The 72,089-nt window shown below is 46.4% G+C and overlaps 1 protein-coding gene across 1 annotated transcript; it reads right to left on the reverse strand.

Moving 5' to 3' along the window:
• Nucleotides 1–12,200: 12,200 nt before the first annotated feature.
• KLHL11 (kelch like family member 11) lies at nt 12,201–25,723 on the reverse strand. Its single transcript, XM_082272923.1, has 2 exons — nt 25,261–25,723; nt 12,201–14,141 (listed from the first exon to the last, which is right to left on the reverse strand). The coding sequence occupies exons 1-2, from the start codon at nt 25,683–25,685 to the stop codon at nt 12,563–12,565; spliced, it is 2,004 nt and encodes a 667-aa protein (XP_082129049.1). The 5' UTR covers nt 25,686–25,723; the 3' UTR covers nt 12,201–12,562.
• Between the last annotated feature and the right edge of the window lie 46,366 nt (nt 25,724–72,089).

Genomic DNA, 72,089 nt, shown 5'->3' on the forward strand with positions numbered 1-72,089 from the left:
AAGGATAATTTTTAATAAAAGGACTTGTCAAAACTGTCTATTTTTATTTACACTATGCTGCCTTTTTTAAGGTGAATGGGTAGGGGGGGTACAATGAGCCTCCATTCACACGAGTAGGAAGGGGAGCGCGAGATTTGGGGGCCCCAGATTCCAATAAGCCCCCTGCCTGCAGACCCCAACAACCAATGCCCAGGATTGTCAGGATAAGGCCCTTGTCCTCATCGTGGGGACAAGGTCTTTTGGTTGAGGAGCAGAGAGCCATGTTGAGGGCGTTTGGCCTGGTATAGTCCAGAAGGCCGCTGCTCGCCCCCCCTCTCTCTCTTTCCTGACCTGCCAGGCTGCATGCTCAAATAAGGGTCTGGTATGGATTCTGGATAGGGAGACCCCCCCCCCCCAGTATTTTTTTTTGGCGTGGGTTTTTCCCTCAAAATCCATACCAGAGTCCAGCCATCTTTTTTTTCCCCCCCATTTTGGCATGGGGTTCCCTTCCAAAATCCATACCAGACTCAAAGCGCGTTTTTTTTTTTTTTCATTTTGGTGTGGGATCCCCCTTCAAGATCCTCAGAGGACCAGTCGCACCACAAGTCCGATCATGATGATGCAACTTCTATTCAAATCGATGGGCCTAAAAGTCAGATCAGTTAAGATGGCTCTTCTCATAGGGAACCATTGATTTTGAATAAAGGCAGAACTATCAGCACATTGACGCCAATGCACAAAGCTACTAAAAGCACATTTGTACAGCCACTTTGTCCTGGAGTTGGTAGTGGCTTTGCAGCTCGTTTTTTGTAGACCCCATGTGCATTAAGCCTAAAGAACACCTATTAAAAAAAGGGCAGGTTCTTTAATAAAATATAAGCAGGTCACCAACAATTGTCAAACATATTTTCTTGAAGTACTACTCTGGAAGTAAGTTTGTTGTGCAGGGTTCGTACACATTTTTACCAATAAAATTCCATGACTTTAAATAAATATTCACCTAATGTTTCATGAAATGTCTATGTATACATGTTAAATAAGAAGAAAATCCATGTTACACCCATTTCCCTGGCATTGCTACACACTAACGTTAGCTGAAACTGCGTTACCCCCCATAGACTGTAAAAAAGGTTACCCCACGCAGAGACCGTCACGTGATGGCTCGTGCGAAAGTTAACTATTGTAATTTAACCAATATTATCAACTATATTCAAATATACTGAAGAAAGAAAAAGATTTGATGGGTGCTCCTGCTTGGGGGATAAAGCTTCAGTTCAGGCAGTCATGATGGATAAGATGCAGGCGGACTGGTATGGATGGCACAGATGCACAAATGCAGCACTTACTTCGAGGGCAGCTCTTTGTTAGGCTGAAGCAACAGTCCCACGAGGAGGCCGAAAAGAGAGAAAGGCGCCACTCAGTGTAGCAGATATAAATAATTTTATTGACCCATATTAAAAACATACATGGAGGTAAGCGTCTATCTTCAGAGCTCGGCGTCCTTCCGGGTTCGCGGTGTTTCCATCCCTGAGGTTTGCCAGCAGCCGGGAGATGACACTAGGGGAGAACCAATCAGGGGACTCTGACTCAGTCAGATCTGGGCAGCGGTGAAGAGCATACCTCACTGGAGGGCCGCATGAACGTGATGACGCGGGGGGCGGTTCACGCATGCTCCGAAACTGGTTAGCGCCCCCCCCCCCCGCGTCATTACGTTCTTGCGGCCCTTCAGTGAGGTATGCGCTTTACCACTGCCTTGATCTGACTGAGTCCCCTGATTGGTTCTCCCCTAGTGTCATCTCCCGGCCAGCCTCAGGGACAGAAAAACAGCGGACCCGGAAGGACACCAAGCTATGAAAATAGACGCTTACACCTCCATGCAATTTCTTAATATGCGTCAATAAAATTATTTACATCTGCTACACTGAGTGGCACCTTTCTCTCACATTTCTATGACTTTTCCAAAGCTTTGTGGGTTAAATTATTTTCCAAAACTTCGCCAGGCCTAAAAATTGCCATTTAAAAATTCCATAACTTTTCCATGTTTTTTCATGACCGTACGAACCCTGGTTGTGTCACTCACTTATGGGGTGGGCCTGAAGACTCCCCATTTTACTGAAATCTGACCGTCCTTGGTGCTGCACATTTTTTGTATTGGCTCAGACACATGTCTTAGTACTAGAGATGCACAAAAATTTTGGTGGCCGAAAATGGTGTTTTTGGCATTTTGCTAATAGACAAACAGGGGCTGAGAATAGGACCGAAAATGCAAGTGATATTACTGCACTTATGGTGTGTATTTCATAGGTCATGTGACTCAAAAACCACATTAAAAACATGGGCGCATTATTGAGGCGTTTTCCCATGCATTTCAACAGGGCAATGCATTTTTTTTTTTTTTTCACTGACCAAAAATGCAGCAAGCATGAGTTTTTTAAACACCATAACAAAAGAGCAACGGACCAGGACATACAAAGAATTTAATGGGTGCATTCTTCTTGAGCTTTTCTTGGGCTAAAAAGGTGTCGATAATTGCCAGCAATAAATTCATATTCATTTAAATTCATAAAAAATTTGAATAATACAATTTAAAAAAAAATATATATATTTTTATATATAAAACTGTCATTTTCAGTTTCGGCCAAGTGCATCCTGAATTTTCAGTTTTGGCACCAAAATTTCCATTCGATGCACCTCTACTCAGTACACAACATTAGTTCTACTTTGGAAAATGTTTGTAAAGCACAACTGTCACATGTAACCCACCAACATTTTATTAAGAAAAACGGAATTTTTGTAAAATCTTACCTGTAAAATTCCTTTCTCTGAGTCCTCCGACAGTCGCCGCCTCTTCATATTCGTCACATATGGGGGTATTAGACTTTGCTCCGAAGGAGTAGCTAGGCAACAGAATATGTTAACATTAAAGCTTTTAACATATCCCACCCTCAAGGGGTGGTCCCCTCAGTCAATACCCTCCTACTTCCTGCAACCATATCTCAGTTTTAGTGGAATAGCAGTAGAGTATACAACCAAACCCCAAAAGAGGGGCGGGGGCGGCGACTGTCGGAGGACTCAGAGAAAGGAATTTTACAGGTAAGATTTTACAAAAATTCCGTTTTCTCTTACGTCCTCCGACAGTCGCCGCCTCTTCATATTCGTCACATATGGGGACGTCCCAAAGCAGTGCAAACATGAGGGGTGGGAAACGCATCCGCGCCGAAAAGGCAACGCAGTCTCCGCATCAAAGAAAGGAACCTTACCAAAGAAAGGAAACCAGCTGGGCAACAGAAAAAAACAAGTGCTCAACAGGAGCAACAACCCAGGAAAAGACAAAAAAACCAGGGGATACAAAACGTATCCCAACAGCCAGAGGTCCCCAACAAGGGACCCTAGGGAATTGCCGCACTAAGAACCTTGCGGCCAAAGGAAGCATCCGCCGATGCCTGAACATCTACTTTGTAGAATTTTGTGAACGTGTGTACGGTCGACCAGGTCGCCGCCTTACACACCTGGGCTACAGAAGCCCCATGACGACAGGCCCAAGACGTACTCAAAGATCTAGTAGAGTGCGCCTTCACAGGCACAGGGGGAACCTTCCCCTGCAAAGCATAGGCTTGTTCAATGGTCTGCCTGATCCATTTGGCAATGGTAGAGGCCGAAGCCGCCATGCCCTTCCGAGGACCCTCTGGAAGAACAAACAAGGAGTCCGTCTTTCGAAAAGACTCCTCGAAAAGACGATTTAAGGTAAACTCTTATCGCCCGAACAACATCCAGAGAATGCAATCTCACCTCCTTTGGATGTTTAGGCTTCGCGCACAGCGAAGGTAAGACAATATCCTCATTAAGATGGAATTCCGAAACTCGTTTCGGAAGAAAAGGAGGATTAGGTCGCAAGACCACCTTATCCAAATGAACAACCAGGTACGGAGACTTGCAGGACAAAGCTGCCAGCTCCGATACTCTGCGAGCCGAAGTGATCGCCACCAAAAAGGCGACCTTTTTAGACAACATAGACAACGAGATCTCCCTGATCTGTTCAAAAGGAGCACGTTGCAACACAGACAGAACGAGATTCAAGTCCCAAGGGGGCAAAGGATCCCTCCTAGGAGGAACCAGATGCCGCACACCCTGAACAAAAGTGCCAACCAAGGAGTTGGAAGCCACGGGACATTGAAACAGAACGGCCAGTGCAGACACCTGACCCTTTATCGTAGCCAGCGCCAAACGCTGATCAACACCCGTTTGAAGGAAAGACAGCACACGAGAAACCGAGTACGTGCGGGGTGAAAACCCCCTGGACTCACACCAGGCAAAATAGGCCTTCCAAGTACGGTAATAAACCTTCCCCGAGGAAGACTTCCTCGCGTTGATCAAAGTATGAACGACCTCTGGAGAGAGACCCTTCTCCTTCAGGACCTCGGTCTCAACAGCCAGGCCGTCAAAGCCAACGACTGTAAAGCAGGATGGTATATCGGTCCTTGAGACAGTAGATCGTCTCGAAGAGGCAGACGCCACGGGGCGTCGACCGCCAGATTCACGAGGTCTGCGTACCAGGACCGGCGAGGCCAGTCCGGTGTCACAAGAATCACCGTGCTGCGTTCCGAGTGTAACCTGCGAAGGAACCTGGACAGCAACTGAATCGGTGGAAACGCGTACATCAGCCTGTACTGATGCCACGGGGCCACTAACGCGTCCGACGCGTCTGCCCGAGGGTCGCGCGTCCTTGCCACGAACCTTTTCACCTTGTTGAGACGAGACGCGAACAGGTTCACATCTGGAAGACCCCACTTCGCGCACAACATCTGGAAGACAGCCGGGTGGAGAGACCATTCCCCCTGATCCAGGGTCTGGCGACTCAGATAGTCCGCCCGCCAGTTCTCCACCCCCGAAATGTGAACCGCCGTTATCGCCGGGACATGAGTCTCGGCCCAAGAGAGAATGTCGGCCACTTCTCGAGCCGCTCGGGCACTCCTGGTGCCCCCTTGGTGGTTGATGTAGGCCACCGCCGTGGCATTGTCCGTCTGCACCCGAATCGGGCAGCCCTGCAGCCGGTCCGTCCAGCGATGAAGACAGACTTATCGCACGCAATTCCAGAATGTTGATCGGAAGGGAAGACTCCCCCTCCGACCAAGTTCCCTGGGCGGATAGAACGCCCAGAACACCACCCCAGCCCGACAGGCTGGCATCCGTGGTGACCACCGTCCACGAGACAGGACGAAACGACTTGCCCCCGGACACCAACGGGGACTGGAGCCACCACAGAAGGTTTTTTCTGGTGCGATGACTCAACGAGATTTGAAGATCCAGAGATTGAGGTCGCCCGTCCCACCTGGACAGGATCTCCGCTTGGAGACCCCGCGTGTGAAACTGGGCGAAGGGAATCGCCTCGAAGGCCGAGACCATCAATCCCAGACATCTCATGCACGTCCGCAGAGACGAGTGCGGAACGTCCCTGAGGGACCTGACTTCCACCTGAAGAGTTCTGAGTTTGTCTTCCGGCAGGAAGACCTTCGCCTGCACCGAGTCCAGAATCATTCCCAGGTAGGGAAGACGAACCAACGGACTCAGTGTCGACTTTGGAAAATTCATCGTCCAACCAAACTCCTGCAGAGTTTGCATCGTGACAGACAGGTCCTTCTCCAGACCCTGGCTGGTCGCAGACCGAACCAGAATGTCGTCCAGATACCCCAGGACAGAAATGCCCTGGGCCCTCAATAATGCCAGAACCGGTGCAAGCACCTTGGTGAAGACCCGCGGAGCCGAGGCGAGACCAAAAGGCAACGCCACGAACTGGTAGTGATCCTCCGCAATGGCAAATCGAAGGAACCTCTGGTGACCCTCGAAAATGGGGATGTGAAGATACGCATCCTTCAAATCGATGGAGGCCATGAATTCCCCCGGAACCAGGACAGCCACCACCGACCGCAGGAATTCCATGCGGAACTTGCGAACCCGCACAGAGCGGTTCAGAGCCTTCAAGTCCAGAATTGGACGAACCTTGCCCTCCTTTCTGGGCACGGTGAACAGATTGGAATAAAACCCCCGAAATCTGTCCCGATGAGGCACCGGAACCAACACTCCCTGAGCCCTCAGGTCCCGCACCGCCAGGTGCAGGTCCCGCAAACGCTCTGGAGACAGTTGAAGATTTGAGGAAAAAAATCTGCTCTCCGGCCGAGAGAGAAACTCGATCTTGTAACCAGATCGAACGATCTCCTGAACCCATCTGTCCCGCACACGGGCCAACCAGGGCTGAAGAAAACCGAGCAAGCGTCCCCCCACCCCAAAACTGGGTGAGGGCGCCCCTTCAGGCCGAACTGTTATGGGCTGCAGATCCGGATTGGCCGGACTTCTGTTTCCCAGACCAGGGCTTCTTCTGAGAGCCTTGACCTTTGAACGGCTTGTCCTTGTAGTGCGGCCGAAAGGCACGAAAGGACCCCTGAGGGGGCCGAAAATTAGCATGCTTCTTCCCAGAAGCCCCCTTAGCCTTGGGGAAATGGGGCAAGAGAGTGCTCTTACCCCCGGTGATCCCCTTAATCAACACATCCAAGGACTCCCCAAAAAGGCGAGACCCATCATAAGGCAGATTGGCTAAGGTCTTACGTGAAGATTGGTCCACCGACCAACATTTTAACCAAACCAGGCGGCGAGACAACACCGCCACGCTGTGCACACATGCAGCCAACGGAACCAGGTCCAGGTCCGCATCACACAGATACATGACACCCTGGTGGATTTGATCCACCATATCCAGGGTCGCCGGCGAGGCCGAGTCGGCCACTAGGACGCGCCTAAGCATCTGCGTCCAACTTGCGATCGCCTGGGCCGCCATGAGAGAAGCAAACAGAGCTTTAATCATAGAACCCGTAACAGAATAAGTATGACGGGCAAGAGACTCCAATCTCCTATCCGTGGCATCACGGAACACAGGGGAATCCTCTGCAGGAATCGCAGTGGCCTTGTTTAAAACCGCAATTGCGTGATCCACTGGGGGAGGCACACACCACCTTTCATCAGTGGAAGGCGAGAAAGGATAACGCAGCTTGAACCTACTTGGTACAGCAAAAGGTTTGCGCAGATTGCGCCATTGTTCCTTAACAGCGCGCTGAAAATCATCATTGCAGGGAAAAACCTGCGGCGTCCTGCGTTTTCTCTGCGTCCCATAGGCCGCCAAGGCAGCGGGGGGACACACTTCATCCTGCAAACGCAGGGTTTGCTTTATGGAAGCAATTAATTCATCCATGATTGCAAGCTCTTCAGGCGAGCCAGGGGGAGAATTATCAACCCCCTCAACTTCAGCCTCCACCTCGGACCCTACTAGATCTAGGGAGGAGCGGGACCCCGATAAGGAGGCCCCCGCCATAACAACCCCATCACCTTCACCCTCAGAATCAGAGGAAAGAGCAATTCTGGGTCTTTTAGTAGATTGAGCAGCCACCAGCATCTGCACCTGAGCAGCAAGGCCAGCCACAATAGTGGCTAAATCCCCCCCTGGGGGGGAAACAGCGGTCCCCTGGCTTTCCCCCAAGGCGGTAGGAAATTTGTCCTCCTGAGAATCCATTGCCCCTGTAATGCCGGACAATAAAGGGTTAACTGCCCCTTTAAGCAAGCGCGGCAAGCGCAGCCCACCGCACCACACTCAAGCACAATGAGACCCCCACAGGGAATATGCAAACTGAACACAGGCAATGGATAGCAAGAACAGAAGGATAAAACCTGAGGAGACCCTCGCCGCTGCTGCTGCCTCGATCGGTGTTCCTGGAAAGAGGAAGTGATGCTGCCAGGGCGCTCTATGAAAGCCTATGAACTACAAGGCTACAAGAAAATGGCCGCCATGCATGTAAAACATGCGGCCGGAGCGAGTGTAGGCAAAATGGCGCCGTTTGGCGCCGAAACCGCCGCTCCACAGTGCAGTAATGCACACGTGACATCCCTGTATAGGAATACATGTCAGATCGCCGCAGCGATCGCTGTATATGCCCAAACATGCCAAAAAAACATGCCCCACAGCACACAGCTTCTCACACTGACCAGGCTGACACACACAGTGTCACACAGCTCCCCCCCCCCCCTTGCAGCCCACAGCATGCAGCCGAGAGATAGGGAGACAAGCAGTGTGAATAGAGGCAGGTTACACAGTCCCAGACTGACACCCCCCCAGACAGACAGGTCCCCACATAGATACACTTACCTCTCAATGGCGTGGGGGACCCGCACAGGCGAACAAGCCGCTGCACATGAGGCAGGGAGAGTCGCAATTCAAGACGCACAAAATGGGGGTTAAGAAACCGCACAGCGTCCAGTGAGGTAGCCACCTCACCAATCATCCCTGCACCGAACAGGGATGGGTCGTTCACTGTGCCAGGAGCGTTACCTGGCTGAACGCTCGATGGCAGGCTGGGAAGCCACTGACCCACGACCTGCGACCAGGGGGATCAGCCCGAGACCCAGCCCGCATGATCCTCTTCATCAGAAGAACTAACTAACGCTGACAAAAATAACAGCTAAGTAAAGGTAGAGAGAAAACTCAAACAAAATTTCAAAAAGAAGAAAGAGTCTGGGGCAGAAAGCCCCAGCACAGAAAAAGCCAGCCACTCCTGACAAGCTAGACATTAAAACTGGGATATGGTTGCAGGAAGTAGGAGGGTATTGACTGAGGGGACCACCCCTTGAGGGTGGGATATGTTAAAAGCTTTAATGTTAACATATTCTGTTGCCTAGCTACTCCTTCGGAGCAAAGTCTAATACCCCCATATGTGACGAATATGAAGAGGCGGCGACTGTCGGAGGACGTAAGAGAAATGCTCTTTCAATAAACTCATTCTTTAAAGTAGATTCATTGTCAGCAGGGTATACGTCATCATTACCAAATACAGGAGGTCCCCGGGTTACAAACAAGATAGGGACTGTAAGTTTTTTCTTAAGTCGAATTTGTAAGTCGGAACGGGTAAATTTTTTTAAGTGTAGCTCCAGCCAAAAGAATATTTTTTAAGTTTTTTCGATAGCATAGGGAAGGGTTAACACCCCTGTACCCTTTGTTTTGCTGTCTGTACCCCTGTTCAGAAGATTTCACCTCACTTTCTGTCCCTATGACAACTGGATTTTGAAAATTTTGGGTTGTAGTGGAAATAAGGATTGGTGATAAAGCTTCAGTGGAGACACCTTTTTCCCATGAGAACTTTTACGGGAGTGAATTTCCCTTCCTATGGGTAGATTTCTACTCACTTCCCGTTGTCCCCCTTCATTTGTAAGTAGAATATTTGTAACCTGGGGACCGCCTGTACATTTTTTAGTAAACAAGCATGTTGGTTTTCGTATATTTCTTAAAGCAATCTATTTTATATATATTTTTTCTTAATTAAAAAGGTAAGAAAATGAAAACAAATAAGACTAGATTATGAATGTCTTAGCAGGTTGGGTTTGCTAATGTTGCATGAGTCTGTTCAACAATAGCAGTACAGTTGGATAAAAGGAAGAGTCAGATCCCACTGGCTATTAAACAGCATTACTGAATGAAGAATCTCAAGCAGGCTCTGAATACTTACACACTAATTTAGTAGTGCGAGAGCTTTATTAGCATAACTACTTGTTTGAACTGAAATTTACAAAGCAGAGACTAGACGATTTCACACTTTAAAATTGCCATAGAGTAAATCCCTTTGACTTTAAAGCAAATCCTAATAAAGTGCAACAAGCAATGACATGAAGGGATATTTAGACACTACGAATGGATGAACATATGTAAAAACAAATGCTAAAAGCAGACAAAAAAAGACAAATAACTTGGAAGGAAAAGACATAAAAGATTGACATTTTGACCTCAGAAAATATAAAGTAGATTGTCAGTCTTCACAAGGTTTGGAAAAGTGCTAGTCAACTGAGTCTAAAAGGTAGGAAAAGGAAAAAGAAAAAAAAAGGGGCTAGCCAACCATTATTTGTGGGCTAAATAGAGAAGAAACGTTTACCCTCCTTGTAAACATCCTTAAAATTAAGCTTTCTATGCACCAAACTGTAAACAGTGGCAACTTCATCAGTGTAGCGCAGCGGAATTAACAGTAATGTTACTGATATCCATTTTTGACTTGGAACTTCGTAAAAAAAAAAAAAAAAAAGACAGCTACCCCCCCCCCCCCCCCCCCCCCATCTATAACCACTCCACCTTGTCACAGACATATGCGCAGAGCAGTGACCTACAAATGTAACAGGAATGGCAAGGAGAGCTGGCCTCGTCTTCTCTAGGCTGTGTAAGATGGCAATGGACTGGAGTGTGTTTGCTCACTAATACACACTGGTTCGTTGAGGATTGAAACTAAAACTGAATCCCGCTGTTCTTTTCTATAAGAAACTTCTAGCACGTAAACTGTACAGAACTCAGGATTGTACCAAAATCAGGTACAGCATAGGAGATCAATGTACTTCCCCACTGGCCCTACGACACTTTTCTCTAGGGTCCTGTTGACACTTGTCCATGTTCATGTTCATAGAAATACACGTAGAACTGCATGAGAAAGCAAGAGGAGTTCTGTGCCATTAGTCTATGAAACTGGATCTGCTTGAAGAAATCCGTCAACACTTCATCGGCACACAACTTGTAATGCATTTTCTGTTCAGTCTCACGTATACTATACTAAAATGCACAGGGTCTAAAGCTAGCCAATTTCTGCTGATTCATGCTGAATTCTATTAAATTTGCTATGTATATAACCCTGATGGCAACACCCAGATTGGCAAAAGTCTATTTTTCAATTAGCTTTTGTCTAGGGAGCCAGGTAGAAAATTGTCAGCCAAACGGCACATGCACCGGATTAGATGCAGGTACTGGTCAGGTATTCTGGCTATCAGAATACAATAGCCCACAGCAGGAGATCAATCAATCTACACGATTAGGCTGACAATATATGGATTTATTTTTCTGTAATCAGTGAAGTGATAGAAACTAAATAAAAACAAATTTCCCTATTCACACAAGCAAGGTGGATGGAGAAATCCTCCCTGCTGTAGCATTGTATTCTCACAGTGGGGACTCCTCCATTGTCAGAATATTCTGATCAGTGCTGCAGCCAACAGACTGCAAGTGCTAATCCAATGAGAATTCTCAAACAGTCCAGTTTGAGAGAAGTCCATCATTAGATTCACCTCTCTCTAATGGAAACGACTATAGATGGGGATCGAAAAAATAGATTGGTCCCTGCTAAACTGGCTGAATTTTTATCAATGTATGGCCAGCTTTAGCGTAGATGGAGGACTCCGATAGATATTTTTTGTTTATCCCCCGAAGAAAAAAAAAAAAAAAATTAAATGTTAAAGCAGATCTCTATGAATAAATGTTTTTGTCCCATGCAGCTCGGGCGCAGCTTAACTGCTCACTTTGTCCAGGGGTGCACCGAAAGGCTATACTTACCCGTTCCCCTGAAAAATGGCAGTCCCCCACGTCCAGCCATGGACTGTTCTTGCAGTCCTCACGTCCAGAGCCGGTCTGTGGGCATGATGACATCCATGTACAAGACCACTAGCGCGTTGGGGGAGGGTTGTCATTGAGCAGAAGCAGCAGGAACCGGTCTTGCGCTTTGAGGATCGGCGGATTAGGTAAGTACATCTCCGCTCTTCTCACCCCTAGATAAAAACAAGCAGTTAACCCATGCAGTGCAGGCACAGCCCAACTGCATGGGAAAAAAAACATTTCCTGGAATTCTTCTCTAAATAATCAAAACATTGGCCATTTGTAGTCATATGGGACAAGTTCAGCATAAAAAAAAAAAAAAAAGGGAATGTTTGGATGGATGTTTAGCCATGCCTCAATAACATTTTAAAGCCTTCAATACGAGTTAGAAAGCTCTGAATAAGTGAGGTTGTAAACCATAAGTGTAAAGCCCGCTGCTTATAAGTGAGGAATGATATATAAATGGTGCAGCATGGAATGAGTTGAAGATATGGAAATAAAGTGTCTGGAACAGCCCTAATTTAGGGAAGAAATGTTTATAACCATAGGAATTTATATCAAAAAGTTAGCTGGTTCTCATACTTACGAGTCAGAGTGGCTCATCTTTTAACCTCCATGGCACAAATGGGCAAACCAGTTCCTATCACTATTATATCTACAGCTGCCAATTAATGAGATTAAACATTGCAGCAATCCCATTGCAAAGTATTACTTCTTGTTAAGAATACAATGTGTGAATAAGACCTATCAGCAAGCCAATACCAAGCACTACATTTCGTTTTTCTTTCAGATATCTACAACTTGTAATAGCCTGGTAATAGATGCCAGTGTAAACTGCAACTGAGAAAATCAGCTAGCAAGTACTAGAGGGAATGTTATATATAACTAACTGCCCGGTCCTGGTAGGTAAGACTAGATAAGTATGCTTCATTAGCACTTAATGCTGTGTATTAACATACACATATACCCTATACATTAACATGCTTAATAGAGTGTTTGATACTCTGCTGATAACAGCCTGTGTAAACACCTCGTGCTTCACTAGAATTATTGTACAACGCCTCATAAACAACTAAGAGAAAAACAAATGGCTCTCATGTGCAAATTGCATCTATGAAAGGCTCCAAGGCGAAATAAAGTGTTCAATTAGCATTCAATCTGGGAACGTGGAGTGCGTCGCAAGTTCATTGTATGCCGATGCAACTCTTGCATCTGCCTGATCCTATCTTTCTGCCACATCAGATTAGGAGGCATGGGGTACTTCTGTGTGCCATGAAGGTACCTGTAGGGGATTCTCACATGACAGGCGGTGGCACGGCACCGAGGCTGAGGCATAGGAGGAAGTAGCATCCAACGCTTGCGCTCAGCACAATATCTGTATGCCTCTTTCCTATACTGCTTGTCCATGTCATCACTGTTCTTCCAACCTCCAATAATAAAGACATCATCCTTGTAGTAGCAGATAGCTGCCCCTTCTATGCCCAGGACCTCAGGAGGTAAGCTCTCAAGAATCTCATTGGAGACCTGCCTGGAGATTTTACTCTGCGCCTCTTCAACAGTTACAGAATAACTCTTAGGACAGCATGATGCAGTGTTGTAGAAGTTTGTGCAGGCAACTGACATCTGGAATGCACAGTAATTGTCCAGGATTGGTAAGGATTCTACATCCAGCCATCTACTGCTCTCTATGTCATATCTACAGTTGATTGTTCTAAGTCCATCCTCATTATCGCTGTCCACTGGAGTACGAGCTGTTATGTAAACATAACGATCTTCTACGCTTACAGCTTTGACATCTCGTAAGATCTTGGGTGCAGATTCTAGGATTTGCCACTTATCTTGCTCTGGGTCGTAAACAGTGACGTCTTTGAAGCCAGGACTGAAGTTTCCATGCCCGCCAATACTATACAAGTTGCCCTTCACGGACATAAGACCAAAGGAATGCTTTCGAGTGATTAAATTGCAAACTTGTTCCCATAGATTTCTGTTTGGGTTGTATCGTTCAACAGTCTTGGCAAAGCCAGGTTCCATGGAGCCAGCCACATAGACATGGGTGTCTGTAGCCATAACTGCATGGCCATCAAGGTGATTGTGGATGTGAGGCAAATTTACCCATCGATCTTCATGAATAAAATACCCAACACATTCACTTAAATAGTCACCACCTTCTGACACCCCTCCAATTACCATTATTACATCCATATTTTGCCCAAAGCGTGGCAATGATGTCATATGGGTGGCCAATGACTGATTTCCGGCTTGGAGGTTCTCTGATCGCAAAGCATGACCTTCCACCGCTTCGGCCACCAACTGTAAACAGGCTTCATTTGTTGCCACCAATCTCTCTGCTTTCACATGTCGAGTAAGGTAAGTTGGCTTCATCTGGGAGAGTCGAAGAAGCCTAAACAACTCCTCAAAATATTTTTCTCTTTCGTTTGTGTTTTTCTGAATCCATTTTAGAATTGCTTCAAAAAGTATCTCTTCAGAATCGACTGTGATCTCAGGATCAGAAAGCCAGTCCCTTACAAGATGGAATGGGAGTGTATAGAACTCGTCATCTTCGATTACCTTGTAGAAGTTTCTGCGGATCATGTCAGCAGATTTTAAAGCTAGCTGGTTGAGTGTGTACATATGAGCCAAACTATGAATGGCGACACAGTTTGAAAGGTTCAGCTTCTTCTTCAGAAACTCTCCACAAAATTCCTTCAGGCGAAGCAACAAAAACCTAAAGAATACAGAGAACAAGCATGAAATGTTAAACATGGCAATACAACTTGGTTCAACTCTGATACATTTACAGCAAACCCTATCCGAAAAACTTTACATTTGCAAGAGAACCGTGCATCAAACAAATATATTGCAGCTTTCAATAAAAAATACTTTTTACTTTCAATGTTTTGTGGCATGCCAGGGCTGCCAATCTCCTGTAGCCTCTTTGCAACCACTTCATGTCTACATGCAAGCACTCCAGTGATGGCTGAGGGTTTCCTGATGGTGACAACAGTGGACTACAGCTGTCTAATCCATGTTGCAACTGCTACTTGTACTCTAGATGTGTGATTGCTTAACCACTTCAATACTGGGCACTTTCACCCCCTTCCTGCTCAGGCCAATTTTTAACACTGTCACCCTTTGAATGACAATTGCACAGTCATGCAATGCTGGGCCCATATAACATTTTTATCATTTTTTCACACAAATAAAGCTCGCTTTTGGTGTTATTTAACCCCCTCATGCTGATCTCACACAAATATGCGGACCCCACGAGACTGGGCTTTTTTCTGTGGGGCTGCACATTTGCGTATCTCTATTTGTGCTGAAAGCGTGCCTTATGGCATACTCCCAGCACAGAACCGGTGGCTCACTGAAAACCCTGGAACTCCTGATTGGCTACAACAGTGACCAGTCAACTGTGATGCCTGCCCTCGTATTTTCTCTCTCTGTGAATGGAGGATAGAGATATTTAGTTCATATTGAGGGTCCCTGGAGGAAGAGAAGTGCGTCAGACCTTCAGTTTTCTCTTTAAAGCGGTTGTAAACCCGAAAATGAAAAAAAAAAAAAAAAAACCTGCAAGACAAAGCCATAATGAGCTAGTATGCATCGCATACTAGCTCATTATGCATTACTTACCTTAGAACGAAGCCCCGACGCGGACCCCCGGACATCGCTGCGGGCGCCGCCATGATCCGGAAGCGTCTCTTCCGGGTTCGGCGGCTCCGGCTCTGTGATTTTCCGGCAAGCTGCCGGCTAGGAAAACTGAAGGTCCCCCCGGACCTTCAGAGCGCATGCGCCGCTCGCGTGAGCGGCTGCATGCACTGCAAATATCTCCTAAACCGTGCCGGTTTAGGAGATATTAATTATACCTACAGGTAAGCCTTATTATAGGCTTACCTGTAGGTAAAAGTGTCAAAAAGCGGGATACTACCGCTTTAACTAGTTGTGAATTCACGTATTGTTCATACAATGAGTCGGTTTGCTACTTCTCTTTGTATATGTGAATTTTTTTACTGAGCTTTTAAAACTATTTTTTGTACAATAAAATCTACCTGTTCTACATATGATTGGTTGTTGTGTGCTCATCTCAATGCGACAACCCCACATTCTGTAAAGTCCACTTCATACTGGTAGGGGGGTTTTCTCCTTCATTTGTTCTGTATCATATGGAGGAGAGAGATACACTGCATCTTTCTCGTCTGGCAGAGAAAGAAAAAAAAAAAAACTCGATCAAGGTTTAATCTAGGTCAGTGCCAGGGATAGTGTTTGGGTCAAAGGTCAATGTCACTTAGGGATGCACCGAAATGAAAATTTTGGGCCGAAACCGAAAATGTAGGATGCCCTTGGCCGAAAACCGAAAATTACATTTCCCCCAAATAATTTTAAAATAGATGGAACAGGGGCATACACCAAAAACAGGCAGTGACGTACACCTGTCGCTGCCACCCTGTCACAGTATATGTACTGTGATGGGTTGGCAATAGGTTAATTTAATTACCATTGGTATTAGTATTATGCAGCATGAGGGGGTTAATGTATTGTCACTGCTGGTCACTGCTGCATTAGTGACCGACCAGTGGCAGTTAATTAACACTGCCACTGGTCGGTCACTAATGCAGCAGTGACCAGCAGTGACAATACATTAACCCCCTCATGCTGCATAATTAATACTAATACCAATGGTAAGCTGCCTCAGCTATCACCCTCCCCCCCGCATCAGCCTCAGCGTCCCTCTCCTACTCACTCAACTCCTCCGGTCACGGTGTCCATTATTCAAAAGTCCTGCCTCTGGCCGGCCGCCCGCCTCCCGGTGATGTCACTACTACTACTACGATCTGTACATGAATGAAGTGACACACCGGGCGGGAGGGCGGGCGAGCGGCCGCTAATAGCTGTAACTATGTGAGCCCTTCACTTCTCTTCAATTACCTGTCAGCGGCACGATGTACATGAATTAACTGACACTCCGGGCTGGGGGGGCGGGGGGAGCGGCCGCTAATAGATATAACTATGTAATCCTTCTCTGTCAGTGGGACTGTGTGTGAATGAGAACTGACCTGACATCGGGCGGGGGGAGCGGCCGCTAATAACTATAACTATGTGAGCTTTCACTTCCCTGTCAGAGGAGATACATGCCTGACAGGGAAGTGAAGCTCTCACATAGTTATAGTTATTAGCGGCCGCTCGCACCGCCCTCCCGCCTGGTATGTCAGTTCATTCATACACACATCGTAGTAGTAGAGACGTCATTGAGAGGCGGGCGGCCGGCCAGAGGCGGGACTTTTAAAACCTGCCCTGCCCTGCGCCCTCCTCCTTCCTCACGGCGGCCATTTTAATTTCGGCAATGTTAACCCATTATCGGCCGAAATGGGATAGGCTCATTTTCGGCAAAAAATTTCGGTGGCCGAAATTTCGGTGCATCCCTAATGTCACTATTTTTTTGGACAGGATTTTTTTTGTTTTGTTTTTAGATTAGCGTGATTGGGTTTTAACGTTTTTTAGTTTTAAAAAGCAAAATGCACGCTATTGTTTCTGGGCTGTACTACGGGTACAAACAACTACTAACATACACATATGTAATTTTGCTGTGATTGCCAGGAGCAGGAGATTTAAATTTGGGTTGTTCTTTGTGGTAGGAACAAGAAATATACAGCTAAAGTGTAAAAAAAAAAAAAAATGTATCAGGAGACATCCATTACTATTTACCACCAAATGAAAGCCCAATTTGTCCTGAAAAAAACATGGTATATTACACCTAGATACACAAAGTGATTATATGTAGTTTTACTAACACGTCAAAGTTCTTTAACCTCATTGTAAAATGACGCCGGCAGGAAGGTCTCCTCCCTCCAGGTGGACGTCATATGACGTCCGCCCGTTCCTCACCGCTCTCCCGTGCCCCCTGGGGTGCGCAGCGCAATGATCGGGGGTGAGGAGTGTCCCTCACAGCCGGCCGCATGCACTCTCCCTGTGCACACCGGCGATCGGGGATGGAGAGTGTCACTCTGACACAGTCCATCCCTGATCTGGGTAAAGAGCCAATGACATTGGCTCTTTAACACGTGACCGGCTGTGTCCAATCACAGCTGGTCACACATTTCAACAAACCCAGAAATTAGCCGTTACCATAATGTCTAAGTCTCCATCCACACTAGCACGACTTGTTAGGCGACTTGGTCAGCCTGACAAGTCACTCACCGTTGCGGTCCATTGACCGCTACAGGAGCCGTTCTAATAGGAGCGACACAAGTCGCTCCAACTTAGAAAAAGGGTCCTGTACTACTTTGGGGCGACCTGGAGCGACTTGCATAGACATTCATTTTATGAAGTCCGTGCCGAAGTCGCAGTGCACGTGACTTCACAGGTCGCCCCCTAAGTCGGATCGCCGTAGTGTGAACCGAGACTAAACCCCTCTCATTTTTGTAAATATTTTATTATACCTTTTCATGTGACAACACTGAAGAAATTACACTTTGCTACAATGTAAAGTAGTGAGTGTACAGCTTGTATAACAGTGCAAATTTGCTGTCCCCTAAAAATAACACACAGCCATTAATGACTAAACAGCTGGCAACAAAAGTGAGTACACCCCTAAGTGAAAATGTCCAAATTGGGCCCAATCAGCCGTTTTCTCTCCCAGGTGTCATGTGACTCGTTAGTGTTACAAGGTCTCAGGTGTGAATGAGGAGCAGGTGTGAAATTTGTTGTTCTCACTCTCACATACTTGTAACAGGAAGTTCAACATGGCACCTCATGGCAAAGAACTCTGAAGATCTGAAAAAAAATAATTGTTGCTCCACATAAAGATGGCCTAGGCTAATGGGAAGATTGCCAAGATCCTGAAACTGAGCTGCAGCACGATGGCCAAATCCACACAGCGGTTTGACAGGACAGGTTGCATTCAGAACAGGCCTAGCTATAGTCGACCAAAGAAGTTGAGTGCACATGCTCAGAGTCATATCCAGAGGTTGTCTTTGGGAAATAGACGTATGAGTGCTGCCAGCATTGCTAAAGAGGTTAAAGGGGTTGGCGGTCAGCCTGTCAGTGCTCAGAGGATACACCCCACACTGCATCAAATTGGTCTGCATGGCTGTCATCTCAGAAGGAAGCCTCTTCTAAAGATGATGCACAAGAAAGCCTGCAAACAATTTGCTGAAGACAAGCAGACTAAGGACATGGATTACTGGAACCATGTCCTGTAGTCTGATGAGACCAAGATAAACGTATTTGGTTCAGATGGTGTGAAGCGTGTGTGGCGGCAACCAGGGGAAGAGTACAAAGACAAATGTGTCCTGCCTACAGTCAAGCATGGTGGTGGGAGTGTCATGGTCTGGGGCTACACGAGTGCCAGCACTGGGGAGCTACAGTTCTTTGAGGGAACCATTAATGACATACTTAAGCATGGCATGATCCCCTCCCTTCGGAGACTGGGCAGCAGAGCAGTATTCTAACATGATAACGACCCCAAACACACCTCTAAGACGACCACTGCCTTGCTAAAGAAGCTGAGGGTAAAGGTAATGGACTGGCCAAGCATGTCTCCAGATCTAAACCCTATTGAGCATCTGTGGAGCATCCTCAAATGGAAGGTGGAGTGCAAAGTCTCTAATATCCACCAACTCTGTGATGTCGTCATGGAGAAGTGGGAGAGGACTTCAGTGGCAACCTGTGAAGCTCTGGTGAACTCCATGCCCAAGAGGGTTAAGGTAGTGCTGGAAAATGGTGGCCACACAAAATTTGAACCCTTTGGGCCCAATTTGGACATTTCCACTTAGGGGTGTACTCATTTTTGTTGCCGTTTAGACATTAATGGCTGTGTGTTATTTTGAGGGGACAGCAAATTTACACTGTTATACAAGCTGTACACTCACAACTTTACATTGTAACAAAGTGTCATTTCTTCAGTGTTGTCACATGAAAAGATATAATAAAATATTTATAAAAATGATTGATTTATAAAAATTTGTACTCACTCCAAAATAGGGTCATTTTTTGGGTGTTTCCATTGTCCTGGTGTTCCAGGGCCTTTAAAAAAGTGTGATAGGTTGTAATGAAATTAGATGTGAAATGTATGCCCCTAGAACACCTGAAGGTGCTCCTTGGATGTTGGGCCTCTGTATGTGGCCAGGCTGTGTTAAGTCTTAGATATGTGGGATCACCATACTCAGGAGGAGAATCAGAATGTATTTTGGGGTGTAATTGTTGCTATGTACATGCTAAGTGTTAGAAATATCCTATAAATGTACAACTTTGTGTAAAAAGAAAAGAAAAAAAAACATATATATATATATTTTTTTTTTAATTTTCTTTCCACATTTTCCAAAAACTGGTGGAAAAAAATGACATGTTCGAAAGACTCATTATGCCTCATACATAGAATATACGTTGGGGTGTTTACTTTCCAAAATGGGGTCATTTTGTGGGTAATTCCATTGTCCTGGTGCTCCAGGGTCTTCAAAAGTGTGATAGGTCGTTAGGAAATTATATGTGTAATTTATGCTCCTAGAACACCTGACGGTGCTCCTTGCATGTTGGGCCTCTGTATGTGGCCAGGCTGTGTAAAAGTCTCACACATGTGGTATTGCCATACTCAGGAGGAGTAGCTGAATGTATTTTGTAGTATTTTTACAAGCATGCATATGCTGTGTGTGAGAAATAACTTGTAATTATGACAATTTGGTGTTGAAAATTTATTTTTTTTCCTAAGAACTGTGGGAAAAACATTACAACTTCAAAAAAAAAAAAAATCACTATGCCTCTTACTAAATACCTTGGACTTTCTACTTTCCAAAAAATGGGTCATTTTTATACTTTTCAGATATTTCAGGGCCTCAAGAAATGAGATAGGCCATCGGTACATCAGGTGTGATTAGGTGTAATCAATTTTCAATGATTGTCACCACAGCTTGTAGACTCTATAACTTTCACATAGACTAAACAATATCCCCTCATTTTGGTTATTTTTACCAAAGATATGTAGCAGTATACATTTTGGACCAAATTTATGAAAAACAAATTTACTTATTTGCACAATTTTGTAAAAGAAACTAAAAATGTTTTTTCTTTCAAAATTTTCGCTTTTTTCACTTCTATCACAAAAAATAAAAACCCGGTGGTGATTAAATACTACCAAAAGAAAGCTCTATTTGTGTGAAAAAAAATGACAAAAAAATTGATTGGGTACAGAGTTGTATCACTGAGTAATTATCATTCAAAGTGTCAGAGAGCTGAAAATTGGTCTGGGCAGGAAGGGGGTGTAACTGCTCTGTATGGAAGTGGTTAAAAAGCAGTGGGTGTGGCGGGGCTTATTGTTAGTAGTATATGTATGTAAGTGTGCTGGGTAAAGTGGTTGGGTGTGAAAATTAGAAAAAAAATTAAATGAAATATCAAAATAATAGGTGAACAACTTTTTAGTGATTAAATTCAAAAATCACTGATATGTTTTACTTGCACCCTATGCTAAGACATAGAATAGGAAATAAAATGGCTGTGCTTATAATAACATCTGTAGAAATGGGACTTGTGCTATGATACAATATAAAGGTCTATAGACTGACTTGTGCTATGATCCAATATAAAGGTCCATAGACTGACTTGTGCTATGATACAATATAAAGGTCCATAGACTGACTTGTGCTATGATCCAATATAAAGGTCTATAGAGTGACTTGTGCTATGATCCAATATAAAGGTCTATAGAGTGACTTGTGCTATGACCCAATATAAAGGTCTATAGAGTGACTTGTGCTATGATCCAATATAAAGGTCTATAGAGTGACTTGTGCTATGATCCAATATAAAGGTCTATAGACTGACTTGTGCTATGATCCAATATAAAGGTCTATAGAGTGACTTGTGCTATGACCCAATATAAAGGTCCATAGACTGACTTGTGCTATGACCCAATATAAAGGTCTATAGAGTGACTTGTGCTATGATCCAATATAAAGGTCCATAGACTGACTTGTGCTATGACCCAATATAAAGGTCCATAGACTGACTTGTGCTATGATCCAATATAAAGGTCTATAGAGTGACTTGTGCTATGATCCAATATAAAAGTCTATAGACTGACTTGTGCTATGATACAATATAAAGGTCCATAGACTGACTTGTGCTATGATCCAATATAAAGGTCCATAGACTGACTTGTGCTATGATCCAATATAAAGGTCTATAGAGTGACTTGTGCTATGATCCAATATAAAAGTCTATAGACTGACTTGTGCTATGATACAATATAAAGGTCCATAGACTGACTTGTGCTATGATCCAATATAAAGGTCCATAGACTGACTTGTGCTATGACCCAATATAAAGGTCTATAGACTGACTTGTGCTATGATCCAATATAAAGGTCTATAGAGTGACTTGTGCTATGATCCAATATAAAGGTCCATAGACTGACTTGTGCTATGACCCAATATAAAGGTCTATAGACTGACTTGTGCTATGATACAATATAAAGGTCTATAGACTGACTTGTGCTATGACCCAATATAAAGGTCTATAGACTGACTTGTGCTATGATACAATATAAAGGTCTATAGACTGACTTGTGCTATGATCCAATATAAAGGTCTATAGAGTGACTTGTGCTATGATACAATATAAAGGTCTATAGAGTGACTTGTGCTATGACCCAATATAAAGGTCTATAGACTGACTTGTGCTATGACCCAATATAAAAGTCCATAGACTGACTTGTGCTAAAAAGCTCAAAATAATAAGTCCATAATGCAGTATAAATGAGGTTCATAAATCTTGCGGTGTGCTGTGATTTTCTAACATGCTTCCCGTTCTCCACCTCACTCACCAGAATCTCTCCCCTATCACACACTCTGTCCATCGGACGCAGTCCGTTTTTCTCAGCGGGGGATGCACAGTGCGGAGACACAGCTGTCAGTTCCCCATGCATCTCTATGGGGGAAATCGGATGGGAATGGACCGCCGGTCCGTTCTCATCCGATCCGCTGGACGGATGGAAAATAGGGTTTCCATCCGTCCAGATTTGACTGATCGGATGTCAGAGGACATGTCTCCGCTGACATCCGATGCCCCATAGAGATGCATGGGAGGGACCGTTCAGATCCGCCAAAAAACTGACAGGTGGATCTGAACAGCCCGCCTGTGTGAATGAGCCCTTAGGGGTAAGCCAGCATCCACAGCACTTTTTAGTGAGATTCATGTGAGTGAGGTGAACGGTTGGAAATCTTGAACCAAGAAGTGACAGCAATCACATGGAATGCAGGATGGTTTTTTGGCAAAAAATGGAGTGAAACTGCCTCCTCTGAAAAGCAATGCGATTGCAGATCGCTGTTCAGAGGAGCGGTAGGTTTAGACAGAGATGTGAGTGCGGATCGCTGTTCAGAGGAGCGGTAGGTTTAGACAGAGATGTGAGTGCGGATCGCTGTTCAGAGGAGCGGTAGGTTTAGACAGAGATGTGAGTGCGGATCGCTGTTCAGAGGAGCGGTAGGTTTAGACAGAGATGTGAGTGCGGATCGCTGTTCAGGAGTGGTAGGTTTAGACAGAGATGTGAGTGCGGATCGCTGTTCAGAGGAGCGGTAGGTTTAGACAGAGATGCGAGTGTGGATCGCCGTTCAGAGGAGAGGAGTGCGGATCGCCGTTCAGAGGTGAGGAGTGCGGATCGCCCTTCAGAGGTGAGGAGTGCGGATCGCTAATCAGAGAAGCGAGTGCGGATCGCCGCTCAGAGGAGATGTGAGTGTAGATCACTAATCAGAGATGCGAGTGCGGATCGCTGTTCAGAGGAGCGGTAGGTTTAGACAGAGATGCGAGTGTGGATCGCCGTTCAGAGGAGAGGAGTGCGGATCGCGAATCAGAGATGCGAGTGCGGATCGCCGTTCAGAGGAGAGGAGTGCGGATCGCCGTTCAGAGGAGAGGAGTGCGGATCGCCGTTCAGAGGAGAGGAGTGCGGATCGCCGTTCAGAGGAAAGGAGTGCGGATCGCCGTTCAGAGGAAAGGAGTGCGGATCGCCGTTCAGAGGAGAGGAGTGCGGATCGCCGTTCAGAGGAGAGGAGTGCGGATCGCTAATCAGAGATGCGAGTGCGGATCGCCGTTCAGAGGAGAGGAGTGCGGATCGCCGTTCAGAGGAAAGGAGTGCGGATCGCCGTTCAGAGGAAAGGAGTGCGGATCGCCGTTCAGAGGAAAGGAGTGCGGATCGCCGTTCAGAGGAAAGGAGTGCGGATCGCCGTTCAGAGGAAAGGAGTGCGGATCGCCGTTCAGAGGAAAGGAGTGCGGATCGCCGTTCAGAGGAAAGGAGTGCGGATCGCCGTTCAGAGGAAAGGAGTGCGGATCGCCGTTCAGAGGAAAGGAGTGCGGATCGCCGTTCAGAGGAAAGGAGTGCGGATCGCCGTTCAGAGGAAAGGAGTGCGGATCGCCGTTCAGAGGAAAGGAGTGCGGATCGCCGTTCAGAGGAAAGGAGTGCGGATCGCCGTTCAGAGGAGAGGAGTGCGGATCGCCGTTCAGAGGAGAGGAGTGCGGATCGCCGTTCAGAGGAGAGGAGTGCGGATCGCCGTTCAGAGGAGAGGAGTGCGGATCGCCGTTCAGAGGAGAGGAGTGCGGATCGCCGTTCAGAGGAGAGGAGTGCGGATCGCCGTTCAGAGGAGAGGAGTGCGGATCGCCGTTCAGAGGAGAGGAGTGCGGATCGCCGTTCAGAGGAGAGGAGTGCGGATCGCCGTTCAGAGGAGAGGAGTGCGGATCGCCGTTCAGAGGAGAGGAGTGCGGATCGCCGTTCAGAGGAGAGGAGTGCGGATCGCCGTTCAGAGGAGAGGAGTGCGGATCGCCGTTCAGAGGAGAGGAGTGCGGATCGCCGTTCAGAGGAGAGGAGTGCGGATCGCCGTTCAGAGGAGAGGAGTGCGGATCGCCGTTCAGAGGCGAGGAGTGCGGATCGCTAATCAGAGATGCGAGTGCGGATCGCCGTTCAGAGGAGAGGAGTGCGGATCGCCGTTCAGAGGCGAGGAGTGCGGATCGCTAATCAGAGATGCGAGTGCGGATCGCCGTTCAGAGGAGAGGAGTGCGGATCGCCGTTCAGAGGAAAGGAGTGCGGATCGCCGTTCAGAGGAAAGGAGTGCGGATCGCCGTTCAGAGGAAAGGAGTGCGGATCGCCGTTCAGAGGAAAGGAGTGCGGATCGCCGTTCAGAGGAAAGGAGTGCGGATCGCCGTTCAGAGGAGAGGAGTGCGGATCGCCGTTCAGAGGAGAGGAGTGCGGATCGCCGTTCAGAGGAGAGGAGTGCGGATCGCCGTTCAGAGGAGAGGAGTGCGGATCGCCGTTCAGAGGAGAGGAGTGCGGATCGCCGTTCAGAGGAGAGGAGTGCGGATCGCCGTTCAGAGGAAAGGAGTGCGGATCGCCGTTCAGAGGAGAGGAGTGCGGATCGCCGTTCAGAGGAGAGGAGTGCGGATCGCCGTTCAGAGGAGAGGAGTGCGGATCGCCGTTCAGAGGAGAGGAGTGCGGATCGCCGTTCAGAGGAGAGGAGTGCGGATCGCCGTTCAGAGGAGAGGAGTGCGGATCGCCGTTCAGAGGAGAGGAGTGCGGATCGCCGTTCAGAGGAGAGGAGTGCGGATCGCCGTTCAGAGGCGAGGAGTGCGGATCGCCGTTCAGAGGCGAGGAGTGCGGATCGCCGTTCAGAGGAGAGGAGTGCGGATCGCCGTTCAGAGGAGAGGAGTGCGGATCGCCGTTCAGAGGAGAGGAGTGCGGATCACTAATCAGAGATGCGAGTGTGGATCGCTGTTCAGAGGAGCAGTAGGTTTAGACAGAGATGTGAGTGCGGATCGCTGTTCAGAGGAGATGTAAGAATAGTGGTGCAGGATGAGCGCTCCCCTCCCCCTCCTACCTGTCAGACAGCTCCAGCACCTCATGCACATTGCCGGTACACACCCGGATCTGTCCGGTGTACATGTATTGGATGACCGCCTCCACCGTCTCCAGGTCCGGCCCGGGCTCTGAGCTCCATTTCATCTCCACCCGCCCGGAGCGGGACTCCTCGAACTGTCCGGAGAGGAGGGGGGCGAAGTAATCAGTGGCAGCGGCCAGTACAGAGCGGTGAGCCGGGAACTCCCGCCCTCCTCCCCCGAATACCAGAGTCATGTCACAGAACAGGCCCTGCTTCCTCTGCTCGTTCTGCCTCCATGCCAACTCCGAACAATGACTCTCCGACATAAACACCTCCGCCTCCCCGTCCTCCACCGCCCCGTCCCTCGCCTCCGACTCCTCCACAGGAGGGTGCTGGGGAGACGACATCGCTACAGCGGCCGCCATCTCGGCTCTCTAGGGCGGGGAAGCCAGCTACGGTACCCTGTGACAGACCGACACTCCACTGCGCATGCGCCGGCTTCAGACAGCACAAGCCGAGCGCAGAGCTGGGGAGACCGAACATGGATCGGAGTAAAATCAATTGGCTCCTTTTTCGGCCAGCTTCTTAATTGAATGTAAAATTCTCCCTCGTTCACACTGAACACTGCCATAGACGTGTGCACAGGGTGTGCCAGACATGTGTGCATAGGGTGTGCCAGGTGTGCCTAGGCACACCCTAATCACCCTATGCTGCACAGATTCCCCCTGCTGCTTGGCTGCAGAGAAGGGGACTGGGGAATCTCTGTCAAACTTGAGACATCGGGGCTCTGTTTTCACCAAAGCCCCCCAATGGGGCTCCTAAAAAATTGTAAAAATAAATAATAAAAAAAAACTACTGATACCGTTCATGTATTGATATTGTCCATTGCCCTGCTGTTATATATATATACAGACACATGTGTGCTTGAGCTTTGGGGTGCACACACCTATGAACACGACTTTGAAATTTTGCCACTTCATTTGAAATCACATGATTTCAAATCCCCGACTTCGGTAAGACCTGAAAGACATCGACTTCATGCACAGATGTCTATTAAAGTCACACCCGAAATTGGCAAAAGTAGTACAGGACCTGCTTTTGTAAATTGGAACGGTGCCATTGCCGGCAATAGGCTGAGACTTGACCTGTCACTTCAGTGTGATCGAGGGCTTAGGCTGGATCTATATTCACAAAAGTGATTGTTTGCAAAACTATCATCTGCAAAGTTTATAATAAAATTGTGAAGTTTGGCAACAATTCTATCTCCCTAATAGTGATGAGCCAAACACCCCCCTGTTCGGTTCGCACCAGAACACCGCGAACAGGGGAAAAGTTCATTCGAACAATCAAACTCCATTGAAGTCTATGGAACTCGAACGCCAAAACTCCTCATTTTAAATGCAAGTTATTGCCCAAAAAAAGTGCATGGGGGGTCCAGGCACTGACCTGGGGAACATGTACCAATGCAAAATTTTTTTTAAAAAACAATCGTTTTTAACCTCTTGCCGACCGCCGCACGACTATTTACGTCGGCAGTCAGCCCCTCACAGGCAAAGCGACGTAGTACTACGTCGCTAGCCTGTGAGGCTCTAGGGGGCGAGCGCGCGCCGCAGGAGGCGCACTCCCGCCCCCCCCTCGTTCACGGACCCCCCCGCGCGTGTGAGCGGCGGACCCGATGTCCGCCGCTCACTCGCGATCGTCCGGTACAGCGGGAGAAAGGCAGGCGGCTAATGTAAACAAAGCCGCCTGTCATTTTCCCCTGTGTAAGTGCAGAGATCATACGGTCCTGCTATGTAGGACCGTAGATCTCTGCTGTTACATCACAAGCCACATCCAATCACAGTTAGAAGCACGCCCCTAGGGACACACTTAACCCCTCCTTCTCAAATAAAGTTAACCCCTTCCCTGCCAGTGTCATTTTTACAGTAACAGTGCATATGTATAGCACTGATTACTGTAGTAATGTCACTGGTACCCCCAAAAGTGTCAAAAATGTCAGTCAAGGGTCCGATCTGTCCTCCGCAATGTGGCAGTCCCGCAAAAAAAAAATCGCAGATCGCCGCCATTACTCGTTAAAAAAAACAACAACAAAAATCTTTCCCTTAGTTAGTAAACGCAATAACTTTTGCGCAAACCAATCAAAATACGCTTTTTGCGATTTTTTTACCAAACATATGTAGCAGAAAACAAATTGGCCTAAAATGTTAAAAAATTGTTATTTTTACATTTTTTTGGGGGGAATTTCATATAAGAAAATGTTAAAAATATTGTTATATTTGCAAAATTGTCGCTCTTTTTTTGTTTATAGCGCATGATCAAAAATCGCAGAGGTGATCAAATACCACCAAAAGAAAGCTCTGTTTGTGGGAAAAAAAAGGACGTCAATTTCATTTGGGTACAGCGTCGCACGACCACGCAATTGTCCGTTAAAGTCACGCAGTGCCGAATCGCAAAATAGGCCCTGGTCAGGAAGGGGGTAAAATCTTCCGGGGCTTAAGTGGTTAAAGGAGCAGTGATTTTAATGATGCTTAAAGTGAAACAAAAATGAAACATTCCTTTAAATATCATGCTCGGGGGGTCCACTTAATGCGCCCGCAAAATGGTGCATTTGTGCCATGTATAGATCTTGCTACAGCTATACTGACATTTCTAAAGGAAAAAAATGAAATTTAAACTTGCTCGCGGCTGTAATGTATTGTCGGCTCCCCGCGATACAGATAAGAAAAGAAAAAAAACGGCGTAGGGTCCCCCCCAGTCCGTTCGGGTCTGGTATGGATTTGGATCTGTTACACCAAAATGATAAAAAAAAACGCACAAGGCGCAGGAACGAGCAATGCTGTAAAAAATTCCATACAAATTTGAAATCGCATGTATTTGTCATACAGGTGCAGAAAAATTGGGCCTTGGTTGTGGTGGTACCTGAACACCGCAACCCCATGCAGCTACTCTTGCTGGACACAGGAACAGGCCCTGCTGGTAAAAATTCTATACAAATTTGAAATTGCATGTACTTGTCATACAGGTGCAGAAAAATTGAGCCTTGGTTGTTGGTGGTGCCTGAAAAACGCAACCCCTTGCAGTTACTCTTGCTGGGCACAGATTAGATACAAAAACTACATTGATGGCATATAAGTGGCTTCTAGCCCCGCCGCCGAACTCTGTCAACAAATACAAGAAATTGTGGGAACACGATTTGTCGTGCAAAATTTCTGACAGGGAATGGGAGAAGGCTTGTGTATTCACAAACAAATGCTCCCTGAGCACAAAAACTCAAGAAACATCATTTAAAATCCGCACGCAATGGTACATAACACCTGCAAAAATGAGGACATGGTCCCCTCAATACTCTGGAAGATGTTGGAGATGTCTAGCTCACACAGGCACTTTTTTACACATTTGGTGGAATTGTGACATAATCAAAACCTTTTGGAATAAGGCGGTGCTTCTAATCAAACATATCACTGGTTCTACCTTAGAATTCAACGCAGCAAATTGCTTACTGCACATTAACAAACTTTCATACAGGTCATATAAAAAGTCCCTAAAGAGACATCTACTCAATGCGGCCAAATCTCTCATTCCTAAACACTGGAACTCCAAATCCGTTCCCTCGACTGAGAATTGGGTGGATGTGGTGACTTCCATTTATGAGATGGAGGAAACTCTGGCCATCAAAAAAGAAAACAGTGGACCCTTCCATGATTTGTAGAGACCATGGTTGATATTTACCCTTTCCCCGGATTTCAAAAAGCTGATTGAGGATTAGTAGTCTGTTAATCAATCCTCATATCCCACCTGGAACTTTAGATTACATTTCTACAATGAGCTTTCTGATCAAGTACCACCTGCCAATAAACCTTCATTACCTCTCCCTCCCGTTCCCCCTTCTCTTTCTTCTATTCCCCCATCTCCTTCTTTCCCTCTGCACCTTTCTTTTAATTTCTATCTTTGCTTCCTTCCTTGGCCCCAGTGGCCTTCCTTGAGACAGGCATCTGTCTTTGGTCCTGTCTCATACGAGGGGGGGGGGGGCATCAAATTGGATGCCCTCACTGCACCTCTTGAATTGACTCAGTTATTCAATGTTGTTGCACTAATCTCAATACAACTTGTCATGACGATGTAATATTTGTACCTGTTGTACAGTTATATCAAAGATGTTATATTGCTATTGTTAATACTGTACATGTTTATTATGGCTGTTCAATATTGTTATTGAAAAAAAAAAAAAGAAATTGCATGCACCTGTAATACAAGTGCAGAAAAATTAGGCCTTGGGGGTTGGTGGTGCCCTAAACTAGAAACATTATCGGAAGCTAGCATTATGAAGATTGAGGAATAGGATAGGCAGCATATGCAGTCTTCAAGGGATGGCAGACCCCTAGCAAATTCAAGCTTGAAAGCTGCTGTTGATCCAGGACTGGTTCATTTTAATAAAAGTCAGCTGGTCAACAGAGTCTGTGGACAGACACACTCTTTTGTCCATCACAAAACCTCCAGCAGCACTGAATGTCCGTTCGGAAAGTACGCTGGAAGCAGGCCAGGCCAGTAGCTCCATTGCATATTGAGCAAGTTCTGGCCAGTGGTCCATCCTCGTGACCCAGTAACCCAGTGGATGCTCAGTTGGAACTGTCTCCAAGTCTGCTCTTGCCCCTAGATAATCCTGCACCATATGATGGAGATGCTGTTGGTGGTTGCTTAAACCTAACATCCCTGGGCACTGAGGACTAAAGAACAGGTCGCCTGCCATAGAGAAGCTGTGGACCCGTTCTAATAGGAGCGACACAAGTTGCTCCGACTTAGAAAAAGGGTCCGTAGTTTCTTTGGGGCGACCTGGAGCAACCTGCATTGACTTCAATGTTATGAAGTCCGTGCCGGCCGCTCCGAGGTCGTGGTGCGAGCTGCGCGCCATGGCCTATGAGGTCGCCCCGGCAAGTCGGAATGCCCCAGTGTGAACGGGGTCTCAAGGTGGCCCCTGGAGCACATCCTGCTTCGCTGGAGTTGTGCCACCTCCTCCTCCTCACTTTCCTCCTCTATTCTCTCAGATACCCAAGTACAGTCAGTGACCTCATCACCCCCTCCCTCCTCATCACTAGAGCAAACTTGGCAGTATGCTGCAGCTGTGGCAACGTGACTGCTAGTTTTATGTCTCTCATTGTCACCCCCTCTCTCTAGGCTCACGTTATTCCCTTCCTCAATCTGGGAACCAACATCGGAGCATTCAAGTTGTTGCGCATCCTCCAGCTTCATGCAACTGATACTCTGATCAAATAATTTAGGTGACTCCCTCATGCATGATGGTGAGGCTATGGAAGGAGTAGCTGTAGACAAGGAGCCTGTGGAACGGTCCACTTTGGCAGCTGCGGTGGAAGGCAAACTAGTATGAGCCTGTGTGACAGAGGATGAGGATGGCTTAGTTATCCACTCCACCAACTCTTGTGCATGTTGTGGCTCAATAACACGACCAGCACCGGAAAAAAAGGACAAGCGTGCCCGGCCTGCAGAGGATGCACCATGTCTGTAGCCACTACTTTTCACTGTGGACACAGAGGCTGCTTGGCCTCTTTTAGTGGCCTGTGAGCGTCTGCCTCTCCTTTTTGGCCTTTCGGACATGATGGGGATTTTGGGGTGGTTTTTATAACTGATTATTATAGAATGTGTGATGGAAATATGATGCTTGGTTGCAATAATTTTGTGCTTGGTGCACGATAAACTTTTTTATTATTGTGTTTTATTTTTTGGGGGGATTTTTATAACTTTTTAGTATAGAGTGTGGAAAGGGAATATGGTGCTTGGGTGCAATACTTTTGTGCTTGGTGCACTATAAACCGTTTTATTATAATTTTTTTATTAATAAAGAAAAAATTAATAAAGCCAAAAAAAAGAAAACCCCTGCTGGGGCAGAAGGAATAGCGCCTGAGATGCACAAGGGGGTACAGCAATTATGCCCCTAATATTATTGGTGCTCGTTCACCACCAAAAAAAAAAACACCCACGTCTGGAGCAGAAGGAAGAGCGCCTGAGATGCACAAGGGGGTACAGCAATTATGGCCCTAATATTATTGGTGCGGGTTCACCACCAAAATAAACACCCACTTTTGGAGCTGAATGAATAGTGCCTGAGATGCACAAGGGGAGCAGCAATTATGCCCTTAATATTATTAGTGCTGCTGCGCAAAAAAAAAACAAAAAACAAAGTTGCTGCTGACACAGGACGCACTACCACCTGCGACAAACAGAGGGAAGTACTAATATTTCAGCAACAGAACCTGATGCTGCTAAAAAAAAAAAAAAATAAATAATTGAAAAGGAAAAAATGTCTATATATCAATGAAAAAAAAGGGGGATCAGTGGGGTGACACAGACGTGTTGTATACAATACACTTCAGTGGCCCCACTATAATCACAGCACAGCACTACACTGACTGACTGGTGCAGTGCGGGAGCAGAGGCTGAGCAGCGCGGGAGCAGAGGCGGACGTGTGAGAGGAGAGCGTGTGTGAGCGAGTGAGTGTGTGTGATCACCCCCCCCCCTCCTAAGAAGAGCGGCGGCGAGCGGTGCAAACCCCCCCCCCCCCTCCTGAGCGGAGGCGAGCGGTGCGAGAACCCCCCCTCTCCTGAGAAGAGCGGTGCGAGAACCCCCCCCCCCCCTCCTGAGAAGAGCGGTGCGAGAACCCCCCTCCCCCAGAGGTAAGAGCGTGGTGTGCGGGCAGCAAGAGGTGAGGTAACCCCCCCCCCCCGCAAGGGCGGGCAGACAGAGAGAGGGCAGGGGGGCAGAGGAGACGCAAAATACCTGACCTGGCCATTGGCAGGGAGAGGAGCTGAGGGGAGACTGATCGGCAAGTGACAGAGGAGGGAGGCAGGAGCCTAAGCAAGTGTCAGGCTTAAAGGGACACACACACACACAGGACTGGTGACTGAGGTTAAACACTGAGGCTCAGTGAGTACCTGGTGAGTATCCTTGCGACTGGGAGTGTCCTTGCGACTGGTGAGTATCTTACCACTGGTGAGCATCCCTGCGACTGGTGAGCATCCTTGCGACTGGTGAGTATCTAGCGACTGGTGAGCATCTTACCACTGGTGAGTATCCCTGCGACTGGTGAGCATCCTTGCGACTGGTGAGTGTCCCTGCGACTGGTGAGTTTCCTTGCGACTGGTGAGTGTCTTTGCGACTGGTGAGTGTCCTTGCGACTGGTGAGCATCTTGCGACTGGTGAGTGTCCTTGCGACTGGTGAGCATCTTGCGACTGGTGAGTGTCCTTGCGACTGGTGAGTGTCCTTGCGACTGGTGAGTGTCTTTGCGACTGGTGAGTGTCCTTGCGACTGGTGAGCATCTTGCGACTGGTGAGCGTCCTTGCGACTGGTGAGTGTCCTTGCGACTGGTGAGTGTCCTTGCGACTGGTGAGCATCTTGCGACTGGTGAGTGTCCTTGCGACTGGTGAGGGTCCTTGCGACTGGTGAGCATCTTGCGACTGGTGAGCGTCCTTGCGACTGGTGAGTGTCCTTGCGACTGGTGAGTGTCCGTGCGACTGGTGAGTGTCCTTGCGACTGTGAGTGTGGTGCGACTGACTGGGCTGTGCAACTGAGTGTTGGGCAACTGAGAGTGATGTGCGACTGACCGGCTGTGCGATTGTGGTGCAACTAAATCGGGCTGTGAGACTGTGAGTGTGTGCGACAGGAGTGTTGTGCGACTGACCGGGTGGTGCGACTGGGAGTGTCGTGAGACTGACCGGGCTGTGAGATTGTGAGTGTTGTGCAACTGAGTGTCAAGTGAGTGTAGCGGAACACCAGAGGGTGAGAAGGTAGCTTTAGGAAGCCAGGAAATAGCCGCATAGGATATACTTAAATCACTGAATCCCCATTAGATTAGATAGTAGGTACAATGCCCGGCGGGTGTGGAGATGCGATTCGGTGTACATCTTGTAATATGTATGCGTTCCTCAGACATGTGATCGAGGGCGAATACAAATGCGCAAAATGTAAGCACGTTGCTTCCCTGGAAGCTCAGGTCCTGAATCTAGGGAAGCAGCTGGCAACACTGAGATGAATGTCCATACCGGAGGAGAGCCAGGATCGTACCAGTCAGGTGCAGGCAGGGGTCTGCACAGAGGTGGGCGGAGTATCGGAGGTGCAGGCATCAGAGCAGAGTAGAGGGGTGACAGTTAGGAGGGGTAGAAGGGGACAAGGCAAGGAGGCTGATCCTGGGCTGGAGCACCCCAATAGATACGCCCCGTTGTGTGATGTTGGGGAAACCAGTCAGGGACCAGCATTGCTGGAGCAGAGGGACGCCCCTAGCTGCCAGGGGAAGAACTCCTCCAGTGAGGCCGGGAGAAAGGGAAAGGAAAGACAGGTGCTGGTGGTAGGGGACTCAATTATTAGAAGGACAGACAGTGTAATCTGTGACAAAGACCGTGTGCGCCGAACAGTCTGTTGTTTGCCGGGCGCTCGGGTTCGGCACATTGCGGATCGGGTGGACAGATTTTTGGGTGGGGCTGGGGAAGACCCAGCTGTCATGGTACACGTGGGTACCAATGACATAGGCAGAGGAAGACGGAGAGTCCTAAACGATTTCAGGGACTTAGGCGCTAAGTTGAGGACTAGGACCTCCAAGGTAGTATTTTCCGAAATACTACCTGTACCTCGAGCCACACCAGAGAGGCAGCGGGAGATAAGGGAAGTTAACGAGTGACTGAGGAGCTGGTGTAGTAAGGAGGGTTTCGGGTTCCTGGAGAACTGGGCTGACTTCTCAGTCGGTCACCAGCTCTTTGGTAGGGACGGATTGCACCTAAATGGGGTGGGTGCAGCCGTACTGGGTGAGAGGATGGCCAAAAAGTTAGAGGGGCTTTTAAACTAGGGAATGGGGGGGAGGGTACAGATGTAGAATTAGCCAGTAGAAAGCAAGTTTCAGAGGGCAGAAATGGGGGCATTAGCAGTAGGGTGTTCGGAGCTCCTATACCCAGGGTGGGTATGGGGAAAAATCAAGAGAGCAGCCTAAAAACATCAAATGAGGATAAATGTAACCGATCAAAATTAAGAGGTTTGTATACCAATGCCAGAAGCCTGGCCAACAAGATGGGAGAACTGGAGCTGCTGATGTTTGAGGAGGACTTAGATTTTGTGGGGATAACTGAGACTTGGTTTGACAGCTCTCATGATTGGATGGCAACCATTCAGGGGTATTCCCTTTATCGCAGAGATAGAGAAGGTAAAAAAGGGGGAGGGGTATGTTTGTATATTAAGAACAGTATACAGGTAAATATGAGGGATGATATTAATAATGGAGCTATGGACGAGGCAGAATCCCTATGGGTAGAGCTTCAAAGGGATGGCACGGCGGGGAAGGTAATATTGGGCGTATGCTATAGGCCCCCCAACCAGAGGGAGGAGGGGGAGGCGGACCTCATGTTACAGATAGGATTGGCAGCAAGGATGGGAAATGTCATTATAATGGGGGACTTTAATTATCCAGATATAGACTGGGCAGAAGGAACCGCGCACTCAGCCAAGGCTAGGCAGTTCCTAAATGTTTTGCAGGACAATTTTATGGGTCAGATGGTGAAAGCACCGACAAGAAACAATGCGGTACTTGACCTACTGATTACCAACGATACAGACCTGATCACGGATATAGAAATACGGGACAACTTAGGGAACAGTGACCATAGGTCAATAAGTTTCAGTATTAATTACAGTAATAGGAAGCAGAGGGGTAATATAAGGACACTGAATTTCAAAAGAGCCAATTTCCCTAAACTGCGCTTGCTGCTAGAAAATATAAATTGGGATAGAACCCTGGGAACAAAGAACATGGAGGAAAAATGGGAGCGCTTCAAGAGCATACTAAACAGGGGGATTGGCCAGTGCATTCCAAAGGGAAATAAATTTAAAAGAGCAAAAATAAACCCTGGATGGCTAAACTCCAACATAAAAATGTATATTAGTGCTAAAGAAAAGGCCTTCAAAAAATACAAGGCTGAGGGGTCATTGGCAGCATTTAAGCATTACAAAGAGTGTAATAAGAAATGTAAAGATGAAATCAGGGCGGCTAAAATAGAACACGAGAGACATATAGCGGAGGAAAGTAAAAAGAACCCCAAGAAGTTCTTTAAGTATATAAACAGTAAGAAAGCGAGGCCAGAACACATTGGCCCCATAAAAGATGATAAAGGAAATATGGCCACTGAGGACAGAGAAAAGGCGGAAGTGTTAAATCATTTCTTCTCTTCAGTCTACACAAAAGAATCGGGGGGCTACACGAACCCAGCTTGTAAGGCCGAACTAAATAATACACCTCAGGAAGTGCCGCCATGGTTAACAGAAGATAGACTTAGAGCTAAACTAGAGAAACTTAACATAAATAAATCCCCGGGACCGGATGGCTTGCACCCGAGGGTTCTTAATGAGCTCAGCCAGGTGATTGCCAGACCATTATTCTTGATCTTTAAGGATAGTTTACAGACGGGTATGGTGCCAGCTGATTGGAAAAAAGCCAACGTGGTACCAATATTCAAGAAGGGCCCGAGATATATCCCGGGTAACTATAGGCCGGTCAGCCTAACATCTGTAGTCTGCAAAATTTTGGAGGGGATGTTAAGGGACCACATACAAGACTTTAGTAATAAAAACGGTATTATAAGTAGTAATCAGCATGGATTCATGAAAAATCGTTCTTGCCAAACCAATCTATTAACCTTCTACGATGAAGTGAGCAGCCACTTAGATAAAGGTAAGCCTGTGGATGTGGTGTATCTGGACTTTGCAAAGGCCTTTGACACCGTTCCCCACAAACGATTACTGTACAAACTAAGGAAGGTAGGTATGGACCATAAGGTGAGTACCTGGATAGAGAACTGGCTCCAGGGGAGAGTACAGAGGGTGGTGATTAATGGGGAGTACTCGGATTGGGCGGGTGTGGAAAGTGGGGTCCCCCAGGGTTCTGTCCTGGGACCAATCCTGTTTAATTTGTTCATAAATGATCTAGAGGAGGGGATATTGAGTACAATCTCAGTATTTGCAGATGATACTAAACTAGGCATGCCAATATCTTCTATGCAGGATGTGGAAACCTTGCAAGCAGACCTGAACAAAATAACGGGGTGGGCAACTACATGGCAGATGAGGTTTAATGTTGATAAATGTAAAGTAATGCACTTGGGGGCCAGAAACCAGAAAGCAAGCTACTCACTAGGGGGGGAACCTCTGGGTGAGTCTAGGATGGAAAAGGACTTGGGGGTACTGGTAGACAACAAGCTTGGCAGTGGCATGCAATGCCAAGCCGCCGCAAGCAAAGCCAACAGAATACTGGGATGTATAAAAAAGGGGATTCACTCCAGAAATAAAGAGATTATTCTCCCACTCTACAAGACTCTGGTCTGGCCACATCTGGAGTATGCTGTCCAGTTCTGGGCACCGGTCCTCAGGAAGGATGTGCTGGAATTGGAGAAAGTCCAGAGAAGGACAACAAAAATAATTAGGGGAATGGAGGACATCAGCTATGAGGAAAGACTACAAGCACTGAACCTATTCTCTCTGGAGAAAAGACGATTGAGGGGGGGATATGATATCAATGTACAAATACTGTACTGGTGACCCGAGCATAAGGAACAAACTATTCAGAGAAAGGAGATACAATAAGACACGTGGCCACTCACTAAAACTAGAGGAAAGGCGGTTTAACCTTAAAGTGCGTAAGGGGTTCTTCACTGTAAGAGCAGTAAGGATGTGGAATTCTCTTCCACAAGCAGTCGTATCAGCAGGGAGCATCGATAGTTTCAAAAAACTATTAGATGGACACCTTAAAGACCACAACATACAGGGGTATACAATGTACGGTTAAAAGCAAACACACACACACATCATAGGTTGAACTGGATGGACTGATGTCTTTTTTCAACCTTACTAACTATGTAACTATGTAACTATGACTGCAGTACACTGTGTAACATAAGAATCAGCCCTACACTTCACTGCAATGGCTGATATAACACTGCAATGGCTGATATATACACTGCAATTGCTGATATATATATATATATATATATATATATATACTGCTCTGGTAGATATATGGCCTACAATAACTGATAAATATATATATATATTGAGCTATCGGATATATATCCTGCCAAAACTGATAAATATATATACTGAACTACCTGATATATATATATCCTGCAAAAACTGATAAATATATACTCCGCTATCTCCTGAAATAGCTGATAAATATATATTTCTACTACACTGGCTGATCTTTTAATATATAAACCCCACACTCCATTAAGGACCCTGCCTAATCTCCACTTCTAACACACTACAAGCAGCCTTTATATACAGTAGTGTGGGGCATGGACTTGGCCCCTGAGCCATGATTGGCTGAAGGCACACTGCCTTTGGCCAATCACGGACATTATGCTGTGATTGGCCAAAGCATACAGGTCAAGGTGCATGCTTAGGCGGGCGAATTTCCCGCTAACAGCCCCATTTGTTCGTTGTTCTACGAACAAACGAACACTCAGTGTTCGAGTCGAACTTAGCTTTGACTCAAACCCAAAGCTCATCACTACTCCCTAACTGCCATGTACTGGTGCATCTCATAAAATTAGAATATCATCAGAGGCGTAACTGGAACCTTCAGGGCCCCCAGTGCAAGAAACCATGAAGGTCCCCCCTTCCATCCAAGCTTCAGGTTTCCAGTTCTGGGAGGGTGCCCATGGACATGCCCCCTGGGGTGTGTATCCAGCATGCTCTGTGACTGCTTTGTTCTTTGGAAAATCACAGTGGCCCTTTACAGTGTGATCAGCTGATCACATGTACCAGTCGGTTATTGGCACTCCTTTCTTCCCACGCTGTGTCTGTGTGAGGAGAGGTGAGCCATTAACCAGCAAGACTGTCAGTACATTGTTTACACTGATAATCAGGACCTATCAGTGCCCATCAATGCCGTCTATCAGTGCTCATCAATGCAGCCTATCAGTGCTCATCAATGCCGCCTATCAGTGCTGCTTATTAGTGTCACCAATCGGTGCTCATCAATACCGTCTATCAGTGCTCATGGATGCCCATCAGTGCTGCCTATCAGTGCCCATTAGTGCTGCCTATCAGTGCTTATGAATGCCGCCTATCAGTGACGCCTATCAGTGCCACCAATTAGTGCTCATCAATACCGCCTATCAGTGCTCATCAATGCTGCCTATCAGTGCTCATCAATGCTGCCTATTAGTGCCCATCAGTGCTGCCTATCAGTGTCACCTATCAGTGCTCATCAGTGCTTCCTATCAGTGCTCATCAGTGCCCATCAGTGCCCCCTATTAGTGCTCATCAATGCTGCCTATCAGTGCCACCTACTAGTGCTCATCAATGCTGCCTATCAGTGCTCCCTATCAGTGCTCATCAATGCCGCCAATCAGTGCTCATCAATGCTGTCTATCAGTGCTATCTATCAGTGTTCATCAATGCCGCCTTTTAGTGTTCATCAATGCTGCCTATCAGTTCCACCTATCAGTGCTCATCAATGCCGCCTATCAGTGCTCATTAATGCCGCCTATCAGTGCTCATCAAATGCTGCCTATCAGTGCTCATCAATGCTGCCTATCAGTGCCACCTATCAGTGCTCATCAATGCCGCCAATCAGTGCTCATCAATGCCGCCTATCAGTGTCACCTATCAGTGCCATCTATCAGTGTTCATCAATGCCGCCAATCTGCGCTCATCAATGCTGCCTATCAGTGCCACCTATCAGTGCTCATCAATGCCACCTATCAGCGCTCATCAATGCCGCCTATCAGTGCTCATCAATGCTGCCTATCAGTGCCACCTATCAGTGCTCATCAGTATTGTCTATCAGTGCTGCCCATCTGTGCCACTTATCATTGCTCATCAATGCCGCCTATAAGTGCCACTTAGTTCTCATCAATGCCGCCTATCAGTGCCCATCAATGCCGCCTATCAGTGCCCATCAATGCTGCCTATCAGTGCCAGTCAATGCTGCCTATTAGTGCCACTTATCAGTGCTCATTAATGCTGCCAATCAGTGCCCATCAGCAGTACTCTGAGCTGAGAGAGTCTCTCTCATATAGCTCAGACTCAGAGCCTGCACTGACAGTCCCTCCTACCTCGCACAGATGGAAGAGAGCAGATCTTTTCCTCCCGCCCCTCTCCTGTGTGCACAGCGGGAAGGGTGAAGCTCACCGGGTAAATGTGATCATTCACACTTCCCGCAGTGCACACAGGAGAGGGGCGGCAGGAGAAGATCGGCTGTCTCCTATCCGTTAGGAGGAACTGTCAGTACAGGCTCCGAGCCACTGACAGAAGGGGCGGACAGGGGTGGCCCCCTTCTCTCGCAGTGACCGTCCCCTCCCCTCGCAGTGACAGAAGGGGCAGGCATGGGCCCCCTCCTCTCGCAGTGACAGAAAGGGCGGGCAGGTGTGATCCCCCTTGTCTCGCAGTTACCTCCCCCTCCCCTCGCAGTGACAGAAAGGGCGTGCGGGGCGAGCCCCCTCCTCTCGCAGTGACCGCTTCCTCCCCTCGCGGTTACAGAATGGGTGGGTGTTGGCCCCCTCCATTCGCAGTGACAGAATGGCCGGGCAGGGGTGGACGGGCCCCCTCCTCTCGCATTGACCACCCCCTCCCCTCGCAGTGACAGAACAGACAGGCAGGGGCGGCCCCCCTCCTCTCGCAGTGACTGCCCTCTCCCCTCGCAGTGACCTAACGGCGGTCCACTCCACGGTGGCGGAACTCCAGGGCCCAGTCACAAGAGTGACTGCTGCGACCCTGGTAGTCCCGCCACTGAATATCATCAAAAAGTTAATTTATTTCATTAATTCAATTCAAAAAGTGAAACTAATATTTTATATAGATGCGTTACACACAGAGTGATATATTTCAAGCATTTCTTTTTTTATTTTGATGATTATTGCTTTTAGCTAGTGAAAACCCAACATTCAGTATCTCAGAAAATTTGAATATTACATAATACCAATAAAAAAAGGATTTTTAATACAGAAATGTTGGATTCCTGAAAAGTATGTCCATTTACAGTATAGTATGCACTCAATACTTTGTTGGGGCTCCTATTGCATGAAATACTGCATCAATGCAGCGTGTCATTTCGGCAATCAGCCTATGGCACTGCTGAGGTGTTATGGAAGCCCAGGTTGCTTTGATAGCGGCCTTCAGCTCATCTACATTGTTGAGTCTGGTGTCTCTTATCTTCCTCTTGACAATACCCCACAGATACTCTATAGGGTTTAGGTCAGATGAGTTTGCTGGCCAATAAAGCAGAGTAATACCATGATCAATAAACCAGGTATTGGTACTTTTGGCAGTGTGGGCAGGTGCAAAGTCCAGCTGGAAAATGAAATCAGCATCTCCATAAAGCTAGTCAGCAGAGCGAAACATAAAGTGCTCTGGAATTTCCTGGTAAAGGGCTGCACTGACTTTGGACTTGAATAAACACAGAGGACCAACACCAGCAGGTGACATGGCCCCCTAATTCATCGCTGACTGTGGAAACTTCACACTGGACCTCATGCAACTTGGGTTCTTTGCCTCTCCACTCTTCCTCCAGACTCAGGGACCTTGATTTCCAAATGAAATGCAACATTTTCCAAGGTCTGGGATGATTTGCCAAACTATGTCATCTGCTGGTGTTGGTCCACTGTGTTTTATCAAGTCAGCGATCCCCTCTACCAGGAAATTCTAGAGCATCTCATGCTTCCCTCTGCTGACCAGCTTTATGGAGATGTTGATTTCATTTTTCCAGCAGGACTTGGCACCTGCTCACACTGCAAAAAGTACTGGTTTATTGATCATTATATCACTGTGCTTGATTGGCCAGCAAAATTGCCTGACCTAAACCCCACAGAAAATCAGTGGGATATTGTCAAGAGGACGAAAAAGGGGGAGAAATAAATGGACTTTGAGGGCACCGTAATAAAAAACATAACACTTTATTTTGGATAAGTATTAAAACCACAAAAGTGTATATCGACCGATCAACATGGACAATTTCATTGATCAGAGGATGCAAGTGATAGGTGAGTGGGGGGAACCTCACCACCTGGGACATACAGTGCAACAGACAATACAAGATTGCATTTAAATGGTATACAAAGGAGAAGTAGGGCGCTATACGCTGCACACAGACCGCACCACGGTGCAGGCAACGCAGAGCGTCCTGTACAATATGATAACAACTTCCAAAAGGAAATAAAACAATATATCCAATTGCTCTACATGTTTCGCCTGGTGTTCAGACTTCATCCGGAGCGGTTTGGAATATAAATTCTGTGTGGTAGGATACAAGGGGATTAGTATAATAACATAACATCAGGAAAAAGGAACATTGATGTCGCAAATTGGGTATGTCCAACCAATTAACACATGTCGCCAGTTAGGACACTAGCTGGCAAATTGCTAGAGTGTTAACATCTAGAGTAGTACAGCTGGCACAGAGGGGGGGGGGGGAGGAGATGGTATACTCCCCTCCAGTCAAGGTGAAACTGGGTGGGCTATGGATCACCGATTCAAGGGTCTCAGGAGTAAAGGGATCACTATGGGGAACAAGGGAGAAAGTAGCAAGACATAAAGGATCGTATAAGTCAGGTAACGATACCTACCCATAGGAAGATGTTGTTGGAGCCAACCAATAGGCACCAAAAATAATAGACCAATCTTGTAATAAGTAATCACGAGGGGTGACCTGTTGAGGTAGCTGGAGGAGCACGCACTGCTTAAGGTCAGATTAAAAGGTAATCAGGTAGTCACAATATAGGGTATGCCTGTGGTAGGGAGTAAGATGTCATAGGGCCAGTTAAAGTAGCGGATAATGGCATCCAAAAGATGTAACAGGGGGTAATTATAGCGACAAGTAGCAATATACCCAAGCCAGGAAATATCCCACGAAAATGGAGATGCAGGAAGCATAAATAGCAGCATTAACGAGAACCGGCACCCACAGGGTTAATGAGCCTTAATCAGGAAGGTAGATTAGATATATGGAACACCAACACCTAAAGAGTAGAACCAAAAGGGAGGAGGTGTCAGATGTCTAAGGACAGAGGCCGTGAAGGGTGGCCAATGTCGGTATTAAAGCCAGTGTATACTCACCTGTTCCATACATAGCCGGACATAAGGCATATAGTAAAATAGCAGGCAGTTCCTCCAAAACGAGAAAAGCTAGCAACAGATAGACAATTAGGGACTAGACTGAAACTCTAAAAAGACAGAGAGACGAAGTAAGGAGATAAGAATTACCATGCAGCGCGTCCTCCAAATGCTCCTCAGGAACCCAGATCAGTGACCCCCGGATGGGGAATGACCACCATAACGGAGGCTGGATATCTGCCTCCTTTATAGCTCGATTGTTCCCGGGTCAGTGAGTCACCCGGAAGTGACGTCAGTCTGACCCCGGCCGTCCCGCCCACGCATGCGCCAAGAGGCCGTGCGTAAAAGGGTAGGAAAACGCCGGACTGGCAGAGCGTGGGAGGGGAGGAGCCCACCAGAGGCCCGAGGGTCTAATGGGCTCGTATGCCACATCTAAAGCCTCCATCAGGAAGCGTTGCAATGTGGCTCCCCGGCCGCACAGTGAAACCTAATAAACTCGAGCAGACCGTTGACAATGAAACAGCGCCACCCAGTGGAACCAAGACATAACAACATCCCCCAGTGGCAGCCGCATCTATAGAGAAAAACAAAAGGAAAAAAGACAGAAATATGTAAATTGAATAACAGATACATGAATAAGTGATGTTAGATATAGAGAGGTAGACACATAAGATTCCAGCCATGGCAAAAGCCCAACCATATGGGCGTCTGCAATGAGAGGGAACAACCTTGAAAGTGGAAAAATAAATATCAAACAGTGAGGGCGCAGGAAATGCGCACCGGGTCCAATGAACCATGTATGAATCGCAGGAATAGTCCAAAGGAGGGAAAGGAGGGGGAGAGGTATTAGGGAGGGGAAAGGAGGGAGAATGGTAAAATTACAAAAAAGATTTAAAAGACTGTGCCTCATTCAACCCCGGGCGGCAGGTGGCATTGAGGCGTAGGATCCAGAGTGCCTCACGTTGTAGGACACGCCTGTTCCAATCGCCTCCACGGGGGTCTTGGGGAATCACCTCTAGAATAAAAAAGTGTGCACACCGGTTATTAAATCTGTGGTGCAGGTCTAAATGTCTGGTGACAGGGGTAAGCATCTTCCCTTTAGAAGAACAGTATACATGGTTGTTAATACGACGTCTGAGTGGGCGTACAGTCTTCCCTACATAGAAGACCCCACAGTCGCAGTACATTAAGTAGATCACCCCTTGGGTATTGCAATCCGCTCGAAATGTTGGAAATAGGGTCTCGCCATTGGGTAACAAAAATTGGGTGCCTTCAGCAACCCAGGGGCAGAAAGCACACTGGTGGCATCTGAAAGTGCCCCTGTTCCTGGGGGGGGGTACTCTGGACGGTTGATAGAAACTGCTTGTCAAGCGGTCGCGCAAAGAGCGCGTGCGCCTGAAAGTCACCTGTGGGGTGGGATTAATGTGTTTGCGGACAATGGGGTCTTCACCGAGCATGTGCCAGTGTCTATTTAAAATACTTCTAAGTAGGCCTTGGTGGCTCGAGAACTCAGTGATGAGTCTGACAGTGGGTTGCTGTGGGGCCACATTGGGCTTATAAAGAAGTTCGGCCCTGTTTTTAGAGCGGGCACGATTATAAGCTTTACGCAATATACTTTTGCTGTACCCTCTCTGAAGGAGGCGGGTACGAAGGAGGCCTGCTTGATGGTTGAAATCAGTAGTGAGCTTGCAATTACGCCTCAGCCTGATATATTGAGCATAGGGGATGCTACGTAGTAATGTAGGTGGATGCGCACTGGAGGCATGGAGAATAGTATTGCCTGAGGTCGGCTTACGGAATAGGTTGGTCACAACCTGGCCCTCCGAGTCCTTCATGATGGTCAGATCTAAAAAGTTGACCTCAGTAGGATGGAAAGAAAAAGTAAATTTCAAGTTGAACTCATTGATGTTGAGGAGTTCAATGAACTTGGTGAGGGTATTGGGAGAGCCTAACCACACAATTAGAACGTCGTCAATGTATCTAAGCCATAGTTGAATATGGCAGACATACTGAGTGTAAATTTCTTCAGAAAAGATGTAACGTTCCCACCCCCCCAGGTACAGGTTGGCGTAGGCAGGTGCACAGCAGGTGCCCATAGCCACCCCCTGTACCTGGAGGAAGTGGGAACCATTGAAGGAGAACCAATTGTGGGTAAGGACAAATGTTAGTAGTTTGAGAAGAAACCGATTGAAGGGCCAGGTATGACGATCCTGTTCGGAGAGGAAGGTACCTATCATCCCGACGCCCTGCTCGTGAGGGATGCTCGAGTACAGGGCCTCTACATCCAAAGTCACGAGCAGGGCGTCAGGAGGAAGGACCATACCCTCCAGGGTCCTCAGCAAGTCCACAGTATCCTTGATGTAGGAGGGGAGACCCACTACATGTGGGAGTAAAAAGAAGTCGATAAAACGACTGGCGTGTTCGGTGAGGTTACCTATACCCGACACAATAGGACGCCCAGGAGGGCAATGTAAATTTTTGTGCGTCTTAGGGAGGGCGTAGAATGTCGCCTCCCTAGGAAGACGCACATTTAAATAATTATATGTGTCTTGGTCGATAATGCCATTCTGAAATGCTTCGCCAATAAGGGTTTTGTATTCCTCACCGAACCTGACAGTCGTGGAGCAATTTATCCTCCTATACCACGAGGTGTTGTTAAGTATGTCATAACACATTTGTTCATAACTTGCCTTCGTCATAAGAACTACGTTGCCCCCCTTGTCCGAGGCTTTAATCACTAAGTCTGGATGTCGTTGTAGGTTACGTAAAGCTTTATGTTGTTAAGATGTGAGATTGCCACGGGAAGGTGGCAATTGACATCTATAGATATCACTGGCACAAGCTATCAGGAAGGCCCAAATCTTAGGGTTGGTGTTAAGGTCAGGGAAGGCAGTGGATTTAGGTTTAAACTTCCTGTGGGTAGATGGAGGGGTCACCTCCAAAGGAGGTGGAGCAGCTGAAAGTAGGCCCGATGGAGGAGAAGAGGGGGCGCGTTCATTTTCCTCCAGAAGGAGGATCAGATCACGTAGAGCCATAAATTCTTTAATAGTGAACTTTTTGATCTGTTCAGAGAGTTCGCGCTCTTTATTCTGGCGGACGTGCTCCTGATCAAAGATAAACCTGTATGTCAGGTTGCGGCAAAACAGGTACAAATCCTTGATAGTGTTGTACCTATCTAATGGAGTAGTGGGGCAAAAAGTTAGGCCAAGTTCCAGCAGCTCCACCTCCTCGGGGGTAAGCACATACCCAGTCAGGTTGATGACAGAGAGGTTAGACTTTAGGTGGGAGGGATGGGGGGCTGACTCAGCTGAAAAAGGGAGGGTTGTGACCCTGGAAGATTAAAGTGGGAGTCCAGTGTAGTTTGTCTACTACCAGGCAATAAACCCAACGAAGAAGATGGGTTAGAGACCCCTTGTTGGGGCAAAACGGGCCCCACCGCAGGGCTGATGTTATTGCCCAGTTGGCCCGTATTGCTATCGGGGGGATTGCCATTATCTGCCAGGGTGGGTTGGAGCATCTGCAGTGCCCGGGCCGCAATGTTGCCCAGGTAGGGATCAGGGGCAGGACCCGAAGCATCCACAGGGCCCAAAGCACTAGAGTGGCTATTAGAGTGGGTAGACGGCTGTTTCTTGGCTGGTAGGCCAGACCGTTTGGCTGATTTGAATGGAGGATTGGGTGCAGCAGGTGGGCGATTATGGAGACCATCGCGAGCCCTAGAACGGGTGAGCATGCGATTGGAAGTGCCAGACTGTTGTGAGGTATTGGAGAAGGACGATGAATCGGATTCACCGTCCGTCTCTCTGTGGTCAGAAGCCCTGGAACTAGATGTGGCATTGTAGGGTTGTCTAGGTCGTCTGGAACGAGATGGACCTTGCCAATGGTAGGCATAGCCTTCAGTGAAGGCCAACTTGTCCTTTACAAATTTGAGTTGTTTCTTGTGAATAATGTCCTTATTTAGTTTAGTTGTATATTCCTTGACTTCTGACCATCTTTTATCATAGTTAGCATGTTTCTTAATATTTTCATATTTGCCATATAAAGTGGCTAACTCTGAGTCAAGAACCGTCAAGTCCAACCTGTATTGGGTCACCAGTAGTCTGCATAGCTCAAGGCTACAATGAGTCAAGGCATGCTCCCACTGTATCTTGAACTCAGCTGAAGTGATCTCAAATGATGGGAACAGTTGTACTCTGAGACCCATCGGGCATATCCCGTCTTGAATATATTTACAGAAATATTCGATGTGCCAAAACAGGTTGGACTTACGTTTGAGTAGTTTCTTGACTGTGTTGATGTATTGGTTCAGGCTGATATCATCGCTGACTGGAGTGGCAACACTCTGTTGCAGCTCCGACATGTAGCCAGTCCATGCCTCACCCATAAACTCCATCCCGGTACCACTGGAGGGGTCCAATAACCAAGTATTCAGATCACAACTAGACACTGTTAAAGATAAAGAGAAGGGGGGATGAAACACAAAAGGAAGGAGGAAATAGGGAAAAAAGGGAACACGGGGAACCAACAACAAGCACAAAAAACCTGGTCAGGGACTGGGGACAACCAGGTGTCGGCAGTCAGTGATCAGGAACAAGAATGATTCATAATAGGTATAATAGTTGAACATGAGTGGTATCATGGTAACCTTGAGGTGAAAAAGCTGCAAAAGCCAGTATGGTGACTGGCGGGTGCTTCCACCCAAAATTGTTTAACTAAATAGAATATCTACGCCTATCCCTGGTGCAGCAAAGAACAGGGGCGTAATAAAATAAAAAGACATGTGCCACGTCCTGAATGTCAGAAATACGAAAAAGGGGGAGAAATAAATGGACTTTGAGGGCACCGTAATAAAAAACATAACACTTTATTTTGGATAAGTATTAAAACCACAAAAGTGTATATCGACCGATCAACATGGACAATTTCATTGATCAGAGGATGCAAGTGATAGGTGAGTGGGGGGAACCTCACCACCTGGGACATACAGTGCAACAGACAATACAAGATTGCATTTAAATGGTATACAAAGGAGAAGTAGGGCGCTATACGCTGCACACAGACCGCACCACGGTGCAGGCAACGCAGAGCGTCCTGTACAATATGATAACAACTTCCAAAAGGAAATAAAACAATATATCCAATTGCTCTACATGTTTCGCCTGGTGTTCAGACTTCATCCGGAGCGGTTTGGAATATAAATTCTGTGTGGTAGGATACAAGGGGATTAGTATAATAACATAACATCAGGAAAAAGGAACATTGATGTCGCAAATTGGGTATGTCCAACCAATTAACACATGTCGCCAGTTAGGACACTAGCTGGCAAATTGCTAGAGTGTTAACATCTAGAGTAGTACAGCTGGCACAGAGGGGGGGGGGGGAGGAGATGGTATACTCCCCTCCAGTCAAGGTGAAACTGGGTGGGCTATGGATCACCGATTCAAGGGTCTCAGGAGTAAAGGGATCACTATGGGGAATAAGGGAGAAAGTAGCAAGACATAAAGGATCGTATAAGTCAGGTAACGATACCTACCCATAGGAAGATGTTGTTGGAGCCAACCAATAGGCACCAAAAATAATAGACCAATCTTGTAATAAGTAATCACGAGGGGTGACCTGTTGAGGTAGCTGGAGGAGCACGCACTGCTTAAGGTCAGATTAAAAGGTAATCAGGTAGTCACAATATAGGGTATGCCTGTGGTAGGGAGTAAGATGTCATAGGGCCAGTTAAAGTAGCGGATAATGGCATCCAAAAGATGTAACAGGGGGTAATTATAGCGACAAGTAGCAATATACCCAAGCCAGGAAATATCCCACGAAAATGGAGATGCAGGAAGCATAAATAGCAGCATTAACGAGAACCGGCACCCACAGGGTTAATGAGCCTTAATCAGGAAGGTAGATTAGATATATGGAACACCAACACCTAAAGAGTAGAACCAAAAGGGAGGAGGTGTCAGATGTCTAAGGACAGAGGCCGTGAAGGGTGGCCAATGTCGGTATTAAAGCCAGTGTATACTCACCTGTTCTATACATAGCCGGACATAAGGCATATAGTAAAATAGCAGGCAGTTCCTCCAAAACGAGAAAAGCTAGCAACAGATAGACAATTAGGGACTAGACTGAAACTCTAAAAAGACAGAGAGACGAAGTAAGGAGATAAGAATTACCATGCAGCGCGTCCTCCAAATGCTCCTCAGGAACCCAGATCAGTGACCCCCGGATGGGGAATGACCACCATAACGGAGGCTGGATATCTGCCTCCTTTATAGCTCGATTGTTCCCGGGTCAGTGAGTCACCCGGAAGTGACGTCAGTCTGACCCCGGCCGTCCCGCCCACGCATGCGCCAAGAGGCCGTGCGTAAAAGGGTAGGAAAACGCCGGACTGGCAGAGCGTGGGAGGGGAGGAGCCCACCAGAGGCCCGAGGGTCTAATGGGCTCGTATGCCACATCTAAAGCCTCCATCAGGAAGCGTTGCAATGTGGCTCCCCGGCCGCACAGTGAAACCTAATAAACTCGAGCAGACCATTAGACCCTCGGGCCTCTGGTGGGCTCCTCCCCTCCCACGCTCTGCCAGTCCGGCGTTTTCCTACCCTTTTACGCACGGCCTCTTGGCGCATGCGTGGGCGGGACGGCCGGGGTCAGACTGACGTCACTTCCGGGTGACTCACTGACCCGGGAACAATCGAGCTATAAAGGAGGCAGATATCCAGCCTCCGTTATGGTGGTCATTCCCCATCCGGGGGTCACTGATCTGGGTTCCTGAGGAGCATTTGGAGGACGCGCTGCATGGTAATTCTTATCTCCTTACTTCGTCTCTCTGTCCTTTTAGAGTTTCAGTCTAGTCCCTAATTGTCTATCTGTTGCTAGCTTTTCTCGTTTTGGAGGAACTGCCTGCTATTTTACTATATGCCTTATGTCCGGCTATGTATGGAACAGGTGAGTATACACTGGCTTTAATACCGACATTGGCCACCCTTCACGGCCTCTGTCCTTAGACATCTGACACCTCCTCCCTTTTGGTTCTACTCTTTAGGTGTTGGTGTTCCATATATCTAATCTACCTTCCTGATTAAGGCTCATTAACCCTGTGGGTGCCGGTTCTCGTTAATGCTGCTATTTATGCTTCCTGCATCTCCATTTTCGTGGGATATTTCCTGGCTTGGGTATATTGCTACTTGTCGCTATAATTACCCCCTGTTACATCTTTTGGATGCCATTATCCGCTACTTTAACTGGCCCTATGACATCTTACTCCCTACCACAGGCATACCCTATATTGTGACTACCTGATTACCTTTTAATCTGACCTTAAGCAGTGCGTGCTCCTCCAGCTACCTCAACAGGTCACCCCTCGTGATTACTTATTACAAGATTGGTCTATTATTTTTGGTGCCTATTGGTTGGCTCCAACAACATCTTCCTATGGGTAGGTATCGTTACCTGACTTATACGATCCTTTATGTCTTGCTACTTTCTCCCTTGTTCCCCATAGTGATCCCTTTACTCCTGAGACCCTTGAATCGGTGATCCATAGCCCACCCAGTTTCACCTTGACTGGAGGGGAGTATACCATCTCCTCCCCCCCCCCCCCCCCCTCTGTGCCAGCTGTACTACTCTAGATGTTAACACTCTAGCAATTTGCCAGCTAGTGTCCTAACTGGCGACATGTGTTAATTGGTTGGACATACCCAATTTGCGACATCAATGTTCCTTTTTCCTGATGTTATGTTATTATACTAATCCCCTTGTATCCTACCACACAGAATTTATATTCCAAACCGCTCCGGATGAAGTCTGAACACCAGGCGAAACATGTAGAGCAATTGGATATATTGTTTTATTTCCTTTTGGAAGTTGTTATCATATTGTACAGGACGCTCTGCGTTGCCTGCACCGTGGTGCGGTCTGTGTGCAGCGTATAGCGCCCTACTTCTCCTTTGTATACCATTTAAATGCAATCTTGTATTGTCTGTTGCACTGTATGTCCCAGGTGGTGAGGTTCCCCCCACTCACCTATCACTTGCATCCTCTGATCAATGAAATTGTCCATGTTGATCGGTCGATATACACTTTTGTGGTTTTAATACTTATCCAAAATAAAGTGTTATGTTTTTTATTACGGTGCCCTCAAAGTCCATTTATTTCTCCCCCTTTTTCGTATTTCTGACATTCAGGACGTGGCACATGTCTTTTTATTTTATTACGCCCCTGTTCTTTGCTGCACCAGGGATAGGCGTAGATATTCTATTTAGTTAAATTGTCAAGAGGACGATGAGAGACACCAGACCCAACAATGCAGACGAGCTGAAGGCCACAATCAAAGCCACCTGGGCTTCCAAAGCACCTCAGCAGTGCCACAGGCTGATCGCCTCCATGCCACGCCGCATTGACGCAGTAATTCATGCACAAGGAGCCCTGACCAAGTATTGAGCACATACTATACTGTACATGGACATACCTTTCAGTAAGCCAACATTTCTGTATTAAAAATCCTATTTTTGATTATCAGTCTTATGTAATATTCAAATTTTCTGAGATACTGAATTTTGGGTTTTCACTAGCTGTAAGCCATAATCATCAAAATTCAAAGAAAGAAATCTATAAAGTATATCACTCTGTGTGTAACACATCTATAAAAAAAATATATAAGTTTCACTTTTTGAAATTAATTACTGAAATAAATTAACTTTTCTCTTACGTCCTCTGACAGACGCATCTCTACATAGTTTCTTCACCAATGGGTAATGCGCCATCTACAGGAGTAGACAAAGCAGTGAAACTTTTCAGAAACTTTTCAGAAACTTTCACCTGACACGCCTATAGGGGCTGTCCCTCATGACATTACCCCAGACACACTGTGCTCACTAATGAGTTTCTTGCTGCCTAGTGAAGGAGAATTGCCTTTCTGGTGGCTTTCACCTCTGCTCGCAGGGTATCTGAGTTGGCGGCTCTGTCTTGCCATTTGCCTTGTCTGGTCGTTCATAGGGATAAGGTTATTCTGCGACCTAACCTATCCGTTCTCCCAAAGGTGGTGTCGGCTTTCCACCTGAATGCAGGTATTGTTTTGCCTTCGCTTTGTGCGATGCCCAAGCATCTCAAAGCATTTGCCTTGCATTTGCTGGCTGTGGTTCGGGCGATCAGGGTTTACCTGTCAGCCGCGGACTGCTTTCGGATGTCTGATTCCCTGTGTGTCCTTCCTGAGGGATCTTGTAAGGGTTCGGCTGCGTTTGCTGCAACCATGTCAAAGTGGATCAGACAGGCCATTTTCTGGTCTATTCATTGAAGGGTCAGGTTCCTCCTTTCCCTGTGAGGGCACATTCTCCTAGAGGGCTGAGTGCCTCTTGGGCTTTTCGCCATCAGGCTTCGGTGGCTCAGGTGTGTGTGGCGGCGTCCTGGTCGTCCATACACACTTTTTACAAAATTCTACAAGATTGATTTGATGGCATCCTCGGATACTTCCTTTGGCCGCAAAGTTTTGCAGGCTGCTGTTTGCTGAAAAGCTTTACTGTTCTCTTTCAGGGGTGAATTTTTGTTGTGGGACGAGTTCCTGTTGGATTTAAAGAGCTTTCTGTTGCCCTGTTGGCTATGTTTTCTAGCCTTGATGCAATGTTACCGATTGTTGGTTGTGTTCTTCCCACCCCCCATGCCTACACTGCTATGGGACGTCCCATTGGTGAAGAAACTATGGAGAGCTGCGTCTGTCAGAGGACGTAAGAGAAAATTGGATTTTTGTAAGAACTTACCGTAAAATCCTTTTCTCTGAGTCCTCTGACAGACGCAGCTCCCGCCCCTCTATTTTGGGGTTGATTGTGTCTTCTTTCACTGCTTGCTACGAAACTGATTAGTGAGTACAGTGTGTCTGGGGTAATGTCATGAGGGACAGCCCCTATAGGCATGTCAAGTGAAAAGTTTCTGAAAAGTTTCACTGCCTAGTCTACTCCTGTAGATGGCGCATTACCCATTGGTGAAGAAACTATGGAGAGCTGCGTCTGTCAGAGGACTCAGAGAAAAGGATTTTATGGTAAGTTCTTACAAAAATCAAATTTTGATGATATTCTAATTTTTTTAGATGCACCTGTATGTAATTGGGTAATTCTGAATAAATACATTTTTCTCTATGAAAACCATCTTGGCTTACCCAGATGTGACTTGTTTTCATATAATTGGACCCCTCTTTTAGTTAAAGTTCAATTTAGCCAGAGCCAAGTGATATAAATCGTAAATTATGGCACCAAACTTGACACCCTGACAGTCATAAATTTCAATGGGAAATTCCGAATAAGAAACCAAGCTATTCCTATATGAAAACCATCTTGGCTCACCCAAATTACTCTTGCTTTATACTAATTGGGCATCTCTCTATATAGAAAAGTTCAATTTGGCCTGGGCCAAGTGATATAAACCATGAAATATGGCACCCTGACAGCCATGCATTTCAATTGGAAATTCAGAATATTTACATCACTTGGCTTAGGCCAAATTTAACCTTTTTATATAGAAGGATGCCCAATTAGTATAAAACAAGTGGAATTTGGGTGAGCCAAGATCGTTTTTAATATAGGTAAAACTTGGCTTCTTATTTGGAATTTCCCATTTAAATGCATTGCTGGCTGGGTGCCATATTTAATTATTTATTTCACTTGGCTCAGGCCAAATTGAACCTTTCTATATTGAAGGATGCCCAATTAGTATAAAAAAGTGGAATTTGGGCAGGCCAAGATGGTTTTCATATACATTAGGAATAGCTTGGCTTCTTATTCAAAATTTCCCATTGAAATTCATGGCTGTTAGGGTGCCAAGTTTGGTGCCATATTTTACGACTTATATCACTTGGCTCAGGCCAAATTAAACTTTAACTAATAGAGGGATGCCTAATTATATAAAAACAAGTCACATCTGAGTGAGCCAAGATGGTTTTCGTAGAGAAAAAGGTATTTATTCAGAATTATCCCATTAAATACATGGCAGTTAGGGAGATCGAATTGTTGCGGAATGTCACGATTTTATTATAAAATAAATATTATAAAAACAGGCTCAACCTCCTGTTTTTACTGGCACCCACCCACCCAATCACAAGTGTAAACAAAGCCTTAGGACTTGCTCACACAGGCAGGTGGGGAGAGGTAAAAGCAAGTGGTTGAGCCATGGTTTTACCACCCCCAAACACCCAGCTGAATAAGCAATCTCTTAGAGCTGTACACATGGCAAAACTTAAGTGGCATAAGACCATAAACGGGCCACAACTGCCCTGCAGCCACATGCAATGCACACGGCTGCAGCACAGAGGGTCAGCATTTTTAGGATTAAAACAGACAGTGAGGAGGTAATATTGCCCCCTCACCGCCTCTCAAACACAAGCAATGATAGATTGGTGGGAACCTGGAAGTCCTTTATTAAAAAGAAAAAAAATAGTGTCCCTCGATGTAAAGTCATCGTCAATCACGAAAAATAGAATTTTTTTTTAAAACGCTCCGCCTCTTAAGAGGCTACCCGCCATACGCCCGATCTTTGGCTTTGACAGTTCTTTTATAGGCAAGGAGCGGGGCAAAGTGTTTTTTAACCTCCTCTCACCCAGCCAATACATATAAACAGCTGGGTGGGAGCTTCCTCCTTCTGAGTGGACGTTCAGGAGCGCATGCACAGCTGCGCAATCTCGATGTGCCTGTGTCCCCTAGACACAGAGCAACAACGTTTGACAGGAGGGCTCTGTGATTGGCCCTCCTGATCTCATGATGGCTGTGTCCAATCACAGCCATCATGTAATGTCAATACAGCTATTGTAATGGCGATCAGCTCTTCTTCTCCTCACACTGTGGGGAGAAGAAGCCCCATACCCCAAGCGACTTACAGCTGTAATCGCAGCAAAAGGTGGAGCTACAAAGTATTAACTTAAGGGGGCTGAATAATTTTGCACGTCCAATTTTTCAGTTTTTTATTTGTTAAAAAGTTTGAAATATCCAATAAATTTCGTTCCACTTTATGTTTGTGTCCCACTTGTTGTTGATTCTTCACAAAAAATTACAGTTTTATATCTTTATGTTTAAAGCCTGAAATGTGGCAAAAGGTCGAAAAGTTCAAGGGGGCCGAATACTTTCGCAATGCACTGATATATATATATATATATATATATATATATAGCTGCACCAGCTTTAGAAATACATGTTCTGGGTTTGCTCCCCCAACTTTTTGCTTGTTTATTATGTATTCGGTCTGACCAGACTTCTGAGGTTGTCTCCAAGGGTTAGAGAGGCTGGATTCATCCTTTTTTATGGATAGTGTAGGACCCACTGACAATGGGGTACTTTGATGTGGTGGGCTTGAGCACGATATGGCCATATGGTGGGACCAAATCCCCATTTTTATTTATGGATTGTCTTCATATTTGATAGTCATTTCTTTTGCATGTGTGCGCTATTCTTTTTTAATATGCATGTCGCTTGGTTCATAGCTGCACCAGCTTTAGAAATACATGTTCAGGGTTTGCTCCCCCAACTTTTTGCTTGTTTATATATATATATATATATATATATATATAAATATATATATATATATATATATATATATATATATATATATTTTTTTTTTAACAAAGAGTTCTGGGTTCAGCTGTGCATGCTCAAGCCATTTGCATTTTTGCACAGTTTTTAGTTCCAAAAATACTACATCAAGTCAACCCACATAAGAAATGCTTTCAATAATCTTATGAGCGCAAAGTGTCTTTTTCATTTTGACAAACACTTTCATTCATTAGTGAACTGGTGCTTTTGCATTAGGAACCAACAGACACAATTAATTACTTTGCTGGGCGTTTCCGTTACTGGGTGGGTGTAGTTTAACCAATGTTATATAAAGGCATGGTCTAGAGCAGACCTTTTTGCCCTCTGAAAGGGCCGCATGTCTTTCTGTCCGAATTGGCTTTTGGTTTTGGGGGGGTGGTTTGCTGGCATGCCTAAGGACCCATATTGCAGTAAGTGTATTTTGACCGTGGCTATCTTAAGGGGAGGAAGCTCTGGGTGTAACCTGAAGCTGGGTTTGGTTCCTTGCTGCTGTCACTGATGCTCATCAGAGCTATGGGAGGGACAGACAGACGGATGGACAGACAGCCAAACAAGGAAGTCCTCTATAGATTGCCTTATCACTCATAGGAGGCTGCAGCAATCCTTCATTCCGGCATGACAGGGATATATGATACAGCTTAAGGATCGCCAGGTGATGATTGCCTAGACTGAAGATATTGTACCCACAGCTGATCCAGAAAGGACACGTGTGTGCATACGCCTGTGAGCCTTACCTATGAGAATAGGTGGGCCACATTTTCTGGTGAGTTGCCATTCCCACTATATGTCACAACGGTGGAGGAATATTTGTTTGGTGACCTCGATACACACTGGTGATTCCTACTTGGTGATGAGGGCTCTTGAAAGACTACTAACTAGGGTTGAGCGGACACCTAGATGTCCGTGTTCGACGGGTTCGGCCGAACTTTAAAAAAAAGTCCGGGTCCGTGTCCCGGACTTTTACCGAACTTTTCCCGGACACCGAACCCCATTGAAGTCAATGGGGACCCGAACTTTAAGGCACTAAAATGGCTCTAAAACACCAAAGGAAAGGGCTAGAGTGCTGCAAATGGCAGCAAAACGTAATTAAGAGCATGGCAAGTGCTCTGCAAACAAATGTGGATAGGGAAATAACTTAAAACAACAAAAAAAAACAGAAAAATAAAACAATGTTCTTCTTCATCTCTGAAGGACGAGGCCCATATGGAGTAGGAGGGAGGTTGAGGTGGTGGTGGATGTGGCGGTGACATAGGCGTGCGCACAGGGTGTGCTGGGTGTGCCTGGGCACACCCTAATCACCTAGGGCACATAGCATTGCCAGTGAGGAGATGGGAAAGATCTCCCTGGGACCTGCTCTGCTCTATTTCTCCTTGCCTACAGGTACATGGCCCCGATACATTACTCTCCCTGCTGGCAAACACATGCATGTGTATTTCAACTTTGGGGTGCACACCTTAATGCAATAGGCTGCGCACACCTATGGGCGGTGTAGGTGGAAGCGGCGGTGGAGGAGGACCAGGGCCGGATTAACAGCATCATGGGCTTGGTGCTGAGGATTTTGAAGGGCCTTAGGGCCGTGCCTTGCCATGCACCCAGAGGAGGAAGGGTGCAGCCATGCATGCCTAATTCAACATGGGATGCTGTCTCTGAAGCCCATAAACACATCCATGCATCGCCAACTGTCCCTCCTTGTCCGGCCTTCACGCTGTGTGGGGAGGTTCTGAGGGTGCTGCCTGGGGAAGCGAGCATAGAAGCCAGACTTCTGTGTTTACAAGTGACAGAAGAGCGGTAACAGTGAATATGGCCAACCCGGGGCCTATATAAAAGGTAGGGGCCTGGAGCTGCAGCTCCAATAGCCCCTACATTAATCTGGCCCTGAGGAGGAGGACGAGGTAGCCAACACTGCTTCTTTTCACAAATTTTAAATGAGGGTACACCCCAAAAGAGTGAGAAAGAGCAAAAATGGAACAATGGGTGGGTAAGGTCGGTATCCATTGCTATTCTGCATAAGGTACGGAAAAGTCCCGTGGGATCCATGCCTGGTTCATTTTAATGAACGTGAGCTTGTCCACATTGTCTCTGGACAGGCGGCTGCGCTTGTCTGTTATAACGCCCCCAGCCGTGCTAAATACCCGTTCAGATAATACACTGGCTGCAGGGCACGCCAGCACCTCCAAGGCGTAAAGGGCAAGCTCAGGCCATGTGCCCAATTTGGAGACCCAGAAGTTGAAGGGGGCAGACCCGTCATTCACTACATGTAGGCGTGTGCACACATACTGCTCCACCATGTTGGTAAAATGCTGCCTCCTGCTAAGACGTTCCATCTGAGCTGCTGGTGCTGCTGTTTGTTGTGGCGTGCTGACAAAGCTTTTCCACATTTCGGCCATGCTAACCCTGCCTTCTGAGGTGCTGGCGGTGCCCTGGTTGCGTTGGCGACCTCCTCCTCCTCCTCCTCTGCCTTGTGCTTCCACTGTGGCCCCGCTGTCAGATGGGAATGCCAGCAGCATGGCGTCTACCAGCGTGCGCTTGTACTCGCGCATCTTGCGATCGCGCTCCAGTGAGTGAATTAAGGACGGTACGTTGTCCTTGTAACGGGGATCCAGCAGCGTGGCCACCCAGTAATCAGCACAAGTTAGAATGTGGGCAACTCGGCGGTCGTTGTGGAGACACTGCAGCATGTAATCGCTCATGTGTGCCAGGCTGCCCAGAGGCAACGAAAGGCTGTCCTCTGTGGGAGGTGTATGGTCCGTGTCCTCTGTATCCCCCCAGCCACGCACCAGTGATGGCCATGAGCTGGCCTGGGTGCCACCCTGCTGTGAACATGGTTCCATCTCCTCCTCCAGCTCCTCCTCCTCCTCATCCTCCTCATCCTCCAGAACTGTGCCCCTGCTGGACAATTGCGTCCCTGGCGTTTGCGTGTGCAGGAACCCACCCTCGGAGCCCCTTGCGAATGACTGCCCTGAAAGCCTTGGAAATGTTACCTCTTCATCCTCCTCCTCCTCCTCATCCTGTGCCACATCCTCTTCCATCATCGCCCGAATTGTTTTTTCAAGGAGGCATAGAAGTGGGATAGTTAAGCTGAGAACGGCGTCATTGCCACTGGCCATGTTGGTGGAGTACTCAAAACAGCGCAACAAGGCACACAGGTCTCGCATGGAGGCCCAGTTATTGGTGGTGAAGTGGTGCTGTTCCGCAGAGCGACTCACGCGTGCGTGCTGCAGCTGAAACTCCACTATGGCCTGCTGCTGCTCGCACAGTCTTTCCAGCATGTGCAAGGTGGAGTTCCACCTTGTGGGCACGTCACATATGAGGCGGTGAGCGGGAAGGCCGAAGTTACGCTGCAGCGCTGCCAGGCGAGCAGCAGCAGGGTGAGAACGCCGAAAGTGCGCACAAACGGCCCGCACTTTCTGCAGCAGCTCTGACATATCGGGGTAGTTTTTAAGGAACCTCTGCACCACCAAATTCAGCACATGCGCCAGGCAAGGGATGTGCGTCAAACCGGCTAGGCCCAGAGCTGCTATGAGATTTCGCCCGTTATCGCACACCACCAGGCCGGGCTTGAGGCTCGCTGGCAGCAACCACTCATTTGTCTGCTGTTCCATGCTCCTCCACAACTCCTGCGCGGTGTGTGGTTTGTCCCCCAAACAGGCAAGTTGTAAAACTGCCTGCTGTCGTTTACCCCTGGCCGTGCTGAAGTTGGTGGTGAAGGTGTTACGCTGTCCGGATGAGGAGGCGGTAGAGGATGAGGAAGCGGAGTAGGAGGAGTTAGGAACAGGAGGCAAACTGAAGCGCCCTGCAATCCTCGGTGGTGGAAGGACATGCGCCAAATTGCTATCCGCCTCAGGCCCATCCGCCACTGCATTTACCCAGTGTGCCGTTAGGGAGATATAACGCCCCTGACCGTGCTTACTGGTCCACGTATCCGTAGTTAGGTGGACCTTGGCACAGATGGCGTTGCGCAGTGCACACCTGATTTTTTCCCCCACTTGGTTGTGCAGGGAAGGGATGGCTTGCCTGGAAAAGTAGTGGCGGCTGGGCACGACGTACTGTGGGACAGCCACCGACATAAGGTTTTTAAAACTGTGCGTCTCCACCAGACGGAATGACAGCATTTCAAAGGCCAATAATTTTGAAATGCTGGCATTCAGGGCCAGGGATCGCGGGTGGGTAGGGGGGTACTTCCTCTTCCTCTCAAGTGTTTGGGAGATGGAAAGCTGAACGCTTCCACGGGACATTGTGGAGATGGTTGTTGGTGACCCAGGTGGTGGTGTTGCTGACAGATCGTCTGTTTGCGGGGTGGCAGGTGCCGGTATCACTACAGATGTGGCTGGAGCGGCCGAGACTGCAGCAGAAGAGGAAGCAGGATGAGCCAGAGACGTTTCTTGGTTTTGAAGGTGTGTACTCCACTGCAGCTCGTGCTTTGCACTTAGATGCCTGATCATGCAGGTTGTGCTCAGGTTGAGAAGGTTCATGCCTCGCTTCAAGCTCTGATTGCACAGGGTGCAAACCACTCGTGTCCTGTCATCAGCACATTTTCTAAAGAACTTCCACGCTAGAGAACTCCTTTGAGCTGACTTTGGTGCGCTCGTTCCCTTGCTGCGTTGGGCAGTAGCGGGCGTAGTGTCTAGGGCACGGCCGCTCCGCTTCTGCACCCTGCTCCCTCTTCTGCTGTGCTGGTGGCTCTGTGCGACCACCGCCTCTTCCTCCAAACTACTCAGTTCACCTGCATGACGTTCATTCCATGTGGGGTCGAGGACCTCATCGTCCTCCACATCATCTTCCACCCAGTCTTCACCCCTGCCCTCCTTGTCGGTCTCCACAATGCTGAACGCCGCAGCAGTTGGCACCTGCGTTTCGTCATCATCGGAGACGTGCTGCGATGATCCTTGCATGTACTCATCTTGAGAAATAAGTGGTTGGGCATCGCTGCACTCAATCTCTTCCACTTCTGGGGCAGGGCTAGGTGGATGGCCCTGGGAAACCCTGCTGACAGAGTCCTCAAAAAGAATAAGAGACTGCTGTATGGCTTGGGGCTCAGACTGCTGGCCTGATTTGCAAGGGGGTGAGGTGAAAGACGGTTGGACATTGGCTGCAGGTGCCAACTCTGACCTTTCTGCAGTAGACTGGGTGGGAGACAATGTGAAGGAACTGGAGGCACTGTCAGCAGCAAACCAATCTACTATCGCCTCAACTTGTTCTGGCCTCATCACTTCTAGGTGCGTTTGATGCCCTACCAAATACTGATGCAGGTTCTGTCGCCTACTCACACTTGAGGAAGGTGTTTCACTTGTGCGTGTAGCTGGCACAGATCGACCATGTCCTCTCCTTGCAACAGGAGCTCTACCAGCAGCACCACGACCCAGGCCACGGCCCTTATTTGACGGTCTCCTCATATTTCTGTAATTTAAGATCTTGCCCTAGAAAGGTTTTTATTGAATAGCGGAATAGAAAATATGATCCAAAAAAAGTGTATGTATATCACACGTACACAACCACACTGTAGCGCTACACTTTTATGTTATATTGCAATTTGAATCACTGTTGGTTGATTTTGTGTTGGCTGCTGATATTTATCATTTCCTTTTATTCATTATTATTAGCGCGGAAATATTTTTATATTTTTTCTTTTATTGAATAGCGGAATAGGAAATATGATCAAAAAAAGTGTATGTATCTCGCACGTACACAACCACACTAGGCCCCAATTACTATTGTTTGTACCCCTAAAAGGCTAGATGAGGAGTAGGGGGGGTATGGAACAGGCAGCACCCTCAAACCTTCAGAAGTATGAGATGAACCCCAACAACTTGGAAAGGTGGATCTCTCTCACACGTACCGACACAGACTATCCCGCAATTCAATTGATCCTCAAAGGTTTTTATTGAATAGCGGAATAGGAAATATGATCAAAAAAAGTGTATGTATCTCGCACGTACACAACCACACTAGGCCCCAATTACTATTGTTTGTACCCCTAAAAGGCTAGATGAGGAGTAGGGGGGGTATGGAACAGGCAGCACCCTCAAACCTTCAGAAGTATGAGATGAACCCCAACAACTTGGAAAGGTGGATCTCTCTCACACGTACCGACACAGACTATCCCGCAATTCAATTGATCCTCAAAGGTTTTTATTGAATAGCGGAATAGGAAATATGATCAAAAAAAGTGTATGTATCTCGCACGTACACAACCACACTAGGCCCCAATTACTATTGTTTGTACCCCTAAAAGGCTAGATGAGGAGTAGGGGGGGTATGGAACAGGCAGCACCCTCAAACCTTCAGAAGTATGAGATGAACCCCAACAACTTGGAAAGGTGGATCTCTCTCACACGTACCGACACAGACTATCCCGCAATTCAATTGATCCTCAAAGGTTTTTATTGAATAGCGGAATAGGAAATATGATCAAAAAAAGTGTATGTATCTCGCACGTACACAACCACACTAGGCCCCAATTACTATTGTTTGTACCCCTAAAAGGCTAGATGAGGAGTAGGGGGGGTATGGAACAGGCAGCACCCTCAAACCTTCAGAAGTATGAGATGAACCCCAACAACTTGGAAAGGTGGATCTCTCTCACACGTACCAACACAGACTATCCCCCAATTTAACTGATCCCCAAAGGTTTTTGATTAAATAGCGGAATAGAAAATATGATCCCAAAAAAGTGTATGTATATCACACGTACACAACCACACTAGGCCCCAATTACTATTGTTTGTACCCCTAAAAGGCTAGGAGTAGGGGGAGTATGGAACAGGCAGCACCCTCAAACCTTCAGAAGTATGAGATGAACCCCAACAACTTGGAAAGGTGGATCTCTCTCACACGTACCAACACAGACTATCCCCCAATTTAACTGATCCCCAAAGGTTTTTGATTAAATAGCGGAATAGAAAATATGATCCCAAAAAAGTGTATGTATATCACACGTACACAACCACACTAGGCCCCAATTACTATTGTTTGTACCCCTAAAAGGCTAGATGAGGAGTAGGGGGAGTATGGAACAGGCAGCACCCTCAAACCTTCAGAAGTATGAGATGAACCTCAACAACTTGGAAAGGTGGATCTCTCTCACACGTACCAACACAGACTATCCCCCAATTTAACTGATCCCCAAAGGTTTTTGATTAAATAGCGGAATAGAAAATATGATCCCAAAAAAGTGTATGTATATCACACGTACACAACCACACTAGGCCCCAATTACTATTGTTTGTACCCCTAAAAGGCTAGGAGTAGGGGGAGTATGGAACAGGCAGCACCCTCAAACCTTCAGAAGTATGAGATGAACCCCAACAACTTGGAAAGGTGGATCTCTCTCACACGTACCAACACAGACTATCCCCCAATTTAACTGATCCCCAAAGGTTTTTGATTAAATAGCGGAATAGAAAATATGATCCCAAAAAAGTGTATGTATATCACACGTACACAACCACACTAGGCCCCAATTACTATTGTTTGTACCCCTAAAAGGCTAGGAGTAGGGGGAGTATGGAACAGGCAGCACCCTCAAACCTTCAGAAGTATGAGATGAACCTCAACAACTTGGAAAGGTGGATCTCTCTCACACGTACCAACACAGACTATCCCCCAATTTAACTGATCCCCAAAGGTTTTTGATTAAATAGCGGAATAGAAAATATGATCCCAAAAAAGTGTATGTATATCACACGTACACAACCACACTAGGCCCCAATTACTATTGTTTGTACCTCTAAAAGGCTAGGAGTAGGGGGAGTATGGAACAGGCAGCACCCTCAAACCTTCAGAAGTATGAGATGAACCCCAACAACTTGGAAAGGTGGATCTCTCTCACACGTACCAACACAGACTATCCCCCAATTTAACTGATCCCCAAAGGTTTTTGATTAAATAGCGGAATAGAAAATATGATCCCAAAAAAGTGTATGTATATCACACGTACACAACCACACTAGGCCCCAATTACTATTGTTTGTACCCCTAAAAGGCTAGGAGTAGGGGGAGTATGGAACAGGCAGCACCCTCAAACCTTCAGAAGTATGAGATGAACCTCAACAACTTGGAAAGGTGGATCTCTCTCACACGTACCAACACAGACTATCCCCCAATTTAACTGATCCCCAAAGGTTTTTGATTAAATAGCGGAATAGAAAATATGATCCCAAAAAAGTGTATGTATATCACACGTACACAACCACACTAGGCCCCAATTACTATTGTTTGTACCCCTAAAAGGCTAGGAGTAGGGGGAGTATGGAACAGGCAGCACCCTCAAACCTTCAGAAGTATGAGATGAACCCCAACAACTTGGAAAGGTGGATCTCTCTCACACGTACCAACACAGACTATCCCCCAATTTAACTGATCCCCAAAGGTTTTTGATTAAATAGCGGAATAGAAAATATGATCCCAAAAAAGTGTATGTATATCACACGTACACAACCACACTAGGCCCCAATTACTATTGTTTGTACCCCTAAAAGGCTAGGAGTAGGGGGAGTATGGAACAGGCAGCACCCTCAAACCTTCAGAAGTATGAGATGAACCTCAACAACTTGGAAAGGTGGATCTCTCTCACACGTACCAACACAGACTATCCCCCAATTTAACTGATCCCCAAAGGTTTTTGATTAAATAGCGGAATAGAAAATATGATCCCAAAAAAGTGTATGTATATCACACGTACACAACCACACTAGGCCCCAATTACTATTGTTTGTACCCCTAAAAGGCTAGGAGTAGGGGGAGTATGGAACAGGCAGCACCCTCAAACCTTCAGAAGTATGAGATGAACCCCAACAACTTGGAAAGGTGGATCTCTCTCACACGTACCAACACAGACTATCCCCCAATTTAACTGATCCCCAAAGGTTTTTGATTAAATAGCGGAATAGAAAATATGATCCCAAAAAAGTGTATGTATATCACACGTACACAACCACACTAGGCCCCAATTACTATTGTTTGTACCCCTAAAAGGCTAGGAGTAGGGGGAGTATGGAACAGGCAGCACCCTCAAACCTTCAGAAGTATGAGATGAACCTCAACAACTTGGAAAGGTGGATCTCTCTCACACGTACCAACACAGACTATCCCCCAATTTAACTGATCCCCAAAGGTTTTTGATTAAATAGCGGAATAGAAAATATGATCCCAAAAAAGTGTATGTATATCACACGTACACAACCACACTAGGCCCCAATTACTATTGTTTGTACCCCTAAAAGGCTAGGAGTAGGGGGAGTATGGAACAGGCAGCACCCTCAAACCTTCAGAAGTATGAGATGAACCCCAACAACTTGGAAAGGTGGATCTCTCTCACACGTACCAACACAGACTATCCCCCAATTTAACTGATCCCCAAAGGTTTTTGATTAAATAGCGGAATAGAAAATATGATCCCAAAAAAGTGTATGTATATCACACGTACACAACCACACTAGGCCCCAATTACTATTGTTTGTACCCCTAAAAGGCTAGGAGTAGGGGGAGTATGGAACAGGCAGCACCCTCAAACCTTCAGAAGTATGAGATGAACCTCAACAACTTGGAAAGGTGGATCTCTCTCACACGTACCAACACAGACTATCCCCCAATTTAACTGATCCCCAAAGGTTTTTGATTAAATAGCGGAATAGAAAATATGATCCCAAAAAAGTGTATGTATATCACACGTACACAACCACACTAGGCCCCAATTACTATTGTTTGTACCCCTAAAAGGCTAGGAGTAGGGGGAGTATGGAACAGGCAGCACCCTCAAACCTTCAGAAGTATGAGATGAACCCCAACAACTTGGAAAGGTGGATCTCTCTCACACGTACCAACACAGACTATCCCCCAATTTAACTGATCCCCAAAGGTTTTTGATTAAATAGCGGAATAGAAAATATGATCCCAAAAAAGTGTATGTATATCACACGTACACAACCACACTAGGCCCCAATTACTATTGTTTGTACCCCTAAAAGGCTAGGAGTAGGGGGAGTATGGAACAGGCAGCACCCTCAAACCTTCAGAAGTATGAGATGAACCCCAACAACTTGGAAAGGTGGATCTCTCTCACACGTACCAACACAGACTATCCCCCAATTTAACTGATCCCCAAAGGTTTTTGATTAAATAGCGGAATAGAAAATATGATCCCAAAAAAGTGTATGTATATCACACGTACACAACCACACTAGGCCCCAATTACTATTGTTTGTACCCCTAAAAGGCTAGGAGTAGGGGGAGTATGGAACAGGCAGCACCCTCAAACCTTCAGAAGTATGAGATGAACCCCAACAACTTGGAAAGGTGGATCTCTCTCACACGTACCAACACAGACTATCCCCCAATTTAACTGATCCCCAAAGGTTTTTGATTAAATAGCGGAATAGAAAATATGATCCCAAAAAAGTGTATGTATATCACACGTACACAACCACACTAGGCCCCAATTACTATTGTTTGTACCCCTAAAAGGCTAGGAGTAGGGGGAGTATGGAACAGGCAGCACCCTCAAACCTTCAGAAGTATGAGATGAACCCCAACAACTTGGAAAGGTGGATCTCTCTCACACGTACCAACACAGACTATCCCCCAATTTAACTGATCCCCAAAGGTTTTTGATTAAATAGCGGAATAGAAAATATGATCCCAAAAAAGTGTATGTATATCACACGTACACAACCACACTAGGCCCCAATTACTATTGTTTGTACCCCTAAAAGGCTAGGAGTAGGGGGAGTATGGAACAGGCAGCACCCTCAAACCTTCAGAAGTATGAGATGAACCTCAACAACTTGGAAAGGTGGATCTCTCTCACACGTACCAACACAGACTATCCCCCAATTTAACTGATCCCCAAAGGTTTTTGATTAAATAGCGGAATAGAAAATATGATCCCAAAAAAGTGTATGTATATCACACGTACACAACCACACTAGGCCCCAATTACTATTGTTTGTACCCCTAAAAGGCTAGGAGTAGGGGGAGTATGGAACAGGCAGCACCCTCAAACCTTCAGAAGTATGAGATGAACCCCAACAACTTGGAAAGGTGGATCTCTCTCACACGTACCAACACAGACTATCCCCCAATTTAACTGATCCCCAAAGGTTTTTGATTAAATAGCGGAATAGAAAATATGATCCCAAAAAAGTGTATGTATATCACACGTACACAACCACACTAGGCCCCAATTACTATTGTTTGTACCCCTAAAAGGCTAGGAGTAGGGGGAGTATGGAACAGGCAGCACCCTCAAACCTTCAGAAGTATGAGATGAACCTCAACAACTTGGAAAGGTGGATCTCTCTCACACGTACCAACACAGACTATCCCCCAATTTAACTGATCCCCAAAGGTTTTTGATTAAATAGCGGAATAGAAAATATGATCCCAAAAAAGTGTATGTATATCACACGTACACAACCACACTAGGCCCCAATTACTATTGTTTGTACCCCTAAAAGGCTAGGAGTAGGGGGAGTATGGAACAGGCAGCACCCTCAAACCTTCAGAAGTATGAGATGAACCCCAACAACTTGGAAAGGTGGATCTCTCTCACACGTACCAACACAGACTATCCCCCAATTTAACTGATCCCCAAAGGTTTTTGATTAAATAGCGGAATAGAAAATATGATCCCAAAAAAGTGTATGTATATCACACGTACACAACCACACTAGGCCCCAATTACTATTGTTTGTACCCCTAAAAGGCTAGGAGTAGGGGGAGTATGGAACAGGCAGCACCCTCAAACCTTCAGAAGTATGAGATGAACCCCAACAACTTGGAAAGGTGGATCTCTCTCACACGTACCAACACAGACTATCCCCCAATTTAACTGATCCCCAAAGGTTTTTGATTAAATAGCGGAATAGAAAATATGATCCCAAAAAAGTGTATGTATATCACACGTTCACAACCACACTAGGCCCCAATTACTATTGTTTGTACCCCTAAAAGGCTAGGAGTAGGGGGAGTATGGAACAGGCAGCACCCTCAAACCTTCAGAAGTATGAGATGAACCCCAACAACTTGGAAAGGTGGATCTCTCTCACACGTACCAACACAGACTATCCCCCAATTTAACTGATCCCCAAAGGTTTTTGATTAAATAGCGGAATAGAAAATATGATCCCAAAAAAGTGTATGTATATCACACGTACACAACCACACTAGGCCCCAATTACTATTGTTTGTACCCCTAAAAGGCTAGATGAGGAGTAGGGGGAGTATGGAACAGGCAGCACCCTCAAACCTTCAGTATGAGATTGTGTTCACTGTACCCCACAAAGATTGAGTTCACTGCACCCCACAATGATTGTGTTCACTGCACCCCACAAAGATTGTGTTCACTGCACCTCACAAAGATTGTGTTCACTGTACCCCCCAAAGATTGTGTTCACTGCACCCCACAAAGATTCTGTTCACTGTACCCCACAAAGATTGTGTTCACTGCACCCCAAAAAGATTGTGTTCACTGCACCCCAAAAAGGATGTTGTTCACTGCACCCCAAAAAGGATGTTGTTCACTCCACCCCAAAAAGATTGTGTTCACTGCACCCCACAAAGATTGTGTTCACTGCACCCCAAAAAGATTGTGTTCACTGCACCCCAAAAATGATTTTGTTCACTGCACCCCAAAAAGGATTTTGTTCACTGCACCCCAAAAAGGATGTTGTTCACTCCACCCCAAAAAGATTGTGTTCACTGCACCCCAAAAAGATTGTGTTCACTGCACCCCACAAAGGATTTTGTTCACTGCACCCCAAAAAGATTGTGTTCACTGCACCCCAAAAAGGATGTTGTTCACTGCACCCCAAAAAGGATTTTGTTCACTGCACCCCAAAAAGATTGTGTTCACTGCACCCCACAAAGGATTTTGTTCACTGCACCCCACAAAGATTGTGTTCACTGCACACCAAAAAGGATTGTGTTCACTGCACCCCAAAAAGATTTTGTTCACTGCACCCCAAAAAGATTGTGTTCACTGCAGCCCAAAAAGATTGTGTTCACTGCAGCCCAAAAAGATTGTGTTCACTGCAGCCCAAAAAGATTGTGTTCACTGCAGCCCAAAAAGATTGTGTTCACTGCAGCCCAAAAAGATTGTGTTCACTGCAGCTCACACACAGAAAAATGGATGTGGATCACTGACACCTGCCTATCTCCAATCCCACACCACACAGCAATATCGATTGTAGTTTGTAGAACACAGTTTCCCTAAAATTCAGCAGACTCTGTCCCTAACAGGATTGAGAAGAGATCGTAGATCAGGATTGAGTGCAGACCCCACCCCCCACACAGCAATATCGATTGTAGTTTGTAGAAGACACTGACCCTATATAATTCAGCAGACTCTATCCCTAAAATGCCTACAACTCGCCCTGCCTAAACACTCCGACCTGTCCCTCAATTCTATCCGGACACAAATGGTTTTTTCCTGCCTATCTTTCCCTAATCAGCAGCCAGCACGTTGATGTGTGCTCTGTCCCTGAATCTAAGCAGCATAATGACGCCGCTGCGGCTGCCTCGAACTTATAAAGACTTGGTCACATGCTTCAGACGGCCAATCACAGCTACTGAGACATTTGCAGGCATGGCTGGGATGGCTTAAGGCACACCAGTTAAACGATTGTTGATTGGCTGTTGAAAGCCCGCCATGAAAAGAGCGCCAAAGCATGCAAAACCCGGAAATAAAACGACCGAACACGGATTTTTACCCGAACATACAGTAAAGTGTCCGTGTCCGTGTTCGGGTACAAAAAATCCAATTATTCGGTACGAACACGAATAATACAGTCCGTGTTCGCTCAACACTACTACTAACCCTTTTGAATTGATGTGGACGTTTCTTTATGAATCTCTGCATTTCATCCTTTGGACTTTATTTGAAGGACTATTCACAAACATGTGCGTTATAATGAAATGTTATGTCAGTTGTCTGCGCTACTAGTACTTTTTTCGTGATTCCACATGGGCTTCTGATTGGAGTATTTTTTATGACATATTTTCTTTTTAAGTAGCTGCGACAGGTCTATAATAAGACTTCCTTTATTACCATCATCATTTGTGCGCAGGAGATATATTGCTGTTAGTAATATTTATTTTTGTTTAAATTGTAAGAAATATTTAAAAAAAAGTGTGTATGTATAGATTTTGCAAAATATATATATAAATAAAGGAATAATACAAAATTTCCATTCAGCCTCTGTGGATGAATATAAAAAAAAAAAAATTCTCACCAAAAAATTATTACTAAATAAAAAATTGCTACAGCGCTGTATTCATGCATGACTGACTCACCTTTTTAGTTGGCCTAGGTCAGTGATAGTGAACCTTGGCAAAACAGGTGTTTTTTAACAACATTTCCCATGATGCTCACCTACACTGCCGAGTATATGAGCATTATGGGAAATGTAGGGCAAAAACATCTAGGGGGGGGGGGGGGTTAAGGATTACCATCACTGGCCTAGGTAAAACATTTCCAATACATTTTAGTTGTCTGTGTGCACCATTTTTAAAATAAAGCAAAATCCCTTTAAAATATACATCACAAATGGCACATAGGCGTTTGCGCGTTCGCCCTGGACCAGAAATGACACCAAATTGGATTGCACACTTTCCAGGAAGTGGTCACAATCAACTGGCTAATCATGGTGAGGGCAACTTTCAGTCGTGAAGAAATTGCATTCATATGCAAATTAAGTGTGTGTGTGGGGGGGGGGGGGTCTGTGCTTGTAATCAGAGCATTGATTACCAGTGCAGACCCTTATTGGATGCCACTTGAGCCACCAGGGATTGCTGACCCATGGCCACCAGGGATGGCCACCCGTGCCACCATTGATGCCAATCAGTGCTCAGGGAGCCTGTTAGTGTCCTCCTCATCAGTGCTGCCCACCAGTGCCCATCATTGCCCATCAGTGCCACCTATCAATGCCCTTTAATGCTGTATATCAGTGCCGCCTATCAGTGTCCATCAGTGCTGCAAATTAGTGTCTCATCTGTGCCTGCCAGTGCAGCCTCATCAATGCTCGTCAGTGCAACAAAAAACATATTAATATACAAAATTTTATTACATGAACAAAAACTAATTTTTTTAAGGGGTCAAACATTTAGGTCTTCTTTTAGCAAAAAAACAAAAAACAAAAAAAAACCTTGCAGTGATCAAATACCACCAAAAGAAAGCACTATTTGTGTGAAAAAAACGTCATAAATTTGAGTTTGGTACAGGGTTGCATGACCACGCAATTGTCATTCCAAATGCAACAGCATAAAAAGCTGAAAATTGGCCTGCGCAGGAAGGGGGGTGTAACTGCCCTGTAAGGAAGTGGTTAACTATTGAAACATGGGACTCAATATTCCAAGGGTAATCATACTCAATAGGTCAATGGTTTTGTGGTTAGTGCTCCTATCTATAAACACTGAGAGCATGAGTTCAAATCCCAAGTATGCCATCACCTCCTTAAATTTTAGACAGCTGTAAATAAATACTGAAACTTGGCAAATGCATTAGTACACCCGGCACATATGCATGTCTGTTTCTTGAATATACATGGCTATTGACATGCAATTTTAAGTGATGTAGCCCATGTATTACTATGTGGCAAAAAAATAATCACACACAGGGTGTTAGCATGGTTGGGGCTTGAACTCATGACCTAGCAATCATTGTCTATGAGCATAGACCCCTACACCAAAGTGCTGAATACAATCAGACATGCCTGAAAGTTTCAGATGAATGAAGATTGATAATTAGACAGCTGTGTAGTCTGCTATTAGTAAATCTAAAGGTTCAAACACATAAGATACATAACTATACCTAAAAAAATAAAAAAAACCCACAATAGATGACATTGTTGTGTAATAGTGATTCAGAATAGACAAATTTCCTTTTATGAAAAACATAAACGGAATTTGGTTAACTCCAAACCCAAATTCACTAAAGCACCTAGTTGAAGTTTTAACTCTGGCAGCTTCACCTAATTAAGATGCTAATGAGATTAGCTTGGAGTTAGTTTTGGAGAAGTGAGCAGCTCTAGTCCAAATTCTAAAGCCCCGTACACACGCAACGATTATCAGCCGACCGATCGTCCGTCTTTTGTCCAGAGTGGTTTTTTGTTGGTTGGAATGTGCCTAGACTGCACACGAATTTTCTCGCCCGACAAAATTCTACTTCAGAAGTGATGTCATGTGTTGGTTTGCTTTCTTTGTGTTTTTTCTTCTCTGAGCATGCCCAGTCTTGCTCATTAGATTTTTCCCTGTCGAAATCTGTACTGACTGCACGAAAATCGGCCGTGTTTTGACGGCTGTCAAAAATTTTATAGCCTGCACACCAGATTTTTTTTGGCCGAAAAATCGGAGTCGGTTGTCGGAAGCATCATACTAACAAGCAGAAAATCGGCAGATCGGTCGTCAGACGAAAATTCCCTGCCGATTTTCGATGCGTGTGTACGGGGCTTAAGAGTCGGTTCACACTAATCCGACTCGAAGTTGCCCCGACTTCGGGCGACTAATGAAGTCGCCCGTGCAGCACGACTTCAGCCTGGCTTGCAACGACTTCTCATAATAGAAGTCAATGAAAGTCGCTCCGACTTTGCAAAAAAATAGTGCAGGAACCTTTTTCTAAGTCGGAGCGACTTGAGTCTCTTTGATTAGAACGGTTCCATTGCACAGCATTGGAAGCTACTTGTCAGGCGACCAAGTCGCCTGACAAGTCGGATCAGTGTGTATCGGCAGTAAAGGCCCGTACACACGATAAGAAAATCTGAAGGGAAATTTCGTCCAAAGACCGATCTGCTGATTTTCGGATTGTTAGTATGGTGCTTTCGACAGCCGACTCCGACTTTTCGGACGACAAAATCCTGATGTGCAGGCTATATAATTTTCATCGTCCGTCAACACAACGTCCGATTTTCGTCTCATTAGTACGGTTTTCGGCGGAAAAAAATCTTAAGAGCAAGACTAGGCATGCTCAGGGACGAAAACACATACAAAACAATACAACACATGACATCACTTCTGAAGTAGAATTCTGTCGTACGGGAAAATTCGTATAAAAATAACCTCTTCACTTTCCACATCAGACTAGCATGCCACAAAAAACGGACGACAGATCGTTCGATAATCTGATCGTGTGTACGGGGCTTTAGTGAGTTAGGCTCCCCGTGACAAATACATTAAATATTCAA

Source organism: Pelophylax lessonae, assembly GCF_965119305.1.
Source record: "Pelophylax lessonae genome assembly, chromosome: 11".
In the NCBI taxonomy this organism is placed as follows: Eukaryota; Metazoa; Chordata; class Amphibia; order Anura; family Ranidae; genus Pelophylax; species Pelophylax lessonae.

Bases quoted from the DNA above. Each gene is read 5' to 3' on its own strand.
- KLHL11 (XM_082272923.1), bottom strand. From the start codon at position 25,685: ATGGCGGCCGCTGTAGCGATGTCGTCTCCCCAGCACCCTCCTGTGGAG. The intron at 14,142-25,260 runs GTAGGAGGGGGA...TGTATTCTTTAG, and splicing joins GTGCTGGAGCTGTCTGACAG to GTTTTTGTTGCTTCGCCTGA.